Source organism: Solanum lycopersicum, chromosome 12 (assembly GCF_036512215.1).
Source record: "Solanum lycopersicum chromosome 12, SLM_r2.1".
In the NCBI taxonomy this organism is placed as follows: Eukaryota; Viridiplantae; Streptophyta; class Magnoliopsida; order Solanales; family Solanaceae; genus Solanum; species Solanum lycopersicum.
In genome coordinates this window covers 57503446-57575534 of record NC_090811.1, presented here as the reverse complement: position 1 = coordinate 57575534, position 72089 = coordinate 57503446, and the positions used below count along the sequence as shown (strand labels likewise).

General features: G+C 31.6%; 1 protein-coding gene and 2 long non-coding RNA genes across 6 annotated transcripts; 1 reads left to right on the top strand and 2 right to left on the bottom strand.

Moving 5' to 3' along the window:
* Positions 1–39533: 39533 nt before the first annotated feature.
* LOC104645010 (uncharacterized) lies at positions 39534–55301 on the top strand. Of its 4 annotated transcripts, none has more exons than XM_069292507.1 (6): positions 39534–39818; positions 50542–50624; positions 51331–53046; positions 53123–54147; positions 54221–54727; positions 54817–55301. In XM_069292507.1, exons 3-4 carry the CDS (start codon positions 52258–52260, stop codon positions 53210–53212), a joined length of 879 nt encoding a protein of 292 aa, XP_069148608.1. In that variant the 5' UTR covers positions 39534–39818; positions 50542–50624; positions 51331–52257; the 3' UTR covers positions 53213–54147; positions 54221–54727; positions 54817–55301. The 4 variants fall into 4 exon arrangements, with proteins under 4 accessions (XP_069148608.1, XP_069148610.1, XP_069148607.1 ...); XM_069292509.1 differs by lacking the exon at positions 39534–39818 and adding an exon at positions 48082–48222 and having other exon boundaries at positions 54817–55284; XM_069292506.1 differs by lacking the exons at positions 39534–39818; positions 50542–50624 and having other exon boundaries at positions 50640–53046; positions 54817–55284.
* On the bottom strand, positions 41059–43005 carry LOC112940469 (uncharacterized). The gene is made up of 2 exons (XR_003244690.2): positions 42705–43005; positions 41059–41340 (listed from the first exon to the last, which is right to left on the bottom strand). It is a non-coding gene; the product is annotated as an uncharacterized lncRNA (long non-coding RNA).
* Positions 46965–48095, bottom strand: LOC101248850 (uncharacterized). The gene is made up of 2 exons (XR_011213281.1): positions 47738–48095; positions 46965–47646 (listed from the first exon to the last, which is right to left on the bottom strand). It is a non-coding gene; the product is annotated as an uncharacterized lncRNA (long non-coding RNA).
* Positions 55302–72089: the final 16788 nt, after the last annotated feature.

Genomic DNA, 72089 nt, shown 5'->3' with positions numbered 1-72089 from the left:
TTGTGAATCTCTTGACTATGTGAAATTGATGTTTTATTATTTGATTATGTGTTTTATGGTATGGTTATTAGATGCTAGTTAAATCTCTATTCTTGGAAGTTTTCGAAGAGTGGTAAGTGTCATTCGAGGACGAATGTTGTCCAAGTGGGGGAGATTGTACGACCCCAAAAATGAGTTAGGTGAACTAGAGACTAAAATGTTTTTATTGATGGTCTAAGGTCCTAAATAGGTTTATTATATGGTGTAGAGTAAGTATCTAAAGTATTAGGTGCATTGGAAGTCCAACATCAAGGGCCGACTAAGACGTTCGACAAGTAAGTCACCTATGTGCGTCATATGTGGTTCTATGTGTTTATAAGTGATTAATGAGGTTTTAAGGTCCTTATAAGATTTATTATAGCAAACATAGGAATTTTTTGTGTTTCGTGAAGTTTGAAGGTCAAACGTCCATAAAGTTCGAAAGATGTTCCTTGAAATGCCTTGTGTGTCTAGGCATGTTTTGTCAAGTATTCGTGTTCATTTTTGATGAAATTTATGTGATAGGTGTGAAACTCATAGAAGATCGCATTTGGGTTGGAAACGTTTGGGAAATTATCCCCAAGAACCATCTAAGGGACCTTGAGGAAAGACCCAAGTTGGCGGCAATGACTGCCCAAGGCAGTCTCACCTACGAAAGCCAATCGACGGCCAGTGGCCTTGTCGACGGTCCATTTGAGATGGGAGTAGTCAGGGTGGCTAATACACCTCTTCCAAGTCTCTTAACCCATAGACGAACGACATGACGGCCCGTAAGTGGACCTGCGTCCCATCGATGAACAGTTCATCGTTGGCAAGTTCAATATCCCAGACTACGGATCAAAGGACGGTCCGTTTGTCAAAGGACGGGGAGTCAATGGTCTCGTATGCTGAGACTTAGTCTGGGGTTAGTATGATGAACCATGGAAATTTGCTGGCCAATCAACGGAGAGACAGGACGGTCCGTTTGTGGACAAACGGTCTATCGATCGTCATGTCCCTGCGAGTAGTTTCACTACAAAGCTGGGGTGAATTTGTAAATTCACCCCAATTCTACTTTGGAAGTTACTAAGGGTTATATTGGGCATTTTAAATGTGTATATAAGTGTTAAAAACATTGAAGACTTCATTCTTCAAAATCAAATTCCCAAAATCCCTTAAGAAATCTCAAAGATCCATTGAAATCCAAATCAAGAAACAGCTTGGAGGTGACATTTTGAGTAGAAATTATTAATCAAAGTGGATAATTATCATCATTTATGTATGGATATCGATCCTTGAAACTCTCTTTATCAAGAAGCCCCAATTCTCAAGATGTTTTCTAAAGTTTTCAAGTTGAATTGTCCAATTTCATGATTCTAACATGGCTTCCTGCATTAATCATTTCTAAACATTGAATAATGATTTAATTGATATTGTAATGATTATTTTAACCTAAATTACTTATGAACCCTTAATGGGATGGACCCTAGATTTTGACTAAGTTATGGGTTACTTGTTATTAACCTAATGTTGTTGATATCTAATATAGATTTCTATGGACTTTCTAATGATGTAAGAATTGTGTCCAATTGATATCTAGGTTATATTAGATTGTTGAATCTCTATTTAATTGACCTATTTTCATTGATTATCATAGTTTCTACATTGAATTATTGTTCATGGACATTGGTAAGGGCCTTATGTTATTGAATTGGATGAATTAAGTTGAGGGGTTGGGGATGTTGAGGAGGTAAGCTGCCCTATTTACTTTATTTTTATGTTATCTATACTTCAATTATGTGTTGATTGGTATGGTCCACTTATGGTGGCTATGTTATGTGAATTAACGCTGCCTTGTCGGCGTTACTTTATGCAATATGATGATCATGGCTTTGTCTGCACTACATTAAGTAATGTGGCTACTTGTGTATTTGATTATGTGAAGTATGATGATATATATCTACTTGTTAAGAAATGTGAAAGTATATGTGATCTAATGATGTTATCTAGGTGATCATGTTAGACTATGACCATGTGCTTATATGTGTAGTCTTAGATGTTAATACATGTTTATTCCTACTTGACTATATGAGTTATGATGGTTATATCATTATTGATAAATTAATGTATAGGATGACATTAAGAAGATAAGGGTCATTCCTAAGTGCTTAAAATAATGATATGCTATATATGATAAGGGAAAGAAATGTTGTGTATTATTTGGTAGACTTGTGTCCCTTACTTGATATATGTATGAATGATATGTGAATATGAGATGTCTTGACTAGGTAGGCTTATTGCAACTTGTCATGTATGAATGAAAAATATGTGGGACCTTTGAGGATTTTAAGAAGGTCATGTACGTGGTAAAGGTTATGTTATGAATGTTGAAGTCGAGAGACGTAAAGGTATCCTTCATGTAAATGAACAGTGGAATTAAGGTTAATTGGATGGAACAATATCATATTAATCCTTCGTAATGTCATAATGATCTATCTTAGTCTCCATTGGAAGATAGCCCTAGTGGACCTCTTTGGTGGGGCGAATGTGATTGGGTTATGAACTAGTTAAGGAACCATCTTCATGTGATCCTTTAATGTCAATTAATCTATGAGAACCAATGCTATCACCGAGTTATTATGTAATGGTAAGTAGATCTACTTGAGAATGAGACTAGAGTACAATGTACCTCTACTTGAGAATGAGACTAGAGTACATAAAAGCCTTTCATACTCCTTAACCATGTGCCTACATGGAATGTGTCTTATTTCTACCCTTGGCAAGTATAACACCCTCATCGGAGTTGGTTAAAATACGGATTCAATGTCTACCTATCATGGTCTATGTCGGTTATTGTCTATTCTCATCATGTGGATACTTACTAGTACTACATATGTTCTATGAATTTTAGGTGGTGGTATGGGATTCTATCTAGACATTGAGCAATAGGCTTTGATGGTGTTAGTAAGAATCCCTATATTTTGTCCATGACCATTACTTGAATGTCCTTTATGTGATGTATGATTCATTATGAACTAATAAACTAATGACTTATGTTATGAAGTATGTAAAAAGAATAAGTACCTATCTAGAGTAGTTAAGGTGTGAAGGGGGCATAGGAATGGTCATTTCATATCTTACCTAGATGAGTCTTAAGAATCACTCTAATAAGGGAAGATGTTGATTATGTGGACATGACCCGAACTTAGGAAGTCTTAAGGATTATTTAGGTAGTCTTGAAGAGATAAATCATGGAATTATCTTCTTGATCAAGCAACTCTTTCATATCCTTTGATGAAGAAATGTCATTGTGTGTATATGTTGATATGTTTGATGTCTTGAAGTGTGTATGTGACTCATTATAAGTAACCTTAAGGGTCGTTTAAGCACATTTAGAGATGGTGTATGGACGGTCTCTCTTTGTGTGATTTAAGTGAATCTTAGGATAGCTTTAAGTGAGAAGACTATATGCTAAAGGGTGTCTAAAGTGAAGAATAAGCATCTTTATTGTACAGTGAAATCATTCACTTTACCAGTGAATGAGTTCACTGTAAAGTGATCTCTAAAATATGATTTTTCGTTTAAATGTTATCTTATTTGTTTCCAAGTTGTTAAATGTTATTTTGATGATTATAATATGATTTTTTCAATAAAAAGATGCATATTTCCAAGAATGGTTCGTTTTCATGATTTTTATGGATAATATCATACTTAGTACATGTGGTTGTACTAACTCCATGCTTTTATCTATCGGTATAGTTCTTGGTAGGTGAAGAGCTTTTGGAAGGAGACTTGGACTTAGAAGATTGTTCAAGAGAAGTTGAAGGATATCCTTGCTTGAATCGAGGGAATATATATCTTTTATGTTCACATTCAAAGTATTGTAATAGACTAAGTATTTCGATATTTATATTTTGAAGTATGGGTCGTGTCCCAAGTATTCTTTTGTCTTAAGATGATGAGATTAAGACTTAGTATTTCCTATTACATTTATATGAAAGGGATTTTGAAGACTATATTCTGTTTTGTGAAAAGTATTAATTTTGCACTACTTTTCACTATGTTTATGCGATGAATAATATGAAAGGGCTTGTATAAGACCTCTGAGAGATCGAGTATGCCAGTTAGAATCCGAGATCGTACCATAACTTCTAGGGTGTGATTTCGGGATGTGATAGCGAGTTCACATTAAATCAAGTCTCCATCTAAACCACATAGTCTTCATGGGTAGAAAAAGGGTCATACTTTTTAGATGAACCCTCTTCATAGTTTATTTGTGGATCCATTAGGCAGTTCATGTCCTATATTCTGGCAAAGTTAGGATGGTCGGGCAGCGTGGGCCGAGTAAGGTTGTATCATCACTGTAGCTCTTAAGTGATGATAGTCCTTTAGAGAGTATTGTATCTTTCATTTACATAAGTTATTTATATTTTTACATACATCTTAGATATTATTTGTATACTTGTATACCTTCAGAGTTTACAACATGCTTTCATTCAATATTTCTTTATATTGCAGTCACTTTTTGACTGTATATATTGAATAAGAGTTAGTAGATCATCAGTTGAGCAGAGTCAAGGTAAGTGTTCTTTGTTACTACCTTTCAAGCTTAAGTGTGTTTAGTATTCTAACTTGCATACTCATATATTCAATATATTGATGTGAGTTAGCCTACATCATTTCATGATGCATTCGCTGGTAACCAAAATTAGAATGGAGTGTACCGTTGATCCCATTGAGCACTCTATAGTCACTTTGTGAGCCTCTTTGCATTCCGAAGGACATCCTTTTTATTCTTTTTTTCTAGCTTAGTTCATTAGGATGTTGTGGGATCTGTCCCAACATCCATCTTAGTCTGTTTAGAGATTTCATAGATATTTAGTAGTCCAGTAGTCTTTACTTTTCAATCTTATGTTAAAGATTTGGTTGCCATTTTGGCCAGTTTGAATGTTTGAACTTTAAAACATTGCAAATAATATTATTGTTTAGTTAAGTTAAGTTCTTTCATTCTTATAAGTATGATTGTTATCTTCCGCTGAGTTAAGTAATCCAGGACAAGGGTTCGCTCGAGGCTAGTAATGTCACTGAGTGTCAGTTCCACCCAGGGTGTAGGATCTAGACATGACAAATAACATGTCATTTGGTAGGTTTGAGAGGCTTTATAAATCAAAGGAATCCTATAATAATTTCCCAAGTTAAATGTTGCTCATAATTTCACGTCAACAAACATTTAGGTCAATTTTAGATCAAAAGTTTTCCATTGAATTTTATATCTAAAGTTCACCACGCAATTCACCGGAAACAACTCACGTCAACAAACATTTAGGTCGAATTTATTTTAATATTAACTTTAAGTAAACATTTTCTCAAGCATTACATAAATATATCAAGAGATAATAAAAGAACTCTATAGGTCACAACAAAGTTGATATGTCTTGTTAAATGGTTAAGCACTTTGTTTTTTTATGCATATTTCTAAGTATATTGATACCAACCAAGTCAATGTTTTTCTAAATTAAAAAAATCTAATTTTTTGCCGAAGTTTTTGTGACGAGAAATTTTTAAATTTGTTTTTCTTTAGCTGACCATACCTAAATATAAAGTTGCCTACCATCTTGTCAAAACAAGAATCAGGTTTGCATAGTTCAAGAATATTGTAAACACAACATTATTTTTTAAAAGAAATACTTCTCTTTTTTCATTTTTTTTAAAGATCACCGAACTTAAGAAGGATTGCCTACGTATCTCATCGATTTGAAAATAAGATGTGCGTAGTTATTTCAGATTGAAAAATGTGGAAAAAAAATAAAATATTAATTTTTTCTAACAAATGCAATTTTTCAAAGTATTGTGAAAGTAAAATCTTTTGAATTTTCTTTTTAAAAAATTTATGAAAAAAATCAAAATTAAAATATTATTATTATTTTCATTTAGTAATGCAAAGATTTTATTTTATTATATGGAATGTATAATAACTTCTAAAAAAAAGAAATATTTTCGTGTTTTCCAAATTTTTTCAATTTTTTAATCACACTAAAATGTGTCAACTTGTAAAGATGTTTAAATATTTTTCTAGTAACACATAAAATGATCTAAGTGGTCAAATAAAAGAGGAATATTTGTTCTGGACAGACCCAACTCTTTTTTTAGCGGATCACAAAGTTACATGAAATGATGAAAACAACAACAACAACAATAACCACAATGACGACGACGACAATGACGATCATGACGTCCACGACAACGACGAAGACAACGACAATGAAAACAACGACGACAATGACAACAACGATAACGACAACCACAATGACGACAATGACAATAACAACAACGACGATGACAATATCGACGACAACAACGATAGCAATGGCTGCAATGACGACAACAACAACAATAAGTGAAAGTCTATATTGCGTCTGACTTCTTTTTCTGTCCGTAATATAGGAGTATTAGTAGTGTATTGTTGTGTTGTGTGATTTTTCTTTTTCTTTGTTCTCTTTTATTCTATTGTTTTTGCTGATTGTTTTTCTACCTCCTTTATTCTTGTTGTTTTTTTTCTAGTTGCTGGTTTATTTTCCGTTTGTGTGTCTGTGTCCTTATATGTATTGTGTTGTGTGTGTGCATGATATATGAAAGGGTTGGATATGTACTATAGTGGGGGTAGTGGATGGATGTGGGGTTGTGATGTGAAGTGGTGTGAAATGGGTGTATATGAGTAGTGGATGAAATGGTGGGGGGGGGGGGGGGGGAGTTAGTGTAGGATATTGTTAAAAAAATAAAATATGTAAAATATAAAATAAAATAATAAAAAAATTAATTAACTATTTTAAATAAAAGAAAAGTGTACTAAGTTAAATAGTTAATCTAAAATATAATAAAGAAATACTAGCTTATTTATTAAGCCTAAAACTAAAAGAAAATTTATTTATTTTTTGGTTATTTTCAAATCTATTAATTAAACTTACTAAAATAATAAAAAAACTAAAATACCTAACTTAGACATAAAAAAAATATTTAAGGAACAAAAAATAGTATAAAACCTTATGTTTGGTCAAAAATTATGTGTCTACATCGATTAGAAGGGCTAAAGAGACATATTTAGAGGTGTAAAAAATTGAATTCAGAGACATGTGTTTTATTTCGCGGTGATATGCCTATGGTAATAAGGTCACAAGTATGTCAGATTGTTTAAAAACTATTGAAAAAATGACTTGAGAAAGAAGTGTACACACATAAGCTCAAGTGTGATGATAAGTGCTTTGGTTTTGTTTTAAGTTTAGTAATGAGTACGATTGAATCTTAGAAAAAGATATTTTGAAATCGATGGGGAGGAGATCCATGATAAAAAAAAAAGATCCATGAATTCATAAAAATCTTTGAGGTATAAGCTAATGTTGATACATAAGGGGATTGTGTTAGACGGATGAATTTCCAATTCAGATTTTTCATTGAAAGTCTAAACTCATGGTGATATACCTTGTCAAGGTATGAATTTTCAAAATGTGTAATAATCAATTGTAATAGGTATTGAGGATTTGAAAGGACTTACACTTGGTCTGAGTTGTAAGTTTATTATTTTGTATAGTTAAAGTATCTAAGGGAAGTTTTCATTCTAAAAGATGTTTGTTTAGAGTAAAGTAACTTATCACACTGTTATGATGGTTGTTAGTATTAAGAGTGTTGGATTCATCCAAAGGATGTGAATATTATGTTGAGTCAAATGAATCGAAATGACTAGTATGAACTCTTCAAAGGAAGACCTTTTGTGTTATTCAATATATTCTTATGTGACCATGTATTTTATTTTATACATGGTTGTGAGTGTATTTTTCATTGTGTGAGTGAATCTCAAGTGGTGGATCAGGTTTACGGATCGTGCGATGTTCTCTTGGTCAAGTGAGATCAGTTGGGAAGATGTGGTTATTTCATATGACTTATGTGATTTTGACTTGGGAGTTGTAAAGTATTTCAGTGGTTTTACATGTATCACCTTTCTGATCAGAGTTTATAGAAGACTATTATGCGCAATTATGGTTGTTCGACAATCTTAATAATTATCTAGTCTTTGAGGTCATGTGTTTATTGTGTGTGATTGAATGTCGGGATCATTGAATTCAATTTTACTATTCTTAAGAGGTAATCTACAATTTCCAAATCTAGTATTCCAATAGTGTTGTTTGATGGTTTGTTGGCTTGTATTTTTTGAAGGAATATTGATTGTATTAAAGTGTTAACCTAATAAGGGAATACATGGGAGATATATAGGAGATATAGGAAGGAGTACTAATCCTAATAGGACTAGGATTAGTACACAGTAAATACTAATATTATTTAATACTATTTATTTAATACTATCTGTTATTATCCCCCCTCAAGCTGAGCTGAGCGAAAGCGAACGGAAGCTTGGAACTGAGGTAATCGTGTTGTCGGCTCGGGAGAGGCTTGGTGAGAATATCAGCCGGTTGTTCTTTAGTGGGTACATACTGCACAGTCATGGTGCCGGCCTGAACTTCATCGCGAACAAAGACACAATCGGTATCAACATGCTTCATTCTGGTGTGTACGACAGAATTCTTGGCAACACAGATGGTTGATTTGTTGTCACAATAGAGAGCAAGAACAGTGTGAGTGGTGCGGAGTTCATGAAGAATTTATGTGATCCACATGGTCTCAGCAGCAAGAAGAGCAAGGGCACGGTATTCAGCTTCAGTCGAGGACCGAGAGACCTTGGGTTATTTTTCTGTACACCAGGAGATCATGTGAAATTAGGTCTTAGGCCTAACTCACACCCCAAAAGCTAGCTCAAAGAGAAGAGGATTGTCCAAGCCTTATAAAGAGTTCACCCATCTCATTAATCACCGATGTGGAACTTTTGTCATTCTTTAACACCCCACCTCACGCCCAGTGCTTAGCATCTGGTGCATGGGCAATTTTTAATTTTGGGGACCCCAATATCGGGTAAGACGGATCCTGCTCTGATACCATGAAGGAATATTGATTATATTGAAGTGTTAACCTAATAAGGGAATACATGGGAGATATATAGGAGATATAGGAAGGAGTACTAATCCTAATAGGACTAGGATTAAGGAGTACTAATCCTAATAGGACTAGGATTAGTACACAGTAAATACTAATATTATTTAATACTATTTATTTAATACTATCTATTATTATTTTTGGACATATCCCTCAAACAGTATCTAATGACTAAAGATTGAAACTTTTGCAACTTAATCTTATGGAAATTTAGGTTGTCGGATGGAGATGTTGTAAGAACTATGATTGTTTGGATATTATGAGTGTGTTGGTTGGTTTAGGTTCACTTCTAATTATAGTGAATATTGATTCAGAATGGTATCATGCTTATGTAAGAAAGGATTAGTCTATATGATTGTGTCAAGATCCTTGATAACATGGGGCAGACATGTGAACCATCACCTTTGGTGGTTGTTGGGATTCATTTTGTTTATAAGTTAAGTTTACATACAACAATATTTATCACTTAAGTGTTGAGTTGACTTCACTAATGCATGGCAAGGAAGGATGTGTGGAGTTTAAATTGGATGGTTTGAGGTTGGAGATGTGAAACCCTTAGGGGGTAATGACATTCGGTAAAAAGGGCATGCGAGACATGTATCCCTAGTAATTCGATGTTTCAGATACTGGTCTACTTTTATTTTACCCAAGTCTTTACTAGTTGATCACTCGAGGATGAGCGATGGATATATTGGTATCTATTGTAACAATCTGATTCCATCGTTATAGAAAAGTAAATGAAGAAACAATTGGGTCCACAAAACCTTTTGGTAGTAATTTGAAATTTCTCAACTTAGTCCAGATTTGGATGAAATTGGAGGCATTAAGGTGTATAGAAATATAGTAATGAATGAGAGAACTAATAGTGAATTTTATTACATTATTGGATATCTAAGACAATAAGGGGCCCGTACCACTTTACGAAATTTAATTCAGGCGAGTAGAACCCACAGATATAATCTTTTCGTGAACGGGTATATTTTTTCTCCGTCAAGGCCGCTGAAACGGAATTCAGGACGTTGCAGCAACACTGCTTTAGCGAGCCAAATGTTACTTAAAGTCGCTAACAAACCCCTAAACGTTCATATTTTGTATATTTCTAATTTTATGGCTAAGGTTGTGACCCAAACAGTTTTTCACCATTCTTGAGGCTTAAGGTAAGATGTTAACACCCAAATCCATCCTTAGACAATACTTTCTTGGTTTTTATTATTGATGGAGAAGAGTTTTGATCTAGGAATCATAGTTAAAAACATCATATGTTGGGTATTAGGATCTTGGGTTTGTCTAGGGTCATTCGGTTTGTTATAATCCAGTTAATTAGACCTTTATCTGTTGATCCTTGCATATATTAATTGTTGTAAACCTAGAACAAGCAGAAATAATCTAGAAAGGGAAGATTCAAGTGTCTTAGAGGATTCAAGCATGGATTCGAGGTATGTGATGATTGTGATTTCATGTTGAATTGATTTATGTTTGTAATTGTTTCGTTATAATGCACGTATGTATGTGAATGTTGCATTATTGATCACCCTAACCGTAATTGAGGATAATTGAATAATTGTATGCCATGAATCACATCTTGTTGTATGATCTTGATGATGTACTATTAATTATGGTTATGATTGTGGTGTACGATTAGGAATCAAATTGTCACGTACCGTCAAGCTAACTTGGATCGTGTTTCCACGTTTAGGCATAAATATTGGATCAGGTTGCCATATTTTGGCACAATTATGGAATCGGTTACCATATTCTGGCATAATAATGGGATCGAATCGACACATTCCGGCAAGCTAACAGTTTGAGTTTGGATTTCATTAGAGGACCATTAAATTGGGTTCTGTGATAGGACCATTGAAATTGCAATGTGTATATACTTGTGATGATTATATTCTTATCGAATGATGATTGATATTGAAAGACTATTTGTTACTATAAAATTGTTTAATTTATATTGTTGAGAATTGTGAAGTTGTTCGTTGATGTGAAGGATGTTGTTATTGTATATGTTTGGTATATGCCTATTTATGATGTTGTGGTTACTTACATGTATTTCACTTAGTGGGATAGTCGTGTGTATATTGTTGTTTTGTATTATTACTAGACTTGCTTTTATTTTTGTTGAGTACAGGGCATCTTCTGGTGGCTATTGACAGACCTCGTTTAGAAGATCAGTGACCCATTCGAATTAAAGGGTGAGCTAGTTCTTTCGGGCTACCTTGAGTTCTTTTTTTTTAAGTTCCTCTTTTCGGACTCAGAATATTGATTAAGTTGTTGTTAGTTTCGGGGTTGTACCACTTGTTCTTAGCTTTGTCTTTCGTAGAGTTTTGGTACATTAACTTTTAGGTTCAAGGTTTTTAATTCCGCATTTGTGTAGTTAATTAAACTTGTTTCTGTAACTTTACTGTCTTATTTTTTGTTTAGTTTCTTAGTTTGAGTTGTACTAGTGGTTCTCCCTCTAGAAGGTTAGTGTGCGTGCCAATCACAACGGTTTGGGTCGTGACAAAAAAGTCAAGAATTCCCCTGGCTAATATATATCACGTGAATTCCCTCTGACTATATCTTGATGATTTCTTAGAGCAATATAAAGTCTAAGATCATACCAACTTCTGCAAACTAATTCAGTAATCCTCCAGCAAGTTTTTTTCACAAACTTACGACCTTGTTTCTTTGACAACTTTCTAAGGAAATGTCGGTGCATTATTGGCTTCATCTTTTTGGCTTTAGCTTTAAGATCATGATTTGGATGCTCAAGCGTTAAATATATTGTATACCCATTTATAAATGATGAAGCATGATATTTGAGAAAAAATGAGACACAAAGTGTAGCAACAAGTAAATAAGATTCTTCAAATTGATTTTGTCAATTAGATACATTGTCAATTTGTACACTACATATGTTTAGAAACACATCATGATATAATTATATGTGTCATGTTTATATTAATTTAACTTGTTATTATAGATTTTGTATTGTTTCATTCAGATTTGATTTATAAAATTGATATTAATATTTTGGATTTATGTTCATGTTCTTAGACTTTTACACGATAAATTACCTATATACACACCTTTATTTTTCATAACTAGGTAAATTACCCGTGTGAACTATTTTATTAATCTTATATATGACCATTCAGTAATATTAGCATTTTCAACACATACACTGCATTATCAAGAACATTTTATCTTAAGTCAAAGTGTTCCTCCGAAATGGTAAAGGCTCTAGAACTCTTCATTAATGTGCATATTATTGCTGACAAACACTATTTTTGTTATAGTGTATTTTGGACATTTATTAGGTTCAAGAATACTTGATGTATTATTATGCAGAAGAAGAAACGAAAAAAATATGACAAATTAGTTAACTTGCAATAAAAAAAGTGGACTAATTGTCTCTATATTAATATTCTATGAAGAGATCAGTGACATAAAAAATGTATTGTACATAAGAAAACAATAAAAATAATATACTAATTGTGGCAATAAATAGAAAAATCATTTTGGTTGGTTGTGTATTAGTTATCACATATTTACTGTTGTGTTCTATAAAATATAGCATAACCCACAAGCAAACTTTTCAAAAAGTACATGAAGAAAACTATAGAAAGAAAAAAAGTGAAAATAAATTTTCAAACATCCTCACTGGAATTTTTAACACGGTTCAAAACAAGTCAACAAAAATTGCAAAATGAAATTGCAATGCATACATGAATCACTATAACTTACAGTATAAGATTAAGGGTCATGAAGTAGGTGGAAGAAAACTTTGAGGAATGAAGCACACTTCATTAGAAGCTTAATTAATGTATTTGAATTCGACTCACCTATAGCGAAAGAATCCTACAAATAGTAATGACAAAAATAAAACTTGTAGTTACTAAAGAACCAAATTGTAATGAATTCAACCATTTCAGCAACGCTATAAGTCAAGAACCGAGAGGTGCTGGAGTATTAATATCGTATTGAATTTGAAATGAAGTTTTTTTGTTTGTATGAAGAAACATGTAGAAAGGGACAAAATAGATGATCAATTTTTAATCATACTTGCTGAAATTTTCAATAGGAATAGCAAATAAAATAAAAGTCATAGTTGCATAAAAAAAAATTATGACGCATAGTAAAGATCAAGCTCCACGAATAAAGAGGAATATTACTTTGAGGATTGAAATAAACTTCATACGAAGTTTAATTAGTATTTGAATTTGACTACCCTATAACGGACAAAAACCTAAAAATAATAGTAGCAAGAAATTTATAGACAATAAAGGGTAGTCTAAACAAATGCTTGGTATATACTTGGATTAAAATAACAATTTTTCATAAAAATTACAAATTTTTCAAAAAAGTTAAAACTTCTTATAAAAGTTAGAACTTTTCTTAAAAGTCAAAACTTTTCATGAAAAGGTTAGTTTAGTTTTGGAAATATATAAATTTAAAAGGGAATCCTAGTTTGTGGTGGCACTACGTAGGAGGGTATAATGTTCTCTTTTATATAAATATATGATTTTAATTACTCCCTACCATTTTAAAATATTTTTAAAATCTCTTATTTTTACCTAATTCTCAAATCAATCGGATACATAAATATATACTTGTCTTAACCTATGCTTCTCTTCTTTTTTTCACTCCTTTAGTCTCTTCCTAATTTCTCTCTACAAATTCTTATCAGTTACAATTTTCATATCAATTTGATTTTCAAAAGGATATTCTCTCTAGTCAATCAAATTCTAACTACTCACTATGTAAGATTACATGATCGTTTTGTTCAATTTTTATTTTTTTCTTCTTTATTTCCTGATGCATAGGGAAAACTTAATAAATTCAAACCAAGAAAAATAAACAAAAGACAGAAATTACCGCTTTCTCTAATTCGTAAGACATGGCTAAAATTATGCAAGTATCCATATATCAATGATTCTCCACACATGAAGTATCCCTATATATTAACCTCCACATAGTGCAAAACTTTATTTGCATATTTCACATCTCTATTGGCATTTTTGGCCTCTACAATATGTTATAACATATACCTTCTGGGCCCACAAGATAGTGCCACGGAGGTCGAAAAGGGATAAAAAATTATTAATAAAATAAGTTCAGGGGGGTAATAGGACCTTAGTATACTATAAGTGTGTCTCTGAGATTTCGGGCATAGGTTGAGGGGGTACTTGGGAATTATCCCTAGATTAAATAATGTTTTGGATGATTTATTTTTTTTAAGAAACATTTTTTCAAGCTATATAATTTTTCTGTAAAAAAAAAAAGATTATTTATTTTGACTGTAATTTTCAATATTTTTAGTATCTGATTACATTTTGTTAATTATAAATATTTTACACATCAAAAACAGTTGATACTATATCTTTATCTGATACAAAATGTCAAAAAATAAGTATTTAATTCATATATCATGATCTGATACAAAAAAATGTCTAAAGGAAGAAATGACCTGAAATCGTGTAAAGTTAGAGATACATTATATTATATATCCTCTCTAATGTATCAGTTGTAAAAGATGTTATTTCTCAATTTTTGCAGTTTCAAGAACCAAATAGAATTCTAGCTTCTTTGAATAAGTATAACGTAGTTGTCATGGTTCAACAAGCTAAATTATGATTCCAATGATTTAGAGGCACTTTATTAATCAACCTAGGTCCCTTAATTAATTAAATTAGTCATTTAATTAATTATTTGAAAGGTAAAAACGTAATTCTTAGAAAAAACTTAAGATTTGACTAAGTGTTATGTTTTCCTATTTCTAGTCAATCTAGGAGGGGCTTTTTAGTAATTAATTTATTTATTTAATTAATTAACTTATTAAGACTTAGTTGTATGAGTCAAGATCAGTTCCTAAACATAAAAACTCACGATCAAACTCATAGAAATGGTGACGCAAAACAGTAAGCAAGCGAACGAAAGAGAAACAGAAAATTTCATTGATTGTCTTAGACGATTTCAAGGATTTCTTCAAGGTTTCGTACAAGGTGGTCTTCGTAGATTAACTTCTACATAAGGTATGGGTTTCTAACCTGGACTTCTTTATCCAAGAGAACTTTCTTTCGAATTAATCAAAGATTTTTTCCTGCCGTTCTTGTCGAACTCTTTTCCCTAGTATCCTTGTTAAAATTTCAATGTTGAATAGGTTAGAAATCATGTTGTTGGTGTGTGGTGCTGTCTGATTTTAATGTGTATGGTTTTTTATTAAATAATGATTGAATGGACCTATTAATTGGACTCATTTGATGCTAAGTGTTATTATGTGAATTTAAAAAAATTATACAATGTTAAAGATATGTTATGTAAGAAGATGTTACGGTCTGTTGTGCATACTTGCTGTTAATATGACGTTATAAAGATGATATATTCATCAAATGCTAATATGTTGTTGTCCAAGATGTTTAAGAAAAATGTTATGCCTAAAGTTATGTTATAAGGTTAGCTAAAAAGATCTCCGTGAAATCATAATTTGAGTGAATGTTTGGCTTATGTCAATAAAATGGCTAACAAAAAAATTCTTCAAAATTTAAATGGGAACTCGCTATAATATTATCTCTAAATAAGTTAAATATTGGCTAATGAATAATGTATCTTAAATGGAGCATGATTGAATGAAACTTTTGCTTATGCCAACAAAACAGTTATGAAATCTATAGTCAATTGCTTATGTCAATAGTAATCTTATGTTAATAAATTTGCTTACACTACATTGTCAAACAAGTTGTAGGGAATTGGCTATAATATATGTTAAATAACAAAAACATTGACTAATGTATAATGCATAAAAACTTAAGCATGTTGAACATGAAAATTGGCTTATGCCAACAAATATGGTTATGAAATCTATGCCCAGTTGTACATGCAAATACTAATCGTATGTCAATATAATGGCTAATGATACAGTATCTAAAATTGATGCATGTAAATGGATATAATATTATGTTAAATAATTAAAAGATTGGCTAATGATTCATACATATAAAATTTAAATATGAACATACGTAAAATTAGCACATGCCAACAAAAATGGCTATGTAGTTTAATATTTAAAGGTTGAGTCCAATACTATCATATGTCAATCTTGTGTAGATAGAGTATCAAATAATAATATAAGCACTTCTAAACTAATTCAACGAGCCCATAATCAAGGGCATGCCACTCATTGGGACAACTCCCAACATGCTCTAAAAGAATGACATATGAACTCATGAAACTCATTGAATGAAGTGTTCATCGTCCATAAATGATGATATGAATCTACTAAACTAAAGTAAGTAACGTGAGTTATAACATAAATAAAGGGGTCTAAAGTAAGTAAGTGACCAGAATGGGGTATTACAGGAAGTGAGACAACTAACACTTACACCATAACTACTATGTTAAAAGAATACTCACGTACGAAGGTGTTAGAATTTGTGAGATCAGTCTCATTAACACCAAAGGATTATATGTAAGGAAAATTCACATTTCATCAATGTAAGGTAAGGATGACCAGTCATCAATAGAGTAAGTAAATCTCAATCAAGAAACAAGCCTTCATAATGCTTGAATCAACACTAAAAGATAAAGAAGAAATGAACATTCACCTAATGAGGTGAGCAATTATGTTAATCTATGATGCTAATGAAAATGGTGACAACATGATAAGAGACTAAGATGAATGGTGAGAGAAGTCTCAACCAAGCCTAAGTAAAGGTCACTAAAAGTAATCATCTAAGAGAGTGTTGAATATCAAAAGACAAGTCTCAATCATACTCAATATGTAAGTGTAAGAAAAATTCACACTTAATACTAATGATGAGAAGAGAAATCATCTAATGAGAAATGATGTCGGTCATGCTAGAAGCCAGCTTCTATGATGTGTGAGATTAATGTAATGGAACTCTATAATGAGCACCGATAGGCTAGTTATGAGCCGCGATTCCTTCTTTTGGGAACGTAGAGGTTCATGTAAATCTCATGAGATGAGACTGTCCGTTTAGGAGGGTATGTGTCTCCTTATATCTCCTATTCTTTGAACCTATGTAGCCAACATAGGGTTTAATTCCCTATATACGCTAGCATGTTTTGGTTTCACCTTGGCCAGTGACTCCATCTCTTGTCGATGTGGGGAAGAAATTGTATTTCATGATGCTCACACGATCTATGTAAATTAAAGTTTGAGTTCCTCAAAGTGTGAAAGATAATGAAATGAACGATACCGAAGGTGTTTGTGCAAGATAATCAGGAGGTGAAATCAGATTCAAGTAATGACATTAGGTCGTTCTTGATCATTACACTTCATGATCCCAATGAGAGTCTTAAACTTCATCCTAGGTATAGGTGGTGTTTACATCAGCCTACGAATGAATGAAATGAATAATGTGAAGTATGAATGACCGAATGAAGCAGACTTTGTGTTTGCTAAAGAAGGCCCTAACTTGAGATGTTTTAATGCTACATCAACGATTCCAAAATCTTGTGTATATGAAATGTATAATATATAAAACATGAAAGTAATGAAATCAATGGCATGATCAATAGATAATTGCTTATGAAAGATAATGAATATATAGTGTAAAGAATGACTCACTATAAGGTAGGAAAATCATTCCTTAGTCCTTGGATTACTTACATAGATTCATTGTGGGTATGGGACTACAATGAATCATTTAACTTGTAATTAAAACGTAGGAACAAAAGTAATATTGAACTACACAACAAGAAGAAGAAAAAGACTGAAAAATAATCTAAGTGTACAAAGAGGAGCTCTCGACCTAATAGGATCAAAAATCTCAAATCTTCATCCTAGTTGTTCTAAAATAATGTTGATGATAATAATATCTTGTAATCATATATAAAATGAGTTGTGTTCTTTTAATGTATTAAAATACATCATATTCATACCACAATTCACAACTAACGATTTACTAAAAGACTAGTGACTAGGCTTTCAAGAAATAGCATGTTGTTTAGGAAGAGATTTATTTGATCATGCATAGCCTTATGTGTATGTGTGCATACACCCATACTTAGTAAAAGTGGTGTACTAAAACCTACTATTTAGTATTTTATATATGCAGCTTAAGAGATAGATTGACGACTCTAGCAACGGTTTGGACATCAGTGTTTCTCCAGAACATTTGGTAGGTCCTCTTGATTTCGAGGAAGCTACAATTTTAGTCTAGTCTTGGTTTTTGACAATGCTAGTGGATGTTTTCCCTAGCGTTTTCTTTCATTTCAAAGATTTTGTAATAAGATTGTGTTTTGCAAATGTATTTATGATATATGCTTATTTTATTTCGAATTGATTCTTATGATAGATGGTTGTTATATTTATGTTGAGCTTAGTATATGATGAATTCATGAAATAACTATATGAAGTCTATATATACTTCATATGTTTAAAAGTTTTAAATTTTCCGCTAAAATTATTCATATAAATGTGATGAATGTAAGATGAGGCTTGTCTGCGACCTCTTAGAGGTCAACGACGCCGGTTGCAATTCCGATTCAAGATTTCGGGTCGTGACATGTTATGATTTGGGATAGATGGAAGAGAAGAGAATTTAAATTTTGAATTCTCTGAATCTGTTAGGGATTGAAATAGATTGAGATAAATTTCTTTTGCGTGATTTGTGGACTAATAATTATTTTATATTTAGATTCTTTTTTAAGCTCAACAATCAAGTTATTTAGTGTGGACGCTCTGTATCTGGTTAAATATAATGTACCTTGATGCTTCAATTTTTAAGATATTTTTGTAGAATAGAAAAGAGAATGTAATTTAAGTTTTACACTACAGGATTTATGTAAGTGATACAATAAATCAATAAATATTGCCAATCAATTACTAACCTAACATTGAACTTATATGATATATTACCAACAAACTAAAATTAGTAAATTTATTAGAAAATCAAATAATCATACTAACGTATTTAAAATTTATTACCAACAAAGTTTGTGGTGGAGTGGTAAGTACTCATTCATACTTAACCAAGAGGTCTCAGATTTGATTAACCTTGGGTATGGAGTCGCCTTTGTTAGGAAGCTTTTTTCCCTCTAATGTGGGACTTTCCGACTAAAATACAGATTTAGTCGGGCAATGTGGGTACTGGACACCAGATGAGAAATAAAAAAAAAGTATTTTAATTTATTGGTAAATTACCAACATAAATTTTCTGTTACTAAAATTGTCAACCAATTACCCAGTGTATCTTGAAAAATTTACTATAAGACTTATACTATAATTACCAACGGAATCAACTAATAAAGAAAAAAAATTCTAACTCTTTTTCAATTCGTTAGTAAAAGTACTAATGATATACTAACCAAAACTTAGCTGGTGAATTTACCAATGGAAATTTAAGGGTCATGTTTCAAAATTTTATAACAATATCTTTGGATGTTTACCAACTGATTTCTTATTGGTATGTTTATCAAAAAGTATAAATCAGTTGATAATATTTACCAACGAGCCTTTTACCAACGGATTAATATAAGTTAAAATTTTGTTGGTAACTTAATTTTCCAACCAATTTAATTAATACCAACAAATTTTTTTGTTGGTAATTGGGGTTCCATTTTTAGTGGATTGCTTGAGAAAGAACTTATGAACTAGATAATTGAGTTGATAATTGCATGTTAGCTTTGATTCCTATGTTTGCTTGAAAAAGAGATTTGAGGTTTCATTGTTGAATGCTAGATTTGCTTGAGAAAGAAATCTTTATTAAGGTATTGGGTTGCTTCGTGTGATGCATGGGTAATCATTAATCATAATAGAGTCAATATTTAATGGATGTGGGTCCTTCCCTTTACTACCTCAACCACCTTTAACACATCAAATTTTTTCCATCTAAAAACTAGGTAAATATGTAGTCCAAATTAATTTATAACGCCTGAAAGGCTGAAATAATATATAAATTCATATTAGTTTGATATATAGGCAAAGTTACTGATTGTTGTAAATTAATACTTCCCCTCATTTTCTTACAAATTCGTTTCAGAAAGAATGAATTTTTTTCATTTTTTTCACTAATATATCAATTTTAATATATCATGTAACCTATTTAATGTCATAGAATTAAATAATATTTAATATATTTGATATAACTTTAGTTTATAATCATAAAATTAAAAATCTCTTTTTTATTTTCATAAACTTCATGACAAGTTAAATTACTGGTTAAAAATTGAGAAAGAAAGAAGAGAAGTGGATCGAGCTAGTGTTGAAACAATACAAAAAAGGATTCTTTTGTCGAGGGTATTTTATCGAGTTGCAAAATTAATTGAGGCAGTTTTAGAAACTGTCACAATTATATATACCGCAAGCATATTTGTGATGGTTTAATAGAACCTCCATTACGTTCACCACAAGATGAATTTGCAATTTTTTGTGGGTTTTAAAATCAATTTCTGATAATTTGTAACCCCTTAAATATGATTGTAGAAATTTGATAACTACACTGTACAAGGGTTTATATAACACACACAATATACTTTCAATATCTTATTCAAGTCTTTTGAAAGGGTTTTTACAATTTTTTAATTACTTTTTTTACCCTTTGTAGGAGCTCTCACCCTTTCGCTATCATGTGGTGGGTTGAACTTGAAACCTCTGTGTTGGAAAAATGAGGTGCTTATCATCTAACCAACTCCCTCTCACCATTAAGAAACTTGAATTCTGTCATTTATAACATAAACTACAACTAAAATATTCAAGTTACAGAACAACATAAATCTTAATTCATGACAAATTGACACAATTAGTAACTATGTTTGATAACTTAAAGTTTAAAACTTTAACAAATGATTTAACATCAAAAAAATGTAAAAAGGGAATATAGTAATTAGATTATACGAATTTGAGTTTATTATTTTTATTTCATATTTTCTTTTATCACAACAACACCATGTATATTTATAACATAATAATATTTTGTTGATATAGTATTAGATGAATTTCATATTTTCATAAATTTTTATTCATTAATTTTTAGATAATTTATACATTCATATGTCAAAATAATATTACTATATACTAATTGGGTCTTAATAGAACATCCAAATATTTAAAACCTGAATTTAAAGTCAAATATTAAAATTAAAATGCACAACTTAATTATATTCAAATATTGACATCTTAATCTTATTAAAATAAATGATGCTTAAATGTCACGATCCAAAACGAGTCACTCACCCACACTTAACTCCTTAAGTGGGAGAACCAACCAATTTAACCTAACTTACAAAATACAAAGATAAAGCGGAAAGTCAAAATCTAACTAAATATCTTTTCCCAAAACCTGAAAGTCATGACAACAAGTACATCTAGTCTCCAATTACTAAGTCTAAGAGTATCAAAGACACCAAAATAGATGAAATAAAGTAATTTGTCTTTGAAAACTAAGGACATAAACGTAATGACTGAGAGAATCCAACTCAAGCTCGAATGAATAGCTCACCCTTTAACTTGATATACCGAGAAAGAGTTGAGGGAAATTCTAATTCATCGGTACACTAGTTGCACTCCATATAAGGAAAACAAAGAAAAATACAAGTAAGGTTCAGTACGAGGCAACATGTACTGAGTAAGTATCATCGGTTAATCCAAAATAGTATCTAATATTCAAAGAATAATAATATAAAATCAACTATAATACTTAATAGGTGAAAAGCAACAAACAACATGAACAAGTGACAACTGAAGCAAGTACGTAATTAATCACAATATCAAACACACACGAGGACTCATGCCTGCACACCACGTTCGTCGAAAAATGGGTTCTTTGAGATTGACTATATTAAATAAATTCGATATCATTTTTCTTTAATGTTACTGTGTCGGAACGTGACACTCCGATCCAATTATATCATTCAGAACATGACACCCCGATCCAAGAATATTGCGTCGGAACGTGACACTCCGATTCAAGAATACTGTGTCGTAACATGACACCCCCATCCAATTATACTGTGTCGGAATATGACACTCCGATCCAAGAATACTGTGTCGAAATGTGACACTCGATCCAAGAATACCGTGTATTTATACTTTATTATCACCACTTTCAATTCATTGTTATATTATTTCATCAAGCCTTTTTCTTTATTCAAGGCATCACTTCGATAAAGAGAGTTCAACGGTCTCAGAATTTCAGACCAATCACAAATCACAACACCAAGTCACACAATCACACAGTCAAGTACATAGAGAACTTTACAATATCATTCAATGCATATCAATCACTATTAAGAGCTTACTATTAAATAACATAAACCATAAACTACCTCCACCAAAGAAACGAAGTCAAACAAACTACTTCTCCAATGCCTTTCATTTCTTCAATGCATCCGAACACTTCCATCTATCAAATATATATAATTTGTAAATTAACGAGTATATAAACACTTATGCTACTATATGTTGAGCCATTAAATCTTATTCCTCCATTTAACATAAATTTAGTATAATTCCAATCATTCGATACACCTAATATTAAATTACCTATCTCAATATACTTAACTTAAATCCCATTAAGATGTTAAAATTTCATACAGTCTCCATGATCTTTACTTTCTTGCAACTCTATTCAATCTATATAATATAAATATGTAATTGTAATAACTTAGATTCACTTTCAATCATTAATTATCCACTATGAGGTCATACATTAATGCCAAGACTCAATGCACGTGATTGCCTACAAGTTTTTAGCCCAATTCTTAATAACAAAATCAACCAAACATATACTAAATAATCGAGAAACCCGTGTAACCTCTATACTTTTTAAATCAACATACACTTACAAGATATAACTCTCCTACATCACCATGTTCCTGACATGATTATTGTACTTTGAATCCATCTTACACTAACGTAAATTAATATGGACATTAATTGGTACTACTACTAGCAATAAATAATTTCCAAAGCTCTAAACCAAAAACACGATTTTCTCATTCTTATTTGCAAACATAAATTTCTTATTTAATCATAAAGGTTACTTTTATACCAAATTATAATTAATAACAATAAAGAAAACAGGTTGTATCTTGTTGCTTTCACTTAGCTTATCGCACAAACAATAAACAAAAAGCTGTCACATAATCTCTACATATCACAATTAAGACAAATTCTCCAAACTAATGTATTCTCTCACAACAACATTATATTCCCTCAAGTCCATTTTGTCATCAGCATCATGTGATCATCGAAGAAGAGAGGCGGAAGAAACCTTATTCAAATTTCTCTTAATTTATCCATCTCTCTAATCATTAGCCTTTAATTATTTTACCATCATCAATCCAACTAATAAATAATAATTTAACATATCCATGTAATAAGCTATGTCGTGCAAAAATATATTTTCCAATTCAAATGTTTTATTCAATCCACCACTAATTTGCTAATTATCTAGTCACAAGCTTAAATTGTATAGCCACCAACAGATAATTACATGTAAATCAAATTGTAAGCATAAATTTAGGCTACCTTAATCGATTTTCTTCATTATTACTTGTGTCAAACCAGCAAACCCTCTTTTCTTTTAATTCACCGCTCAAAATTAGTCAACCCTAATTATTATAAGACTAATTTTAAAAAAATGGCAAAAGTCACCCACTACTAATTCTAATGTTATTTTCTTTAACCACTAATTAAAAAAAATATTAAAACTATCCCATTAATTTTATAATTATAGTTACGAATAATCCAAAATTCTTATTTAAAATCTATCAAAAGAGTCTTTTATGCAATAAAATGCTCTAGTACTTAAAACGATCAATAGGGTCATTACAATAAATCATCTCAAATAACTTCTCACTTTAAAGTCAAAATATACTAGTACCTTATACTACAACAAATATGATATATAGCTATGAAACTATTAGCTACGACATGAAAATTGTTACTAATTATTCACTTGTAGTGACAAAATTTACTTTTCGTGCTTAAATTTATGATACACATACTTTTAGTGACGAAACATAAGAATTAAGTTGTCGGTGACACATTATTTCGTCACTAATAGTGTATGTAACCCATGACAAACTACGACATCAAATTTGTAACTAATTATTTACTTTCAGTGACAAAATTTACTTTTCGTGCATAAATATATGAGACACATACTTTTAGTGACAAAACATTAAAAATTAGTAGCAAAGTTTGTCTACTAAAGATTCCCATCAAAAATTTAATTGATGTCATTTGTTAAGTATTGTTAGCCACAAATTTAATGTTATAAGTGACACATTATTTGTCACTAATAATATATCTAATTCAAAACAAAATATTTTTTTCTTATAATTTAGGGATAATACACAAATACCTCCTCAACCTATGCCCGAAATCCCAGAGACACACTTATACTATACTAAAGTCCTATTACCCCCCTGAACTTATTTTATAAGTAATTTTCTACCCCTGTTTAGCTTACGTGGCACTAGTTTGAAAGAAAAAAATCAGCCTTCGTTGGGCCCACAAGATAGTGCCATGTAGGTCGAAAAGGGGTAAAAAAATATTAATAAAATAAGTTCAGGGGGGTAATAGGACCTTAGTATAGTATAAGTGTGTCTCTGAGATTTCGGGCATAGGTTGAGGGGGTGTTTGGGCATTATCCCTATAATTTATTATGTTTTTAACACAAATTTTTTATCTAAAAAAATATGTTGTTACATTATTGGCAAATTAGAGTTCATAGTTAAATATTATGAATTTTTGTTATGAAAATTTGTATTTAATTATGACATTTATTTCTTCACTAATAATATAAATAATTGGTGACAAATATTTTATTGTCTCTAATCAATCTGTTGTTTAGTGACAACCAAAAAACTGTCACAAAATATGTAAGGTGTTAAATAGCAACAACTAAAAATTTTTAGTGAATAATTAAACTATTTTCTATGAAGAGAATTCATAGCTAAATACAATTTTTAATTCTACAATTGTTCATAATTACAAGTGACAACTCACAAAAATAACAATACAAGTGTTTCATAAGAAGTAGACAGTGTCCATTCCTTAATTAGCAACTGAAAATATTAAAACCAGTAAATTCAGTCGATTTTTATAAAAACAAAAAGTTCAATACATCAATTTTCTTATATTACGAAATTATAAAATGTATTATTTCAAAAATACAATCCGGGTTATAAGTATTGTGATTGGGCATGATTTTACCACTAGATCACTAATGTTTGTTGGTTTAACAATTTTTTATTTTATTTTATACACTTCCATTGATAAGCACAATAAAAAATAATAATTTGTCAAGTCTTTGTGCTAATATTTGTGCATGCCTATGAATTTTGTGATTGGTAAACTGCATTGATTAAGTCGATCTATTTGCTTTTGTCTATAAATATCTACATATTTAATAGTAATTCCACATACGTACTAGACTAACTATATTTAATAGTAATTTCATGATATCTATTAACTTTTTCAATCAGTGTGAAAGTTGAAATAAACTAAAAACTGAAAGCACAATAAAAGAAATGAACAAACGAGGATTTAAAATATATTATGATGAAGTCCTATAGTTATTGATATCGATGTTCAACTTGAACCCATTATTCACTTTTTTAATAAAATCAAAAGTTTAATTTTAAATAAATTTGTTATTGTACTCAATAATTTTTAAAATTTATAAAAATAAATAAATGAAATGACAAAAATCGTACTGAATATATTTAGAGATATTTAAAAAAAATACACAGTTTAATTAAAATATAATCTACATTTGAATGAATTTTGGATGGGAAATTTCATTCATTTGTGTATGAGTATAAATAATCATATAATATATTGTTTCTACAAAAGTTTAATTTGAAAGAAGTGATTGTTGTATAAAATAAAACAAAAAATGAACGACAAAAGAGAGTTGGTCTAATGGCAAACGCTCTTCACTTCCAATCTTAAGGTTGTGAGTTCGTTCCCCAAGGCAGTCTAATGTGCGAGCACATGGCCAGGATTGAAAACAATTGAGTGTGTGTATGTGTGTTTGTGTGTGTGTGTGTGTGTGTGTGTGTGTGTATATATATATATATATATATATATAATTTCTTGTATATAACCGTTTTTATAATGATAAATTTTATCATATATACGTTTAAGAATAAAATATTTTCTTGTATATAAAATATAGTCATTAGTGACGAAATTTATTAGCGACAATATAATTTTGTCGGTAGTAATAGCCTTTTTAGTGACAAAACATACTATTAACTACAAAAAATATAATTGTTACACCAAATAAATTTGTCACAAATGTTTAAGCATTTGGGGACGATTTTTATTTTTGTAGTTAATATAATACTTTTAACGATGAAACACAAAATCATATTTGTATACTTTTAGAGACACACATTTAATGACGACTGAATGACGAATTATTTTTCGTCACATAAAATTTTTAGTGACGAAATACGATTTATTACTTACAAAATTATTTGTCCCTAATAATCGAATTTGTTGTAGTTGGTATTTTTTAAATTTAACTAATCTTGTATGCATTCACATCCAACATCTACTTCTTTCGAATACTCATCTCATGGAAATAGGGATAATGCACAAGTACCCCCTCAACCTATACTCGAAATCTCAGAAATATAATTATACTATACTAAGGTCCTATTACCCCCTGAACTTATTTTATTAATAATTTTCTACCCATTTTCGGCCTACGTGGCACTATCTTGTGGGCTCAACGCTGGTTCATTTTTTTAAGCTAGTGCCACATAGGTCGAAAACTTGTAGAAAATTACTTATAAAATAAGTTCAAGGGGGTAATAGGACCTTAGTATAGTATAAGTGCGTCTCTGGTATTTCAGGCATAGGTTGAGGGAGTACTTGTGCATTTTTTCCATTAAAATATATTAAACTTTACCGATCTAGTGCTTATTATTATATAGTTGTCACATATAAATTTAGTTTTTTCTTTAGTATCCGTATAACTGTTCAATTACATATTATAGGCGTAACATTTTAATCTATTATTTCATTATCTTGAGAGAATGAGCCTAAATAGTTAAATTGTTTGTACTTTGAACGCAATTCAATTTACAACTTAATTTGCTCTTCTCATTCTAATTAAACATGCAATGCATATAATAAGTTGTATTTCTACTTTCCATAATTACTTAATTTCCTATTTTATACAAAAGTAACAAATTGTAATTGCATTTACAAAGTTTCACAATTTGATATAATTTGTAGAGGTTATCACAATCCTCCACAATAAAACAACTGCAAATTATAATATATTGCGGCTTTCACAAACCTCACAAAATGATGTAATTTGAAGAGATTGTCACAAGCATTCGCAATAAAATTGACACAAATTAAATTAAATTGCAAAGATTTAAATAAACGCTACAAAATATTTTATAGAGGAGTTACGTCGCAGCTGTGGTGCATACCCATGTTTTAGTGCCAAAAAATTTGAATGTAGGAGCTGAGGATATATAAAGAACTAGTGAATTTAACCGCGCTTCGCGCGGTAATAATTTTTTATATAGTTATCACTTATTAAAATTCAAACTTTAATCTAATCAATTGTTAATATTTGCTTTCCACTAAATTGTATCATTTGAAAGTGTGATATAATTTGAAGAAAGATTGATCCCTTATATTACCTTATGTCATCAAATGGCATAAAAATATATTTACTCTACTTGAGCATGTGAAAGTAAACAATAATATTTGATTTTTTTCACAGCATCTCTTTAATGGGTTTTGCTATATAATTTTTATCTTTCATTTTTTCTATATTTTTAAATTATTTTTCTCTCTTTTTTTGTTGACTTTTTTTACCCATCGCCCTTTTACCATTTTGTTCATGAAATATTATTTTCTTGAGAGTTAAATTCTGAAAGAAAATGATGTTGGAAGTAAAAAAATTTATCTTTCAGTAAATTTACTTTGAAGTTGAATTTTAAAATTTTAAAAATCAATAAAATATGTTTCACTTTTTCACTTTAAATTATTTATAATTCAAAAAAAAACTTTTATTTGTGCTCACAAAAAAATTTAAACGATTAATAACTTTGAAATAATTATTCTTTATAAAATTCACAATTTTCACACTAAACAAGGCATTAATCTTGTCTTTTCTTTACCTTCATTTTTCGCATCCTTCTTTTTACCGTTACTTCTTTGCTCCTTTTCAAAATAAATAAGTATCTCCACAAATAATATATTTTATTGATTACAACATTACAAATTAATAATTTTATCATATGGCTATTTTGTGGGTGTCTGTTCATCTACTATTTTGTCAATGAGTATTACTGTACCTTATCCTTTATATAATTATTTTTTTAAAAAAATGTTATATGACAAATGTTTGTAGCTTGAAAAGAGAAAAATGTTAATACCTGAAATTAATTTATACTTCACCAAGAAAGTAATTATTTTGTAACACTAAATTAGTAGCATTCGACGAAAAATTGGTAAAAGATATCGTAATTAATAATATATGACGGATAATTAACTAAAATTTGAATGATTTTCAGTAGAGTCTTTTTCTTCTTTGCATGTGTTGTAAAATCAAACTTTGTCATCTTTAATTTTTCACCTCTCAAGAAAAATTTTGAATCCTTTTACATGTGATAGTTGTCAATACTTTAACAATTTTAAAGTTTTTGATAATCAATAAAAAAAACCTTCAATCAACTTGATTTGAACCTGCTAACTTAATTTCTTTTGACCTTATGATTCATCGAATTATAACCACAAGTAATTTGAGAATTTAAAATATTTTAAAAAGAATGTGTAGAAAAAACTAATATTCATGGAACAAGATTCCTTTTTGTCAAGAAAAAAATTATTCAAATTAATTAGTTCGTCATGTTCTTGAAATTAATAACATTCTACATTTTGTAAATTCTAACAATTTATCATCAAATTGTCTTTATGTGTAATCTAACTCTAAAAAAAATATGGCATGCTAACAATCCACCTGAAAGCAAGGTATATAAATTAAGAAAGCTACATTAGGAAAGTATACACATCTGATCTATGTATAGCACAAAATAATAGACTACGAAAAGACAAAAAATTAATTTAAAATGTATTTACTCATATATTAATATACAAATTCATAGCCATTATAAGTCCTTTTATTTAATAGATTGATTATATATTTAAAATTGAAAAAAAAATGAAAAGTAAAAATAAAGATAAATTATAATGGCAATATTACAAGAAAGTATGACATCAATTCGTCTATGTTTCACTTTATTATATATATATATATATATATATATATATATATATATATATATATTTCAACAGGTCTACACATTTAGTATTACAAAAATATGTTATAAAATATTTTTTAGTCAATAAGAATTATACCCAGATTAATCAATTCGTAACTTTTCTTTATATATTGCATTTCACGTTCTTCAAATTTTTTTCCTTATCATTAACTCATCCATATCAGTAACAATCAACACTGAAAAAAGAAGAAGAATATGTCAGATAAACAATCTAATTAGGAGCAAATGAGTAAGCAAGCTACAACATAAAAATGATGAAAAAATTCCTTATCATCAAATTATCTATATCAGATCAATACCGTAAAAAAAAAAAAAGAATATGCTAGATTAACAATCAAATTAAAAGCAAAATAGAGTAAGCAAGTTATAACATAAAAAGAAAAAAGAAATCCCAATCTATATAAGATATTTTTTAGTCAATAAAAATTATATCCAGATTAATCAATTTACATCTTTTCTTGAAATATATTACTTTTCATGTTCTTCAAATTTTATTCCGTATCATCAAATCATCCATATCAGTAATGATCAACACTGAAAAAAGAAAAAGAATGTCAGATTAACAATCTAATTAGGAGCAAAATGAGTAAGCAAGGTATAATATAAAAAGGAAAAAAAATCCTTATCATCAAACCATCTATATTAGATTAATACCATAAAAAAAATATATGCTAAATTAACAATCTAATTAAAAGCAAAATAGAGTAAGCAAGTTACAACATAAAAAGAAAAAAGAAATCCAATCTATAAATATAGCACAAAAAACATAGACTACGGGAAGACACAAAATTAATTAACATATAATAACTCAAAAATTAATACATATTAAAAGTCATTACATGTACAAATTAAAAATAAGTAACGGTTGATTGAAAAAATGGAAGGGTAGATACATTCCTTTATAACAATTACACAACTTAAATTTGGAAGGAAGGATTAAATGTTTTAAATGATTTAAATGCTTATAATGAGGGGAATTTTTTTTGAAAAACAGATTTTTAATAAAAAAAAGATGAAAAAAATTAAAAATTATGAGAAAATTGATAAATAGTAATACTGGCCATTGAGGCATGCCACACAGCAAACTGAGATTTAGCTTTATATATATATATATATATATATATATATATATATATAAATTGTATTCCCAATGAACTTGTTTGTTTGTCCATAGTGTTAAATTGCTAATCATTCTGAGTTCTAGAGAAACATACTTGTTTGTTGGTCCATTGTCAGACTATTAATTATCTCGGTGATTTCGAGTTTATATAATTCACAACAAACAATTCTTTATTTGATTTGTATTGTATATGATGATTTGTATTTGTATATGACTATGATTCCCTTTGATTTTTCAGTTTTATCACCATATACATTCCATCTTTTAGTGTATAACTGTTGTGTAAACGTGTAAATTTTCGAATTTTGTACATCATAATTTAAATAATATAATTTATATAATTGTTTAAAGTTTGTATGTTTAGGTTTGTATCAATTCGTTATTTCGAGTTTTATTATGTTTAATTTTAGACTTTATATTACTGAGTATACAATAACATACGAATTATACAAATTATAAGATGCGAATTATTCAAATTATTGCCATCGCTCGCCTCTCTCATATCTTTTCCAATCTCGCTCGCCTCTCTCATCTCTCTCCCAATCTCGGTGGTATCTGTCCTCCCTTTCTCAATCATGCTCGCCACTGTCCTCCCTGTACAACTTGTAGCTATGAATTGTAATTAAAAAATTATAACTACGGAGCGTAGTAAATAAAGCTATTTTTGAGTGTTTTTATGTTAAGTTTTCTCCAAAAAAGTTTGACTTTTTGCTTTGAATGTTTTAATTTCTGTTTTACCTTGTGAAATGATAGCCCTGAAGAGTGAAGGGTATACCCCCACGTATCAATGAATTAAGCATATATTGTTAAGTCAGAAAGAAGAATGTTGATAGTGGATAAGGGGACTACTGATAATTGGGTAATATAACTTATCAAAATATTCAATTGGGTAGTACAACTTCAAATTAAAATATTACGTTACTTATCTTCATTTTACACCGATCTTAATGATCTTTAGCCAATGTGATATTAGTTGTTGAACTAGTATCATTTTTGGACCAACTTCTAGAGGATTGAACTAGATAAATTAAATTCTAGAAGTTAAAACTGTTATATATATATATATATATATAAACATTGAGTGAAATAAAAAAAAAAGACACATTATAGTAGTGGTAAAATATTTCATCAATATTTTATTTATACATCGTAGTAAAATTTAACTTTGCATTTACCCACATATTTAGGACCTCACCTCAATCTGACTCGTTTAAAAATGGAGAGATTATGTTGGCCAAACTAACCCATTAATTAAAAACCTTTCAAAATATTCAATTTTAATAGTGATTAGCTCGTCCGTCCCTAAACTTAAACAATATCATAGGCCACTTATTTTATAGATTTATGATAAAATAGTGCCACAAATATAAATAGATTAAGGTTGTGTTTGGGACGAGAAAAATGTTTTTAAGGAAAACAAGTAAATTTTTAATTTATTTTTTTCATTTTTGATTGGTGAGTAAAAAATATTTCTAGATATTTGATTTGTAAATGAAAAATCATTTTCAGAAAATATATTCTACTTTTGATAATTGATCTAGGACCCGATCCCGACACTCAAACTACGACAAGACTCCAATGAGCTTTACAAAATCCTACCTTGAGATATGACCAAGGACCAAAACACAGGAAATAGAATTCAAAAATAATTTTAAAAAAAAATAAAAAATAAAAAAACTGACAGGGTCGGGGAGGGGTGAGGGGGGAGGGTTAGTTGGTAGGGGGTGACATAAAAATGAAAATTTTGTAAAATTTGAAATATTTTTCAAAAATATCTTTTTCTATAAACTGACGAATATGGCATGTAGGGGTAGGGAGTAGCGTAAATTTTTTTTAAATAAATCATTCGAAATATTTTCAAAAAAAAAAAGGGGGGGGGGGGGGGGATGGACTGAGTGGGGGTGATGGTACCGGGGTGACTATACCGGGCGGGGATGACATAAAAAATTAAAATTTGTATGTTTGAAATATTTTCGTAAAGATTCTTTTAACAAAATGTTTTTGATGGGATGGCCTGGGTGGGGGGGGGGTGGCTGGGGTGGGGTGGAATATAAATGGAATTTTATAAAATTTAAAATATTTGTCAATTTTTTCAAAAAAAAAAAAAAATTAACGGGGAAGGCCTGGGTGAGGTGGCGGGGTGGGAGGGGGTGGCGGGGAGGGGGATGACCTTAGTGGGGTGGCGGTCTGGTGGGGGGGAGTGACGTACTTATAATATGTAGGAAAGTGATTATATTACTTGTTGAGCATGTTGTGCAGCCTATTTCCAACAAGGATTATTATCTCATCATACTCTGACATGATAAGTTCCTAGAATTACCCATCCAATTGAGTCCATCTAAAATTAGGTTAATATGTAGCTAAGAAACCTTATCAGAGTATTCAAATTGGGTTGTAGAACTTCATTTTAAAATATTAGCTAACATATATTATTTTTCCGACAAATCTTAATGATCTTTAGACAAAATGATATTAGTAATTGTACATGTAAATTCGTCTATTGCAAACCAAGTTAAGATTACCTATCCAATCCGTAAGCAAGAAAATAATGCAAATTGCAACTTCTTATTGTACAATATAAAGTCAAAAAGGTGCCATAAAATTTAATAGAGTAAGTTGCTAATAGTCACTAGTATATCTTTTGGGCCATCATCTTTGGGACAATTGAACCAGAGAGTTATTCTGTATTTGTAATTATAACTTATTTAAGCAACATAGAGTTGAATAAATAAATATATATTGCCACCAATGAATGTGATGCAGTGTATGAGGCTCATTCTATCTTAACTAAGATCATGTTCAAGCCCTGAATACGAAAAATTCTTGGTAAGGAGTCCTATGTGGCGCAAATTAAAAATAGTCATGCTCCAATACAGGTAGCAAACATTGGGCATGAAAAAACACACACATATAACAGGAGTGGTAAATTATTTCATAAATATTTAATTTATTCATCCTAGCCAAGTTACGCTCCCCCGTCCCTAAACGTAAACAATACGCTAAATTAATAGTGCCTACAAAGCTTACATATTAAATCTCAAAAAATTTCATAGTATTACCTTTTCTAATGGGAGAATTGAACTAAGCATATTTTTTCATAGTTACTAATATATATAACTATAGCAAAAATATTTAATGGGGTAAAAATATTTTAACCCACTGAACATGCAAAAATTTTGACCAATATTTACTTGTTAATCCCACCTTTTCCCTCCCAATTTAACCAATGTAAAAAGTAGACAAATATGTAAACTAATTGGTGCCATAAAACATTTATGGGTATATTTGGAAAGCAATATGGTAATTTGAACTAGTGTAACCACTAGGCTGTTAATTATCAGCCTAATAATAATATTGAGTTGTTATTTACCTCAATGTAACTATACTATAGTTACACATGTTTGTTCTGTTTGGATGTCACAGTGAAATCACACATGTTTTGTTTGGATGTACAATTCAAATCATAAATTTATATTAAAATTTAAAAATAAACATTAACTAGTTAAACTTTATACTAGACAAATAAAAATTTTTACAAATCATATTAAATTAAATATTTAAGATATATATTATTTTAAAAATATATTAATCAATAAACATGTGTTCTTAGCAAGTGAATTTAATTCTGATTAAATTGCTTCTTGCCATTTTGGCCAATCACATCTTTGTCGACATTCTTCGACAGATAGAGGTTCAAGATTCTCATTTTCTTTCATAATATTAAGTGCAACATCATATGCGAAAACATTATCCACTATGATTTTTGATCGATCTAAACTTATCCCATCACCTGTAGAACTTATTGAGAGTTCTTCATTCACTTGAGTCTCGGGTTCACTGATCTCTTTAGGAATATCAAGATTAATTATATCTTGAATTTCTAAATGAGATTCTTTTGTAGTGTCATTTTTTATACTTCTTTTTCTAGGATTTTTATCTTTTGAACCCAATGGTCTACCACGCTTTAGGCGTATTTGTGATTCAGAAGCTACGACACTTGTAGATGGTCCTTTTGGGACGTCGATTCAGATAGGCACATTAACTGCATGAATATGTGACTTTGTTATCCTTTTTCAATCAGTAAATGCATCTGGCATTTGATTTGTTATGTTTTGCAAATGGATGATCTTCTTGACCTCTTGTTCACACACAGGGGAGCGTGGATCAAAATGAGATAATGATGAAACTTTCCATGCAATTTCACTTTTAAGTTTCTTTTTCTCTCCCCCTAATTGCGGAAAATTTGTTTCATCAAATCGATAATCTGCAAAACTTGCAGTGAATAAATCTCCCGTCAATGGCTCAAGGTAGAGAATTATGAAGGGTGAATCAAACCCAACATATATGTCTAACCTTCTTTGAGGGACCATCTTGGTGCGCTAAGGTGGTGCTACAGGCACATATACATCACATCCAAAAAATCGAAGATGAGCAATATTTGGTTCATGGCCAAACACCAATTGTGATGGAGAGTATTTATTATAATGAGTCGGTCTGAGACGAACAAGTGATGCTGCATATAAGATAGCATGACCCCAAACAGTAGTAGGCAACTCACTTTTCATAAGTAGAGGTCTTGCTATCAATTGTAAGCGCTTAATAAATGACTCAGCAAGGCCATTTTGAGTATGAACATGAACTACAGGATGTTTAACTTTTATCCCTACTGATACGCACTAAGCATCAAAAGCTTGGGATGTGAATTCGCCAGCATTATCAAGGCGAATTGTCTTAATGGGATAATCTGGAAATTACACTCTTAATCGTATCATTTGTGCCAATTATTTTGCAAATGCCATGTTGCGAGATGAAAAGAGGCACACATGAGACCATCTTAAAGATGCGTCTATTAGGACCATAAAATATCTGAACGACCCACTAGATGGGTGAATAGGTCCACAAATATCCCCATGTATTCGTTCTAAAAATTGAGGGGATTCAATGTGAACCTTCATTGGTGATGGCCTAGTAATCAATTTGCCTTGGCAACAAGCAGCACAGGAAAACTCATCATTTGTAAGAATCTTCAGGTTCTTTAATGGATGTCCATTTGAGTTTTCAATGATTCGTCTCATTATTATTGATCCAGGATGACCTATTTGGTCATGCCAAAGCACAAAAGTCTTTTAAGTCAGTAAACTTCTGGTTTACGATAGAGTGTGCTTCAATTGTACTTATTTTTACATAATACAGGCCAGAAGATAAAGTTGATAATTTCTCCAACACATATTTCTGGTCTGAGACAATCTTGGTAATACCAACGTATTCAACATTCATTTCATTTATTGTCTCAACATGATATCCATTTCGGCGAATATCTTTAAAACTTAACAGGTTTCTTGGGAATTTAGAAGAGAATAAATCATCTTCTATGACGAGTTTTGTCCCCTTAGACATAAATATAGTATCTCTTCCAGAGCCTTCTATTAAGTTTGAATTACTAGAAATCGTAGTAACATTTGTTGTTATTCTAAGCAAGTAGGAGAAGTTTTTCTCATCTTTGAATATGGCGTGCGTTGTTCCACTATCAATTACACAAATATCTTCATGATTGATCATTGAGATATCCATAACTCTTCAAGATAAAAGATATAAACGAAATAAATATTATAATATTATTACTAAACAAAAACATTACACAACCTGTAAGTTATTTAAAAGTTTAGAAAAACATATTCATACTAGATCATATAAACGACAAAAATAAAATATATTTACATTATCACAGGTCCATCACCTATCAGGTAATCTATCTTTCCTTTGGGATTCTCAAAGAAATCCGCTACATCTAGATGCATGGGTTCAACAGTATCTTTCGAGATAAAGTTGGCTTCTGCGTTATTTTTCACTCCTTCAAGGAAGCTTGATATAGCTCAAACCAGGTGCCTTGGCGTACGACAACTACGTGATCCTTTTCCTCCACATCGATAACATTTGTTGTCTGAACTTTTCTTCTGCACTATATCATGTTTTTTCGTTCTTCTTTTTATACTGCTGGTGTTGAAGGTTATTATTTAGTGCAATACGATCACCATGATTGAAATTTCTTCCTCGACCACGACCACGGTCACGACTGGGGCCACGACCTTTTTCACGCCTACATTGGTGAAAGTTTGCCGTATTTACTTCAGGAAATGGCATAAAACCAGTAGTTCGACTTTCATGGTTTTTTCATCAGTAAGTCATTATGTTGTTCAACAACAAGGAGATGTGAAATTAATTCAGAATATTTTTTAAATCCCATTTCTCGGTATTGTTGCTGCAAAAGCATACTCGAGGCAGGGAAAGTGGAAAACGTTTTCTCCAGCATATCATGGTCAGTGATATTTTCTCCACATAATTTTAATTGTGAGATAGTTTTAAACATGGAAGAGTTGTACTCACTGATATATTTAAAATCTTAAAATCTCAAGTGGATCCAGTCATAACGTGCCTATAGAAAGACGACCAACTTCAGGTGGTCATATCTATCTTTTAAATTGTTCCAAAACACCAGAGGATCCTTAACAGTGAGATATTCCATTTTCAAAACTTCATCATGGTGATGAGGGAGAAATATCATCGCCTTAGCACGGTTTTGATTCGATGCTTGATTATTTTCTTGGATGGTGTCTTCTAGACCCATTGCATCAAGATAAATTTTTGCATCGAGAATCCATGATAGATAGCTTTTTCCCGATATGTCTACAGCAAGAATTTCAAGTTTAGAGATATTAGACATTATTAAGAAAAGAAAATTTATACCTCCGAGGTTTTTAAAGTCTTTACTTGAACTGGCAGAGACTCGTGCTGATAACGTGTTATAAAAGAACTTACTAAGATTAATATACTAAAAGAAAGAAAATTGAGGAAGTAATAATATTTCAAAAATGTATATACGTATCTATATGTACAATGGTTATTTATAGCCATGAGTTTAATACACATATGTATAACCTGACCTATTTATTGGCCAAGTGATTATATTCTACTAATGGGAGAGTTCCACATGGTATGCATAATTGATTTGCATACCATTTACAAGTGATGCAATACTTTTAAAGGTTGGAGGCCACGTGGCACCAAAAATACTTTACAACACATGGTTACTTTATATTACAATATTTCATTTATTTAAGACAACGTAATCCATATAGCAATCACTACTTACAAATAATGATAGTTAAAAGAAAAACTGGAAAATTACAATAAGTTCTTTAGAGAGAATACCTATAGATTCACTAACATATCAATGATGCTCAATTGCATATATAGATACGTGGTAATTTAATATGAAATACAAAAAATAATTTTATAATATATACATTGAAGTGTATTAAATTTTGCTTCTTTCTACACATGTTTCAAAGGCAAAGGCTGTGAAGAAATAAGCTACACTTGGTCCAAGCCTATTATCATAGAGTTGTTTGCTGTGAAAATTGTTGAATTTCCTATTTTGTTGTGTGTTTGTCTCCATCTTTGTGGTGCAAGTTCATATCAAGATGGACTGAAATTTAAAACATCAAGCATATTATTTGAATCGAATACATACAAATATAAACGATATAAGGTGTTACGTTAACTGATGTAGCTCCAGAGATATATGCATTGTCTTTCGATAATGTATATTAGAACTCCAGAAAAATCAAAGATAAATTTTCTGTTAGAAATTAAAAAATGAGCAAGCCACATAACTCAAATGCACACAGTTAGGGAAGTACATATCAGAGGAGCATCAGTTATTTCTATAGTTCAGAAGACCGTTATAAGATATTGTCTAAAGAGCATCTGGCCAGTTACCATCTCTAGGTTTTTTTTTTGGTATGATTTATTTCCTCTTGACATGATTCTCTTTCCAATGTAACATTGCTTTTGTTAATGCGAGATTATGCTCGTTGAACTGATAAGATTGGTGTGGTTTCTAGTGTCTTTAGCTGCTGTAGAATATATGTTTCAGGATGAGCATAGCGAGGTGTCTTTCGAATTGTGTAATCTGTTTCGTTTTTCTTGAAACTTTTTTAGCGCGCGAAGTGTTGCTTGGTATTGACTTGTGCCTCTGTTGATCAAAATCTTAAATGGATGCACCTTCATTATTTTAATCACAAAATTGGGTCATATGTCTGCCACTTTCAAGGGACGCGATAAGCATGTCAGCACTCAGATAGATTTGGATAAAATTATGTTTGTTCATTTACTAATTGTCATCGTACCTGGCATCCCTGATTTTCGATTGATCTACGGTACATTGATGGTTCACTTAATTATTTGAGTCGTGATTTTAATTTTTATTTATTTTTTTATTTTTCATGTAAAACCTGTGGGTGTTCATCGCGAATTCACTCCCTCGCATTTCAAGAGAGCCGTAAAGGCTCAACTCTTCTTTTCGAGTCTCCCACCTGAAAATTGATGTACAAGCCGTCAAATTGAAGAATATGGAGTCAATTGAAGAGTTGAAAAATTGGGTCATTAGGACCCAGGCTTTATCTTTTTTCCTTAAAATTTGTATTTTGTTGTTGTTGGGCCTAAACCCACTTAATTATTTACTTATTGTATTTTTAATTTATGACAGGTACAGGTGAAGTGGGCCAAGAGCCCAAAACAAAAAATGGTTCAAAAAGCCCAAAATAGGTGGATCCAAAATTCAGATCAAGATGAACAGAACTCGGATTTGAACTCAAATTTCTCTCTCTTCCTCTTACCTTATCATCTTTGTGTTTGCGTTTATTTGTAGTTAGCTTAAAGTTAGAAAAAACTCTAAATCCCCGTCGAAGGTCATACTGTTTTATTAACTTAAAACTGAACCAAGTCTTGAAAATAATAATATTTTAAATTTATAATTTTCGCTTAGATAAAAATTAAGATCACTTTCAAACAATTTTCAATCAAGTTAAGCTAAGTAGTTGGTTGTTGGATAACCGTATGTTAACGGACATCTTAGGTGCTTTTCAAAACCTTCCTAAGACGTTAATAGGAATCCCCGAACCCTTTTAAATGTTTTCAAAATGGTTTTTCTGTTAAGTGTTTTGAAAACAACATTTTTCTTAAAAATTAAGTGGCGAGTCTAAAAATATCTAAGACTTATACAAAATTATATTTTTCGTATAAAAAAAGAAAAATTCGTTTCGCTGTGGAGAGAAGGGGGATTTTTTTGGGAAATTTTTTTTCTGTTCTTTGAATTTGCTTTACATTGAAACAGGGTTTTTTTTTTTTTGAAAGAGGGAATTTGAGAGGAAATTTTTTTTCTTAAGTCGAAGAAATTTTGAAAGAAAGTCAGCTCGCTTAGGGTCGAGTTTTTTTTTCACCCATCACTGGTCTGTTGACTGAGTTTGGATTTGTGTTTGTGCTTGCGTGGTGACAGTTGTCCCCATCTCCAAACTCGTGCTGTCCTGGAGTCGCTGCACTTAGAAAGGTAATATCTTATCTTTCGCAATAGTATTTCATCTCTTTTTCTATGTGTGATTGCTGGCTGTTGGTTGCTACTAAATGAGTGATGATGTGTATATTCTTTAGTCATTTCAGAGTATAACACCGAGTTTAAGATTTAAATATTTGTTGGCATCTATTTTGCACTTGAAGTTCCCTGTATGCTCCTTGAGTTTATTTTTGGCATGTCATCTGGTTCATTTTACAGCTTGGTATTCACTATGTCCTTCTTTCCTTCACAGTAATTGAAAGAATAAAATTAATGCTTCAATTTTCCGAGTTCGCGTGTACATTTGCTCTTGTTTTTGAGTTCATGCGTCTCATTTTCGCTACCCGTTTCAAACTATCCTTTTGGTTGTTTTATAGAGTCGTTATCAAGGTCTAGTCTTTATTTTCAGTCTCCAAAAGCAGCATGTTAGTTTATCATGTCCTAAAGTTTATTTGCTTAGATTCAGTCCAACAATCGGGATGACAACAAGTTAGTCTAAGTTCTGTTACCTTTTTTTTTCCTTCTATTTTGATTTTAGTTTGGTTTCATTTATATAAGTCGCTTGCCGTAGTGGCGTTTCCTTGTGTTGATTTCGTGGTGATTTGATCTCCCTATGGTTATCTCTGCCTAGCGTATCTTGCCCTGTTTATGTTGGTATCTCCGCTTTGAATAAAATTCTAGTCGAAACAAATTTACTTATTTTATGGTTCAAGTGCAACCATCTCAGCATGTTTCTTAGTCTATGTCTTTTTGAATAATCTTTCTGAATTTATTTGGCACTCACTTCGTGTGGTTATAAGAAAATGGCAAAAGTATTTAAAATAATGCAAAATTTATATTTTTAGCAAAATTTATAAAATTAATTATTTTAAATTATTTCAAAAATTTAAGAGTCGAGAACTAATTTATATCGAGGAGGATTGAAATTGGGTGTCAACAGATATTACTACCGATTCTTAAACATAAATAACACAAACAAATATGTTGTATTTTCTAGGTCAAGTACCCTTTAAGAACCATCAATGGACCTAAGTTTAGCACCATCTCCTCTTTAGAAAAACTTATAGTTGAATTAATGTTGCTATATTATTTTGGGTTCTGAAATATCAAGGCTGACTTTGGCATAGCAACTTATGTTTCGTTAACATGAAAGTATTGCATACATGCCATCATCGTTGACCCAATATTCAGAGAGTTTTTGTTCAAAAACATTCTCAAATCATATCCGAAGAATAAATTTCATCCTCAACTATCTTTGTGAAGAAGAAACATCAGCGACATGAGAAATATATATCCAATAACTGCTCTAATGTTAAAAATTAACTATTTTGTAATCACACGTTGCACCTGAAGCCTATCAAACCATTACTACTGGAAACATACATTGCAACATGTGAACAAAATTCTGATCTCCCTCCTCTCAATTCAGCTCGGCTTGTCCTCGCTCCCTTTCCATGCTATTTCTTTTCACTAAAAAGAGCGATTGAGAATCTCGAGCCACTGCTTTTTTTCAAGAGTCCTGTTAGTTGGAACTCTTAGTAATTTTGTTTTGTCAAATCTTGTCTTTTCTCCTCTATTAGGAATTGATATATGTTTCCTTAATGGCAAAATAATAGAATCAACAACATATAACAGTAAAGCCAAGTTATAAGCTTGAATAGACATTTTCAAGCGAGGAATTTCAAAAGTAATCGCCAATGCGAGCAAATAAGCAATAGGCATTTCACAACTAAATATAATAGGTCATTCATACATTTTATCAAACAGGTAATACACATTTCATAGCATCTTCGAAAGAAGGATATGTTAAATCAAATTACTCATTTCGGCATAAAGATTTGTTATACTTTGTCAATAAAGAATAACAATAGCATGAACACAGAATACACAATAGTGAATGAGATTGAAATAACGAGGAACATATAAGCATTGACCGGAAAATTGTAGGGAAAATGGAAAAATAACATTGTTGTTGGACAGTGATTTAACTTCAACATTCAACTACTCTAGGTACAAAGTTGAAACTTTTATCAGTCATAGAACTAAAATCTAAAGCAAATGTAGAAATTGGAGAAAACAAATTAAAGCTCAGAAGAAAAACACATAACAGATGAAAAATTAAGAAATTAAAATCTAAATAAATTGAAGAGGAAAATAGAGAGATAATAAATAATGGCAAAAGGGTATAATATACGTGGCTCATATATGGTCTTACCGTTATACAAACGGCTCACATATAACTCTACCGTTATAAAATGGCTCACATATATTTTTATTTAACGGAAGTTAAAAAATTAGTTTTAAATTTACTTCTAATTTTTTTTAAAAAATTATTTAGAGGTATATATGATTCTTCTATCAAAGTTCAAAGTATATTTTAATTTAATTCATACATAAATTATTTTTTGACTTCTTTTATTATAATTATTTGAGTTTCTTATTCTTATTTTAATTTTTTCTTTCATTCCTTAGTTTAAAGAAAAAAAATTTAAACTATTATTTTTATGTGTATTGTAATCTAATTTCGTATTCGAAGAAAAAATTTGGTAATCTACAATAAGTTTTACAAGAATATTAGTGAAACATAAATAAATTTGATTATCAAAATAATAATTATAAATTAGTCATTGAAATAAAAAAAAAGTCAAAAAAATATGTTTGACGAGGATTAAATTTAATCATATGATATTATATTTTTTAGAGAAAAAAATAAAAATTTTGATTAAAATTATTTTTTTTCATTTCCGTTAGAGGAAAAGGATATATGTGAGCCATTTGTTTACAAGTAGGGGAATATATGAGTCACTTTCATACCAAGGGATATAACAGCTCTAAATGACAAAGTTAAGGGGTATATCAGACCCTTTTTCCATAAATAATTACCTCAAAGTTGTGCGGTACTTGATTAAAACTGAAGAAGAAAAGGCAATACTTAGAGAAGATTCAGAGAGGGAAACATTTTACTCAAGAAACAATATAAATCTGTAGTTCTGCTGCAAGGAAGAGTTGACTCAAAAGAGAACACCCATTAAAATCTTATTACATACAATCTTATTGTAATTTGAACGAAGAAAGATTAGACCAAATTCAACATTTTAGGAAGGGATAAAGTGGAGAATTTATTCACCATAGATGAAAAGCAAAAACTAATGAAAACACTTTGAAAGAAAATCTGTTAAAGGATAACATAACTAGATCTCCCAATTATTTTTTAAGTAGCCACCAAGTCGACAACCACAATGAAGAGAAAATTTTACAAGATTTCCCCTATTAATTAATATTTAATATTAGATCATGAAGTAGTTAGTTGTTAGGGTAAAACATTAAAAGCTTAAAAAATCATGCAGGACCATTAAAAATAATCTATGACAAGTGTTATTGATTTATGTATGATTTTTAAAATTAGAGATAACAAAAAATACACTCATACTCTATCTAGTCATATTATGTGAATGATTGAGACTTTTTTCATAGTCTAAAATAAAATGATTGTTCATAGCACAAGAAAATTTTTGGTACTTAAATTCATTTAATTATGAAGATCAAAAGGGCAATAGTGGATATATAGTAGCATCTAATTAATACTTTTCTTAATTAATCATGTGCTGACACTTAATATGTACAGGAAAGAGTATTTTCGAGTGAAATTATGGATATTTTTCAGTTTATCTAGACAATATATGAATTACTTTCATTATTAAGTAGTACTTTCCTTATGAATTCAATATGGAGAAAAAAATTTACTCATTTTTTTAGTTGAAATATATTGAAAATGCTTCATGTAGTTTTATTGTATTATAAAAGTAATAAAGAAGTTAAAATAAAAAAATTCGGTGTTGGGGAGGGGGGCAGATAGGGGGACGATGGCAGGGGGCCTAGGATAGGGTAAAAAAATAAACTTTTGAAGTTGAAAATATTTTTTAAAAATAAACTTAATATTTTTTTTGGGGGGAGGGGGGGGGGGGGGAGAGGGGGAGTCTGATGGTGGTGGGGGCGATAGTAGGGATGAAAAAAATTAAATTTTGAAGTTGAAAACATTTTTTAAAAACAAACTTAATTTTTTTTGGTGTGTGTGTGTGTGAGGGGCTGGTAAGGGGTGGGTGGGTGGGTGGGGGTCAAGCGTAGGGGTGAAAAAAAAAATGATATTTTGAAGTTTAAAATATTTTTTAAAAATAAACTTATTTTTTAGGGTGGCGTGGGGGGTCGAGGGTTGAAACATTAATAGGGATCCATGTATGAAAGTTTTAAAACGTTCTTCTAAAACTTCGAAACAAACAGTTTTCTGAAAATATGGAGAAAACTTGCAATACTCATATATGACCCGTAATTTATCAATAAAATATCCATATTTTAATGGGTAAATATTGATATAAGCCCAAATATTATCCATATTTAAATCACTCTTTCAATCTATATTTAATAAGCTATTTGAGCGGGCTTAAGTTGCCAACACTAACTGCACCTAATGGTTATAACATATTACTTCCTCATTATTTACTTTACTTTTTTTGTTCATTTAAAATATAATATAATATTTTTTTGATAATTCTTTTTACTCAACCTTTTTTCCCATAACGTATTTAAATTTTAAATATTATATAAATATTAAATGAATGATTGAGACTTTTTTCATAGTCCAACATAAATAGATTATTCGTAGCACAAGAAAATTGGTGGTGCTTTTTTCATTTTTACCATTCATTTATCATAGGTTCTTAACTATTTTATGAAGCCGTTTGACCATACATTTTCCAAGTAAAATTTGGAGAAGAAATTGTCAAATTGTGTTTGTCCATATAATTTGTCATTATTTCGGAAAGATTTTCGTCAAATAACTCAAATTTTGAAATACTAGAAAAAATCAATATTTTGGTCAAATCTCATTATTTGAGAGCTTTTAAAATTTCAAATTCTACATCAATCTTTTATCTTTTACAAAAATGTCCTCTATAGTAGTTGTTTGCGTTGTATTACATAATTTTTTTTATGTGAACATCAAAGGAATGATGGAAGTTCAGTGAATATGAAAGCGATAATCTTGTTGTTAATGAAAATGACGAACAATCGACTCAAATTAATAAAGTCAGATGCTTTGTCTACTTCACGATGTATGAAAATGTTTTGTAGTGCTCACTCTAACTATCACATTACTGCAATGTCATGTACGTTGTAATTTTTTGAAACAAAGATCTGATTGACTCATTGCGGAAGTCATGAATCTTGTTGCGTCGATTATCTTGCTATGTTAATAAAAACATATGATTAGTTTTGATAGGTTTTCATACTTATGAGTATAAATTATATTTCTTAAAAAAGTAAAATATGTTTCCCCAATATTATAGTCAAACATATAGTGAAATTTCACCCAAATAATATTTGCTAAAATAATTTGAAAATATTTGATCAAATGCTAGTTATATTTATGAGAAAATATTTTGGTAATGATAGAAAGGATAATCGTAGATAGTAACATTTAATTGAGTCCGGAGCCTAAAGGGCATAAAATATTAACAAAAATTTCAAAATGGTATATAAAATTTTATATTAACCAAAACAGCAAAATCGCTGGAACAACAACGATTTACTCCACCGGAAAAAGCAAAATCGCTGCTACTGCAGCGATTTTGCAAAATGAGTTTTTCTTTTTTTTAAAAAAATATTTCAATCGCTACCTAGGCAGCGATTTTCAATTTTGTTTAAAATTTTTATTTTTTTGAAATCGCTGCTATTTTTTTTAAAAAAAATCGTTGCGATTTCAATTTTTTTTATTTTTTTTTTTGAAAAAAAATGTAAATCGCAGCCAAAGGCAGCGATTTTCAAACCAATTTTTTTTTTAAAAAAATGCAAATCGCTGCCTAGGTAGCGATTTTCTAAATAAAAAAAATCGTTGCCTAGGTAGCGATTTTCTAAAAAAAATTGTAAATTGTTGCCAAAGGCTTTCAAACCAATTTTTTTTTTTTAAAAAAGTTTATTTATTTTAAAATTGAAAATCACTTCCTAGACAGCGATTTTCTTTTAAAAAAAATTAAAATGGAATCGCTGCCTAGGAAGCGATTTTCTAAAAAAACATTTTTTAAAAATAAATATTTGAAAATCGCTGCCAAGATAGCGATTTTATTTTTTTAAAAAAAAAATCACATGTTGCAAAATCGTTGCAGTAGCAGCGATTTTGCTTTTTTTCATGTAGTAAATCGTTGTTGTTCCAGCGATTTTGCTGTTTTGGTTGATATAAAATTTTATATACCGTTTTAAAATTTTTGTTAATATTTTATACCCTTTAGGCTCCGAACTCAAATTTAATTGATGTCCTTAAATATTATTTTTAATTAGTCATGTGTTGTACAGTTCATACATACTAGTAGGGGTATTTTCTAGTGAAATTATGGATATTTTTCAATATATCTACACAATATATGAAATATTATCATAATAAGTTACTTATCTCAAAGAAGTACTCTCAACAACGAAAGAAGAACAGAAAATAAAACCCCAATTAAAGAGGTTCATTTAATTTATGATGGAAATGAGGAATGACAGTTTTTCTATATAACATATAAAAGTACTTTATTAGTAGTGTGGACGCTTGTTGAAATTTAGGTCAATTTCATATATTAAGGGAACATTTCAATAACAGATCTTAATCTCAATAACATGTGAAAGTATTTTATTGGTGACATGACCACTTATTAGAATTTAGGCCAATTTCGTATACTAAGGGAATAGCTCAATAATAAATCTTAATCTCAATAACACATGAAAGTATTTTATAAATTTGTGGACGCTTACTGGAATTTAGGCCAATTCCGTACATTAAGGGAACACCTCCATAATAGATCTTAATACCAATAACACAGGAAAGTATTTTTATAAGTTGTGCAGACGCTTGTTAAAATTTAAGCCAATTCCATACATTAAGGGAACACTGCAATAATAGATCTTAAGCCCAATAACACATGAAAGTATTTTATTACTGATGTGGACGCTTGCTGAAATTTAGGCCAATTCCGTACATTAAGGGAATACCTTAATAATAGATCTTAATCTCAATGACACACGAAAGTATTTTACTAGTGGTGTGGACGCTTGCTAGAATTTAGGACAATTTCATACTATAAGGGAACATTTCAATAATAGATCTTAATCTCAATAAAATACGAAACCATTTTATTAGTGGCATGGATACTTGCCAGAATTTAGGTCAATTTTGTACATTAAGGGAATACCACAATAATAGATCTTAATCTCAATAACACACAAAAGTATTTTATTAGTGATATGGATGCATGCTGGGATTTAGGCCAATTCCGTACATTAAGAAAACACCTAAATAATATATCTTAATCTCAATAACACACGAAAATACTTTATTAGAGTTGTGGACACTTGCTGTAATTTAGGCCAATTTTGTACATTAAATGAACAACTCAATAATAGATCTTAATCCCATTAACGCACGAAACTATTTTATTAGTGGTGTAGACGCTTGCTTGAAGTTAGGCCAATTCCGTACATTAAGGGAACACCTCAATAATAGATCTTAATCCCAATATAGGTATAATGTTGTAGTCACTAAAACCAGCACCGGAGATGAGTTTTGCCCAATCTTGTTGATTTCTTTCCTTCCCAAAAACATGTACCATCATGAGCATGTCAAAGAAAAGTTGAGTTTCATATGACTTGTCATCTCCTTTCTCTAGGTTACGATCCATCAATACCATGTCAATGATGATCACCTTCCCACCCTTCTCCTTGCTTGGAATTGCATCTTTGCATTTCTTCAATATTTTGATGCATTCTTCGTCACTCCAACATGTAATACCCATTGCTTATTGATCATAAGTTATCAAACAAAAAAAACTTTAACACAAGTACTTTTATTTATATAGTGAAAATAAATCTTTGTATTACAAAATTACCTTTAGTAAAATTGCATCGGCATAGAGAATGAACTTAAACATATCTCCTAGCTCCCACATAGCTTATGTTCTTACTCCCTTCACAACCTTCAATTACATGTGGAAGATCAAAGACGAGGCAATTCATTTCAAGAAATGCATCCGCAATAACTTTAGCCACGATTCCTACGCCACCTCCAACATCCACAAATGATTTTAATCCTTCAAAAACACCTCTACAATTTTTAATCACCACACTTATAAGCAATCGGGAATCACTAGCCATAATTTCATTAAATTGACGGTTAATATTTGGTTCTCTTTCATCATATTCAAATAGGGGTTTGCCATGAGCAATTGCAAATGGAGTACTAGAGTCGTCATGATCACTCCTAATCCATTTGCTAAGTGAGTGCCATGGATCCATCAAATTTGGATCTAGTTCCATTTGCACAAAGGCGACTTGACTTAAAGGCTCATCTTTAAGAAGGAGAAATGAAGCTGGAGTAAGTAAATAACCCTCTTCTTTATCATTAACCTTTATTTGATTAAAGAAGCCACCATGAATTAGAATACGCATGAGACGAAAGATATAATCCAAGGTTTTAGCATTATTATTGATGGGGAGAGCATTCACCAAATCAGAGAGGGTCGTGGCCCGGCCATGAGAGTGGATATTATCTGGAATTCCAAGTTGAATAGCACATTTGAGTGACATGGAGTTGATGTAACTAAATGTATGGTTCCATATGTGTGCCTGTGCAGCCAATATTTCTCTAGTCATGTTGTCATTGGGCAATGTCATATTTGTGAGATTTTTATGAAAAGATAATATTGGATGAGGTACTGATCCAACATTATATATACTATATTAGAAGAATGAGAGGACCCACCCTCATTTAATTTAAGAAGATTTAACTGGGTAAATATAATAGATCTGCCCCCTCTATTATTCCTTCCTTCTGTTACGTCAAGTGGATCCCTAGATAAGCGATATGTGTGTTATTTAAAGTTTAAAGGTTAAAATTATACTGTATTAACAAATATCATAACCATAATTAAGACTTAAGTCAACTAATTTCAGAAAAATACTCTCTAAATTTGATAAAAATTACAATATATTTCATACAAAATTTTATATATATTAATAAAATTCATTTCATCTTATATTTTTATATTTAAATATTAAAATTATTGAACATGAATCGTTTATATTTAATGTGAAAAATAACAATCTTCAAAAATATTTATATTTAAAACAATGTTTTCATTTATTTCACAAAAAAGAATATTCTAAGAAAACGTATACTTTTTCCATTCAAAACGTATAATCACCACATTTTCCCCTTGGAATAATTTTGATATAGTTTAATTCTAAAAATCTTTTGTCTCTTATTTTTTGTTTTTGTTTCGTGTCTTTTATTTAATATTTTTTTCAATATGATAATTCTTTGTTCTTTTGTCTATATTAAATTGTTGAACATAAACTGTTTATATTTAATGTGATAAATAACACTCTTCAAAAACACTTGTATTTAAAACAGTGTTTTCATTTATTTCACAAAAAAGAATATAAAAAAATGTTTTCAGAAAACGTATATTTTTTCCCTTCAAACGTACCATAACCACATTTTCTCCTTGGAATAGCTTTGATATAGTTTAATTCTAAAAATCTTTTGTCTTTTATATTTTATTTTTGTTTTGTGTCTTTTATTTTATATTTTTTTTCAGTACTGATAATTCTTTATTATTTTTTTTGTTTCTCAGCAAGTATATTATTTCAAGAATAAAGTTTACTAGTACATAAAATTATTTAGTTGATTCTCACCTTAAATAACATAAATTTTAATGTTTAAGTATAAAAATATAATATGAAATTAATGATATTATAAATATTAAATTTTTATGGAATATATTGTAATTGTTACCGAATTCAGAGAGTAGTTTTCTAAATTAGTTGACTTAACTAGGTTATGGTATTTGTTGATATAATATAATCTTGACCATTAAACTTTAAATAAGACACGTGTCGCTTATCTAGGATGCACTTGACAAAATGGAGGGAAGGGGTAATAGAGGGGAGCCAGATCCGTATATCTAGGGGTGCACTTGACGAAATGGAAAGAAGGGGTAATGGAGGGGAGCCGGTTCTATACATAATCTATTTATGCTTTCTTCATTTCTATTTATGTTTTCATTCTTAATTAGACATGAAGTTTAAATGTTATTTATTTTTAAAAAACTAAGTAATAATTTTTTTAAAAAAAGTTATAAATATTTGTCACACTATCTCATTAATAATAACCTAGGTCATTTAAAATTTATATTTTTAAATAACAAAATTGAACATTCTTTTTGGTTTCAGAGACTATTAAAAATATCCACAGAGAAATAGAAATAATGCACTACAACAAAAATAAGTTTTAGCGGCAATAAATATAGATATTAGGGATAATACCCAATTACTCCCCTAGCCTATACCCAAAATCCCTACGACACACCTTATCTTTGATTAGGTCCTATTACCCCCTCCAACTTGTTTTTTAAGTAATATATTACCCCTTGCGTGCCTACGTGGCAAAAATAATCTGCAAGATTGATTTGTTTGTTGAACACGCGCCGGGACCCACTTTTTCAGTTTTCAATAAAGTGACTTTACACTTCCCTAGTCTGGCGTTTACTCTTTTCCAAGTTCATTTTACCAAAAAAGTAGATGAAGATAGAGGGAAAGTGTTTGCATGTGTGATTTCAAAGCTAAGAAATTAGATTTCCAGTCAAAATTTGATTTTCGTTGTTGGATTTTGGGAGTTAATTTTTGGTTGCAGTGTGTGGATCGATTTCAATCTTGACAGTGTGGGACGTGGGTGGATTTCATTCAGCAAGAATCGTGACTGAGTTGAGTTCAAAGGTTAGTGTTTTCTTCATTTATTTTGTTTTTTGTTGTTATGCTTAGATTTTATAGTGGTTATGCTTAGATTTTGTAGGGGTTATGATATGTTAAATATTGATTTCGATTTTGAGTGAAATATAAATTTTAGGGTTTATGTTGTGGTTCTGTTAGATATCAAATTTCTTATTTTTAGGGTTGATGTTATTCATATATTCATACTGTCACCTTTGTTGTCATGGGTGTATGTAACTTGTTATTCATACATTTATATGAAACGTGTTTTGAGTGTGGGTTGGTTGGGTGGTATTATATTTGTGTGAGTTATGTTGTTATAATATGAAACATGCAAGAAGATAAAGACGAGTTGGGTGTTTTCCTGTGCTGTCTTATATTCTGGGTTACAATAAAGTAACTTCATGTTGGGTATTGTGTTGTGTCTGTGTGGGTGTGGGGTTAAAGTTAAATAACATTATCCTAAGAAGAAAATATATGTTGGGTGTTGTGTTGTGTCTGTGTGGGGTTACATACCTAATTGTAAGAAGATAAAGATATATCGTGTATTGTGTTATTTATGTGGGGTATTGTGTTCTGTATGTGTGGGGCTGGGTATGTGTTTTCTTCAACTTGAATTGTTTTTATAACTATTTGGGTATGTGTTTTCTTAGTCAATTATTATATTCTATTAGCAACTTTTACTTAATTATTGTTATGTTTATGCATATAGGTATGAGTGGGTTTACATTCATTACTTTAAAGTTTTATCATGGTGGGGCCTTGTTGTATGAAGGTGATAAAGCAAGATATGTGGGTGGGTTAGTGAGTGAATACTATGATATTGATGTGGATACAATATCATACTTTGAGATTAAGGACTATATTAAAGAACTAGGATATAGTCCAAATTGTAAATTTAGTGTCCGGCCACCTAATAGTTGCATTTTAGGAGATATTGACAATGATGATATTCTCTTAGCAATGTGTAATTGTTTGCAAAGTGGTTCTGTTTTGGAAGTATATGTCCACATGCCTGGTGAGGATTCTGGTGCAACTTTTAATAAATTTGGGACCACTGAGGATAGTGGATATAATCAAGTAGGTGAGGATGCTTATAATGGGGTAGATATAACTATAAATACTACCTCAAATATTCCTTCTACTTCAAACCCAACAGCTCTAAATAGTGATCCATCAGATTCTGAAGATAGTGAATACTCTATAAAAGAATCTGATGAGTCGACTGAAGAGAGTGATGATTCTGAAGATAGTGAAATACTTGAAGATGATCATTATGGAAGTGATGTTCATGAGGAGTTAATTCAACTGAGGGCTGAGAAAAGATCTTTTCTGAGGAGGAAAAAAAGAAGGGAAAAAAATCCTGCAGATACTGAAGAAGTAGCATGTGGTAATGCTGGAGCAGAACTTGGGTTTGATGAGACAACTATCAATAGATGTACTTTAGAAGGAAGGTTGGGGGTGATGAACCATATTATGCAAGTTCTGATGCTTGTAGTTTTGAAACTGACACAGATGATAGTTGTCTACAGGAAGGTGAAAAAATGAAGTTGAAACTGCCTAACACAAAAAGGAAAAAAATACCATTGAGAGAGTCAGATTTGATCCCAATATTAAGAAGATTGTGTGGCAATTGGGTATGGTTTTAGAAAGTGTAAAAGAATTTAGATTGGCAGTCACTAAGTATGCAATTCAGAGAGGGGTTCAGATTGAAAAGTGTGTGAATGAGCCAAATAGAGTAAGAGTGAGATGTTGCAAGGTAAATTGTAAATGGGTGTTATATGCAAGTTTGGACAAGAAGACTAATAACTTTGTTATTAAGACTTACATGCCAGTCCATTCATGTCAAAAGGCTACAAGGAATTATTTGTGCAACTCTAGATTCATTGCTACTGTTTTTAAAAAGAAAGTTATTGAACAACCAAATATCAGAGTGTTCAAGCTGCAAGAGTTAATCCGTAAGAAGTGTAATGTGCATGTTGGTAAGACCACAACTAGAAAAGCAAGAGCTAAAATTTTGAATGAACTTATGGGTGATCATGTTAAGGAATTTGGGAGAATTCTTGATTATAAGGATGAGTTGCTGAGGACTAATCCTGGGAGTATTTGTGTGGTGAAGCTAGGAGAAGCTAATGAATCTGGTAGGCCAGTATTTGAGGCATTTTACATTTGTTTTGCTGCACTCAAGATGGCATTTATGTCAGCTAGAAAATGCATTGGTCTGGATGGTTGTTTCTTGAAGGGGGTTTGCAGGGGTCAATTACTTATTGCAGTGGCTAAAGATGGCAATAATCAAACGCTTCCACTTGCTTGGGCTGTAGTTGAAAATGAGAACACAATCACTTGGAGTTGGTTTATTTCTCTGTTGAAAGAAGACTTGAGATTAGGAGATGGAACAAGTTTCACAATTATGTCAGACATGCAAAAGGTAAACTTGTTTTAAATTATCTGTTGGTTTATCCCTTTTTTAAACTTAATTATCTAATGTTTGTTGTAACTTGTAGGGACCGGATATAGCTATAAAGGAGTTGTTGCCAGCTTGTGAGGAAAGAAGGTGTGCTAGGCATATACTAGCAAATTGGTCAAAGAATTAGAGAGGGCTGCAAAGGAAGAATCAGTTCTGGAAGTGTGCTAGAAGTACTTTTGAAGCTGAATTCAGAGAAAATCTGCACGAGTTGTCTAAATTAGGTACTGGAGGTACAGGTATAGTGGATGACCTAATTTACTATGATAAAGAATATTGGTGTAAGGTGTATTTTAATTGTGAAGTCAAGTCTGATGCAATAGATAATAATATGTGTGAAAGCTTTAATGCTTGGATTTTGTCTGCAAGGCATAAAACCATTATTTCTATGCTTGAAGAGATAAGAATTAAGGTCATGAATAGGTTAGCTAGGTTAAGTGAATTTCCAAACTCTTGGATTAGCAATTTCTCTCCAATGGCAATGAAAGTACTAGAACAAAATATTGATAAGTCAATGGCATGTAACATTGAGTTCAATGGAGTAACTGGCTATGAGGTTTTGGATGGATACAAACAACACACTGTATGTTTGAGAAAGAGGGAGTGTAGTTGTAGATCTTGGATGTTGAAGGGTATACCATGTGCACATGCCTTAGCTGCAATGTTGCATAAACAATATGACCCACATGATTTCATTCATCCATGCTACTCTAAAGAGAGGTACTTGATGACTTACTCACATTTCATACAACCTATGAATAACATGCCAATGTGGCCAGAATAAAAAAATCCTCTTGTTGATCCACCAGTGATAAAACAAATGCCAGGCAGACCTAGAAAGTTGAGAAGGAAAGAGGTTGGTGAAAAGAAGGTGTTTGGTAAATTATCTAAAACAGGACTAACTATGACATGTAGTCTTTGCCATGTTAAAGGTCACAATAAAAGAAGTTGTCATTTACGAAGGAGTGATGGAGTTGGTTCTACTGCCGGGGAAAAGAGAGCTACCCCTACTTCAAATGTTGAAGAACCATCAAGTTCAAAAAAAAAGGAAGGGGAAGACCAAAGGTACATTACTATTTTGTCACTTACTTTTAAAGTGTAATCAACTTACTAATATAATATTTTTTTTGCTAATTAGAAATCAACAAATATTGAGAGTGAGCCTATTGCCAAAAGGGGGAGAGGCAAACCTAAAAACACAAGTGCAAATGCAAGTGCAACAGGGGATTCATATACAATTATTGCACCTCCAACAACTTCAAGAACAACAAGAGCTAGAGCAAGTGCAAGTGCATTAATGGCCTCTCCTAGAACCACTGCACCTCCTACAACTTCAAGAACACCAACACATGAAGAATGTGCAAGTGTAACTGGTGTTGGAGTATTATCAAGATCCAGGAGTGGTAGAGGAAGGGGTAGGGGATTGGGAAGTGCAGGAAGACGTGGTAATCATCCATTTGAAAATTGGTTTACATGTTCTCAAGGTAGTACAACACATGGTGTAGACCAGAACACAAATGTTGCACCAAAGGAAACTGCTACTACCAGGAAAGGCAAGGATGTTGAAAACACAACTCAATTTAAAAGGCCAAGAGTCACTGGTATGGGTGTGCTTCAAGCTAAAAATGGTTTCAAAAATTTCAATGTAAGTATTGCGATGCATTCATATTGTTTGTTCTCTAATAACTTGCACATTTATTCTCTAATAATCTTAGTTCTCTAAAAATTTTGTAGCCTGGACTGCCAAGTAGCACAATATTAGCCGGACCAAAGAGAGTTTTGAGATCAAGTATTGTAACTGGGGATGTTGGTTTCAACCGACAAGCGGATTGAAGTGGAAAGGAAATCAGGCAATCACAACTAGAAGGCTCTAGCAGATTAGAGATCAATCAAGGCTTTCAAACCCAAATGCTTCCTCCTCTTCACAAGCTCAACACCCATGGAAACTATAATGTTGATTTCAATGGTGTTTTATCAGTACTTTGTTGGTGGCCACTATAAGTACTATTTTGTTTCATGTTTGAAGGAAAACTAAATATTCCTATTTTTTGTGATAGTACTGAAATTACGGGTACTTATGCAATGTGAAAACTTTGTTTTGCGTATGTGTTGTGACTTGTATAATTTTGGGCACATTTAGATTTTGTACTGAAAATTTGCTCTTAAGCAATGAAATTCTGGGCACCTATGTGCTGTGACTAATTCTCGACATTTTTACAATCAACTTTGTACAATTTGCTCTCAAGTATGATTAATACATGTTGCTTTACCTCATTTTACAACTTCCAACACAAACATATCAACATGACAAATAGATAATTAAGACAGTTTCAAACACAAACAAATTCAATTTTACATTACAATAGAGCAAATAAAGGTTTTGTAGTACCACAAAAATTATGGCAATTTCATATGATCCTTATACCTACCAACTTGGGTTAGAAAAATAACAAATACAACAACAAAACAAATCATCAGACAACAAAGGAATTTGCCAAAACAACAGCCTTTATTTGTTTTCTTCATTTTCATCCCTTTCATCTTCTTCTTGTCTTTCAATTCACCCATTTCTTTTACGTTGTCAACCTTCTCCTTTGAATTGATGTTCAGATTTTCATAACGATTTCGAAGACTTTCACCTTCATCCAAAGGAATTTTCTCTAGTTTTGACTGTTCAATGTTGGAATTATCAAGCTGTTCCAGTTGCATCTTCACACGCTCATAATTTTTTTCTAACTCGTTAATCATATTCACCAATTTAGGAATAATAAAACGAGATCTTTCATCAACTCTCTCCGTGTCTCTACATCTAAAGAAATTACAGTTTGTGGCCACATAGTGAGGACAAGACCAAAATCGTGTTCCGGGATTGCGATTTGACCAAGACGTCTGCATTTGCAGTAAGATTCCATGCTTGCATCGCACTTCCGCGTTAAACATTGAATCGTTCTCATCCATACACAACTTATTCAACTCGGATTTTGTCATAACCCTAACTTTATAAACATTGTCAAAAAAAAAAATAAGAATTAATAATCGACATAAAAAGATGTAAAGAATATATTAAATTTTACTTTACCTATTCAAATCAAGGAGCTTGAATGATAATGGATCTTCTTCAAAAATGAAGAACCATAAACATGGTGTTATTTTTTGAAAAGAGGAAGAAGATGCTTTTGAGAGAAACAATAAAATTCATTTTTGTATTTTTTTTCAAATTGCTTTGATACGTGGCTCATTTTTATTGGCCATTGTTAACCAAAAGCTGCACTCACTCTGTCCTCACTCCACACTCACGCGCCCTACATGGGTGAAATCACGTTTTTTGCCACGTAGGCACGCAAGGGGTAATATATTACTTAAAAAATAAGTTGGAGGGGGTAATAGGACCTTATCAAAGATAAGGTGTGTCGTAGGAATTTTGGGTATAGGTTAGGGGGGTAATTGGGTATTATCCCTAGATATTAATAAAGAGTGATAAAGTTATTACTGACGCTTCCATCTACAGAAGTCAAGTCCAGATAAATAACAATGCATTGTTGGTCCCATAAAGTTTTATATTTCCTAGTTTTTGTCTACTGCGCCTAATGGGTAATTGGGAGAGTTGGAAAAATAGTCACACTCCAAACTTAATTCAACATTAAGACGAAAGTCTTGAAAAATTTGTGGTATATCACTATTAATGACATCATCCATGTGTCCTAATTGGCACATACAAAAGACCTCACTAAGTTTTAATATCTCCACTTTGATCCCCATTTTTTCCATGTAGTTTGGAATAATATATATCTATTTGCATTTGTTAAAATTTATATTAGAAAGAAAAGAAGAAAAAATTTAAACAAATGGGAAAGAAGAGCAGAGTAGAGATTGTTTTGCTGATGTCAAAACTGATGAATCTTGCGAGTATTCCGGCCAAAATATCCATTTTCATGGTAAAATCATCATCATTTAATCCTCCATAGTCATGTTTACTTCATTCTTTTTCAAAAACTAAACTTCAAAATGATTTTTTCGCTATTTTAGATATTTGAAAAATCTTCCATAATAAATACTTTATAACTCATTAGAGATACATTTTAGTGGTACAAAAGCATTAAAAATGTGTTTCACCCCATTGCAGGAGTTGCATTTTGAACCACGATCTCATTCAGTCGCGTTTCTGTATGGTCTCAAACTTCATCGATCGTTAATTACTGATACTGTCATCTAGTATATGCTTTGCGATCGATAATGGAAGTAACTGAACTTGTTGTTGCTGGTGGTTATTATGTGGGAGTATGGGAGGAGACTCCCAAAATATTGAATTGGAAATCTATTAGTAAGACAACAGTTCCAATTACGTTGCGTCTAATGGTTCATATGACGATATGATTGCAAGTGTAATTGAGGTCGGTAAGTTAAATTGCGAGCCTAATGACTTGGTGATTAGCTGTCAAATGAAGGGAAGAGAAAAAATACATCCCACATTCATAAAAAATGATAGACATGTGAGCTTGTGCATGTTAGATATTGGTCTTGATCGCTCTAGGCCTACATTGAGGATAAACGTCAATGCGAGGCCTCCAATTGAACCAACAAATTCATTTAATGGTGACAATGATTCCATTGGAAATGAAAGATTGGATGATCATTGAAAGTAGAGCTTGAGTGATAATTCAAATGAGAGCTTAGGTGATCATTCAATGAATATACATGATGATCCAACTAATGTGGAAAATCAGCTAATAGATGCGGAAGATCCTGAACCGAATGTTGTGAAGAAATGCAGGGACAAATGGAATTGAAATCACATTCCAACCATTCCATCTCCGATAAAACTAACTTATGAACAAACCAAACTTTTAGTAATAAGAATGAGTTGAGATTGTTATTATCCAAAGCGGCTGCAAAAAAATCCTTTGATTTTGCTATTCTGAATAGTTGTACTAAATACTTAAAGGTGAAATGTGTATCTCGCCAACTGTGTATGTATGTTCCAGGCGAGGAAATGTGAGAGTTCACATAAATTTTGTATCTATAAGTACATTAGCGAACATAGTTGTGACATGGAACATGCCAACATTTAGCCATAGAAAAATTTCAATCAAAGTGATTACTTCACTTTGTGTATATATGTATCATGATGACAAGAGTCCAAATGTTAAAGTATTCAAAGAGATGTGTGTAATTTTTTTCATTGTAGTCCAATCTATTGAAAATATAAGAAGTGTGGCTGCTGAGCAAATGGTTCGACATACAACGGAGAACAAACATTAATGTTTACCAGCTTTTTCTTACGTGTTTGAGACAATTAATGTTGGTTCTAGTTTTGTCTCATGGTAAACGAAGATAGTCATAAGTTCATGCATTATTTCTTGGCGTTCGGTGCTTGCATTAAGTGATTTCCCCACACGAGAAAGGTAATTATGATTGATGACACTCATTTACATGGTAAATACGAAGGCATGTTGTTGATGGTTGTTGCACAAAATATGGAAAATCATGTTTATCCGATTGCCTTTTGTGTCGTGGACAAAGAAAATGATCCATCTTGATTCTTGAACATTCTTCTTTGTGAAGTTGAAGAAGATTGAGATTGACAAACCACTTTGTGTTTTATCTCTGATAGACACAAGAGTATCACCAACAGTATTGTGAACATTTACAATCATGCTCACCACATATATTGTATGAGTCACTTCGGTGAAAATATCTGTGTAAATTATAATTGTGGAGATTACCTTTATCATTACTATAATGTGCCAAAAGCTTTTTCTTTGGAGGAGTTTGATAATCATTTTTTAGAATTCAATAATAAATGCCCCGTTGCAGCCCTTGTCCTTGAGCATGATATTTGTTTTGAGAAGTGGAGAGGGCACATTTTCCTAGCAATAGATATGATGTTATGACCATGAATATAGTTGAGTCAGTCAATGCTATGTTGATAGATGAAAGAAAGCATCCAGTTGCATCTTTATTTAATTTGATTGCTAAGAGGTATGGAGAATTATTTAGGGAGAGACATGCATATATCCACAAATAAATGGGTGATCAAATGGTGCCGGCTCCAAAAAAATTGCAAGAAAACAAATGACTGAGGGTAACTCCTTGAATGTGGAGAATGTAACCGAGGACGCCAATCAATTTACCATTTTCGGTGTGAGTGTTACTGCCTATGTGGACCTTTGAAAATGCCATGTTCATGTAGGGAATATGACTTGATCAAGATACATTGTGCTCACGCGATGACCACTTTGTGATCGAAGCATGTCAATGAGTATGGTATGAGCATCCATGAGTACTCTTCGCCTTTGTATAAAGTTGAAGTGTACCTTCTTACATACATGAATTCTGTTAATGGTGCCCCTCTCGAGTCGGAATAGTGTGTTCCAACTGAATTGCTTAATGTGAAGATTCTTCCGCCTTTTTTTGATATCAAGCTTAGAAGAAAAAAAAGAAAACATGTTAAAGGCATTGGTTAGAATTTCAAGAGTTAGAAAAGGAGCAAATGTTCAATGTGTAAGAGAATCCTACACAAGAGAATTACATGTGTTAACAACAACAAATTGTAAACAAATATGATTTTGAATTTGCTTTTGTAATCAAGCTACTCCTTTTTTTTTTGCTACTGTAATCAAGCTTACTGTCAGTATTTTTGTTCAATTTAGTATCAACGATTATGGTAACTAGTCATGATCTAATATAGATCAATGAAAAGCTGAAATGCATTTTTTACGCCATCTATTAATGTTAATTATCGAGTCGTGCATGTTCTCTATTAGACGGTGTATTATTAACAAATGAAGATTCATAATATTTGCGAGGCAATAAATTTAATGCATGAATTAGAATAATTAAAGAAGGAAGTGTTTTAAAAAAGGTCATAATGTGAGTTTGTGTATTTTAATGCATGTGTACCTGTATGTATATGAAAATATGTACTGGTTGTATATCAAAAAATCAAATGTCACTTGTGAAATATGTATATGAAAGTATGTACTGGTCGTCAAAATATATATACCTCTTAAACAATTGATGCATATCAATGTGTGTAGTGTATGTATGATCAATGAGATTTACAGTCTAACATTAGTAAGGTATATTCTTATTTATGTCTATGTTAAAGCATTGTCGATATTGGGCGTACTAGAATATGACACTTATATATTGTCCAAAACTAGTAGGATTTAAAAAAGACAACAATTAATTAATAATAAATTATATTTTTGAAATTTATCCAATTAAATAAAAACAAGTTATATGATCATTTAAGAGTCCACATAAATTGATTGTGGTGATAAGAGATGTATGATGAAGAGTCGTGGTTATACAATCAACATCATTAAACAATATTGAGAAAACATCAGTTTGTTGTAAGGATATTACTTGTTTAACCACATATTTTTGATTGTCATCCCAATTTATGTAGACTCATACATGATCAGATGTTTCCCCAGTAGTTGTATTTCTGGACTCTTTTATGCGTTAGGATGTTTTTGGGCTAAGATCAAGAGCCTAGTAAGTAGATTGATCGGGAAGGTGGTTACTAGAAAGGGTTCTAGTGTATTTATGAGGTATTCAAGAGAGGTAAAGGTGGATAAGTGAGTGGTCTTGTTGCATGTTCTTATTAGATGAATTCTTATATTATGCGGTGGACGTCAGGCTGACCGATGATGCCTACCAGTACGTGTAGTTTTTTTTTTTGATACTACTATTGCAATGTCTTTTTGACATAGTCTTGATGTAGGGTCAGTGATGTCTCAGTAGGTGAAAATGAAGAAATCTCCAGCGACTTCTATTTTTCCTTCTAGATGGTGGAAGATGTCTTTTCATAATCATGTTTGGTTTTATACTCTTAGTAGCTCTTATGCCTGTTTAGACTAAATCCTTGGGGGTGTTAATACTTTACAAGTATAAACCAAATTGTGTTAAAAGTTCTTATTTATAAAATTTTGTTAGTATATTTCTATTTATTAAAAAATTTCCGCATGTTTTGACTATTGTGATATGAGGGTTCTCCTACTTAGATATTAGAGTGGGTTCCTGCACGACTAAGTGGGTTGATTCATGAAAAGTTTGTATTAGAGCCCTTGTTACTGGTCTCCCAGTACAAGAACAAAATATGCACTAGACTCTTGGGATTGGAGTGTTGATTTCCACATGTTATCTTCAGGAGGATAGGAAGCATTTTAGGAAGTTGTTAATTTTTTTCTCTCATTTCGTGCGAGTGTCGCTTGTGGTACGAGTTGATTCCAATTGGTATCTCAACAAATTGAGCCGAACGTCGTGATCACAACTGAAGAAACAGAAGCAAGGTAAATTAGAACTCAGAAGTTTCCAATTGGAATCTTGCCCTAGGGCGGTGTAAACTTATGGATGATCAGTAATAGTCATCCATGCAACGAAGAAACTAATTAAGAATCTGGACTTATCTATGAGTTATGACTTGAAGTATGTGAATGTATGCTTCTTGTTTCCCGAATTAAGTGTGAATGTGAATATTATAATTGCTTGATTGTGACGATGTGGCTAGTGCACTATAATTGTGTGTCTAACTTTGATATGTGCAATGTGTTGGACAAATTGATTGAAGTTATGTGAGTTTTAAATCCTTGCATATCGTGAAACGCGTTGTGAAAAGAAGGCAATGACTAGATTCAATAGGGGGTCTACATAAAACTACGAGGTGATTTGTAAGGCAGATATGAACGTGCCTTGAACTTATATAATAATCGTGTGAATGTCTGGGTGTATCCTGGGGATGTGTAAAATTGTGTTGTCGAAATTATAGGAATAAACTGTTTGTGTATTGTGTTTATACTTAGAGTAGTCAAGGGTTTCTCTTAGTTCAAAGAAGTATCCTAAAATTATTTGGTAAAGTTGGGAACCTTTGTGAAATTTAAAAAATAGAAAAGAACCCATAAATCATTCGCCTGGCTTCTGGTTCTGTCTGAGTCGCTAGGGTGAGATTATTCCCTCCAAAGAGGGATTTTCCTGCCAGAGCGGGATAGGGAAAGAAAAAAACTCATCTTGTCTCCCCTGCTTTCCCCAGACATCTATACAAACCCAAAACATATCCGAGCTAAACCCTTCAATTCAATTAGTGTTCAACAATCGAGAATAGTTTATAAAACATAGTAATTCACCATTAACTATAGAAAAATCAGGAAAAGCAAGCATCCATGTGCTTATAAAAAAGATAAGGAAAAATAGAAGAAAAATAAGTTTTTTCCTAAATTAGAAGCCCAGAAGGGCGAAAAACAAATCAAGAACCCTTGGACTGGGTGGTGTCCACGTCAGAGTCTAGGTCCTCTTGGGGTTTCATACCAGTCCATGCCTCATACATCATACGGAACTCCACATAGTCCTCTTGCTCGAGTCAACGAATGTCCTTGTCAAGGTCAACACAAGAGAAGATGACTTTAATAGTCTTCTACATTCGAGCCATTAGATGATCCCTCACCAAACCCTTCCTCCTCTCGTGACAAAGTTGGAGACGGAGCATCTCAACATGTAGTGCAACACTGAATAGAACCGAAGTAGTATCAGGAAATGAACATCCCAAGAGCCTCTTAACGGTAGCCAGATCCTCCTCCACACGGGCTCCAGATAGTTGTACTTGGGACTGGGTGGGACGGGCGTCATCGCCTGCTCCATCATCACTTCCCTAGTCATCTACCTCGGCAACCTCCTAACTACTGTTAGCACGGATGGTTCTCCTCCTCTTGCTCCCAGGAGTAGAACCTTCCCAAAACAAAAGAGGGTGAACGGGGATATCCATAGGAATTACCTCCTTCGGTGTCAAAAATGGCACTCCCGCATGCTTCCACATTGTAATAATAAGTCCCAGTAGGAAGAAAGTATCTTGTTACTGTTGCAACCTATTTTCTAACTGATCGAAAATAATTCACAACATAACAGTCTGATTTTTTTGAAAAATGATTTATTTTAGCGTCGCTACCGAAATTTTAAGGAAAATAATATGAAAACCATTTTTTAAATATGTAAATGTAAACTCTATTTTGATTTTGTGAAACCAATGAAATTCGGAGTAAGGGTTTTGGTTACTCGAGGGGAACGTATTAAGCATCCCTCAGAGCCTATCAATGATAGTCGTTAAACTCAATTTTGAAGAATATAATTATAAAAGCTTATTTATTTATTTGATTTAAAATCAATAGTGAGTAAATATTATTAGTTTTAAGAAAAAGAGTAAAAAATAAGGTACGACATATATATGTCCATTAAATAAAATCAATATTAGTATGTTTATTATATAGTAAGAAAAATAAATAAACGTGCTAGAAGTTTATGACAATTTTGTGTTAAAAGAGTAGAGATGTGTCTTATATAAATATATCAAAAATAAATATTGGAAATATAATTTTTTTAATTTTACTTATATATAAATTTAAGACGTAAAAGAAAATAAATAAAATTGGGTGTAAGTATGTAGTAAAAAATAATGTGTATATAAAAAGATAATTAAAAAGAAAATAAGTAATATTTGTAAAAATGATCCTAGATATGAGAAGAAAATATATGAAGTGTAACAAAATAATAAATTACGTATTAAGAAATATAGAATTTGTACCTTTATGTGTGTGTATATATATATATCTTCCTTGTATTTTTAACCTATTGGCATGTCTAACATCTTGAAATAACAAGTTAAGAAATTGAAATATTTTTTGATAATATGTGATTTATAAAATAGAGATAGCAATAATAGTAAATATATTTTCTTTATAAAAGAGTAATGTCAAAAGAATATAAGTAGGCCTAATCATTGGTGCCTCATCCCAAATTACTGTTAAGTGTTAAAAGAGTCTAAAACATCATCCCATAATTTTAAGAACTTACTAGAAAACTATGTGCTAACACCTATTCGTGAATAAATAAGAGTTTAGAAAATAGAAAATAAAAAATAAAAAAATGAAATAATGTAAAAAATAAAAAGAGTGCAAGAACAAATATTTCAAGTCCTTTCTTTCTTTCAAAATCTTGTGGCTAGGGACTTGAGGCAAAAAAATAAATAAAAATTTAAGGCAAGCGACAAAAGATTCAACCATTTTAAGACTTAGAATAGAAATTTGTAACACTCAAAAGCTGCACTTTTAAGTTATTGAAAGATTACACTTCTTACTAAAATCTCATAACCCAAAATCTAGATTTATAATACTTTTTTAAAAAAAAAATAGAGGGTTTTTTCCCTCAAAAATTTAAATTTTTTTGTACCTAAGTTGCTATCCTTTAAAGCGGCGATGTTTTTTTTTCACTTTAAAATTAAATGTGCATTATTTTAAAACGAGAAATACATCATTTTGAACCCAAATTTGTTCATCATAAAAACTCTCGAGACATAACATTTTTTGGTTCTAAAATACACATTTCTGCACTAAAATACACATTTCTGCGCTAAAGTTGTTGTAGAGCTGCAGATTTTTATCATTTAGTAATAGGAGTACAAAAAAAAAAAACCACAACAGCAACGACAACATAATATTATCCTTGCAGTGACTTGATGACATTTAAGGAATTAGTATACTAAAACTTTAATCAGTTGTTGATCGACCTTAAGATGTCATTGAATCGAGCGTATAACAATCACTTGGGTAGTTGTATTGATGTGCAAGTTTTACTGTGATTCCATAGTTAGTTGTTGATCATGCTTAAAAATAGATTTCATATTTCATTTAAGGCCTAAGTCATCTACAGCCCCTTAAAATTGTCCACATAATTCACTTAGATACCTCAATTAGGACTAGTTACGATTAAACACCTCTACTCACTCGAATTTGATTCATTTAGACACTTTTACTGAGGTGGCGCAGAAAGTGTAATTCACATCTTGGTGAACACGTGAAGTTCATATTTTGATATTTTTCCTTTTCCTTTTCAATCTTTCCTTTTAATTTTCTCATTATTTTTTTAACAGTAACAATTTTTTTAATCTTCTTCTCACCATCTAAGATCACTTTGCTTTACAAATCCATGGTCATTTTTTATTTTATATTTACTTTTACAAATTTCATGTTTTCTTCTTCTTTTTTTAATATTCTAATAATTGTCAACTTCCGTATGGAGATCGTCATTCACAATCTTTTATCAAAAAAAGAAGATGCCTTATTTATTAAAAAAAAATGGAAATCATCTATAGGTTCTTTGCCGGAAAAAATGAAGATCATTAATAAAATATCTTCTCTCTCCCTCTTCACCTCTCCCGCCACAAACCACCTTGATCTACGCCTCTTCTTCCTCCCAAATCTAAGTAGAAACAGAAAAAAAAAATTTGAAATCAAAATAAACAAAGGAAGAATGAGAATCTTTTAAGAAAACACCATCAATTCAAATGAAAATAAGAAAGAAGACATAAAAGCTATTAAAATGATAAATTTATACCTAATATATATTAAATATCTATTTGTTCTTAATGGAGAATTAACAATGGTGGAAGGTGGAGCTGTTATAGAAAGAAAAGAAAGGGAAAGACTTGTATGGGGTGGAGTGCGGGGTGGGTGAAGGGGGGTTGTATAATTTCTTTCTTTTTTTTATTTTTTTTAAAGAAAAATTTAAAGTCTTTTCTTAAAGATTTTGACTTATTAATATTTAAAACTTATTTTGATAATTATTTAAAATTAAAATGTCACGTGTTTTTATTTGATTTGCTATTTTGCCACATCATGTGCATGTGTATTACACGCACTTTCTCTTTTGATTGAGTGTCAGAAAAATGTTCAATAGGTATTTATTTGTTAAGGTTAGAGTGTCTAATAGGAAACAATGTTTGCTAAAGTGTCTAAATAAATTATACGAACAACTTTAAGGGCCACACATGACTTAAGCCTTCATTTAAATTATTCTAACTAACATGTGATCAGGGGCTGCTTCAGTGTATGTACAGAATAGAAAGATTAGAATTAACCAATAAGCACTTCCTAATAAACAACAACTAAACTATTTTTTCTTGTGAAAGATGTAGTGGTACTGTTTTGCTTATTATGAAAGCAGAACGTGGTTCACAAGATCTTATGGAAAAGATTAACCACAGAGAAATTCATAATTGTGTGATTTAAGAGTTCTTATGGTAATAAAACGAGTTATATTAGTACTACAACGCAAAATTACATCAGATAAGAAAATAAAAAAAAAAAAAGTGCAAGGCTCTTGAATCACTCATGAGGTAAATAATGTACCACTTAGGCATCACAAATTCCAAACAACCAACATAGGCAGAGAGATACACAAATCAAGATAGCTAAACATTTCGCGAAATTCATATGTATAACTCAGAATCAGTAACCTGGGCAGGCGTTATGTTTTTTTAAGCTGATTTTACTCAAACTTATATTTAAAAAACACAAGAAGATCTGGATTTCTATAGCGTAAGGAAGCAGCAAATTTACAAACTGTACCTAAAAATTGACTCTAAAGAGGTTGTTCAACACATTCAACTTAAGTTCATACCACATTAAAAAATATAGATATATGCAAATAAGCAAGATCCACTTCTGAGCTCAAAACTCTTAAAACTTCATCAGCTATAAGTTCGAAATGATCGCTGAGTTTTACGTTCTGAAACATAGGCTAACACAACATAAGAATTAAACGAAGAAAGAAAGGATGATATCAAGATGCCAGGAGATTAAATTTATTCTAGATGAAAATGTTCAACTCCATGATCTTCATCATGCAACTCAATCAGTTCAGAAGAAGAAAGAAATACAGAATGAACAGAAATTGAAGAAGAAATATTATTGATCACATCATACCATTCATCACATACATGTGCTATATATATACAATACAAATTCCTAACTAACTAAGAATCTTCTAGAATTAACTGTATAGTTAGTTAAATTAACTAACTAAAGTTGTGATCAGTTGCTTGTTAGCTCCACACTACCTTCTTAGTTCAACACCCTCCCTCAAGCTGATGGTGGATATATAACTTTTAAACTCAGCTTGGACATCAAATGACTATGTTGTTGCCTTCCTAAGCTTTTGGTAAGTAGATCTGCCTGTTGTTCTTTTGTAGAAACATGATGAGTCTTTATCATTCCTTGCACAATTTTTTCACGCACAAAGTGACAATCAATGTCAATGTGCTTTATTCTCTCATGAAAAATAAGATTGGCTGCAATTTGAATTGTTGTTTTGCTATCACAATAAAGATGTATAGGAACCTCAACTGTTATTCCAAGTTCTTTGTACAGTCCAACCAGCCATGTTAATTCTGCTACCACAGATGCCATGCTTCTAAATTCTGCTTTAGCCGAACTTCTTGCAACTGTCTCTTGCTTCTTTGACTTCCATGAAACAATACCATTTCCAAACTTAAATAAGTAACCTGTGAGTGATCTTCTAGTTTGCAAACATCCACCCCAATCAGAGTCACAAAATGCCTCAAGCTTGCATGAGCTATCTGTAGGCATAAGTAAACCAAGTCCAAGAGTTCCTTTTATATATTTAACTACCCTTAAAGTTGCTTCCAAGTGAGACTGTTTAGACTTATGCATGAACTGACTTAGAACTTGTACCACATATGCTATATCAATTCTTGTCATGGTTAAGTAGAGTAATCTGCCTACTAACCTTTGATATTGACCAGGATTAGTGAGAAGCTTATCATCATTTTCTTCAGAACTACTATTAATGACTGAATCATAGTCAACATATGTAAGTTTAAGATTTGTTTCTAGTGGTGTTGTGAATGGATTCTTAGCCCCATCTCATCCACCAAATCCAATGCATACTTTTTTTGACTCATAACAATTCCTTTCTTGGATCTTGCAAATTCAATTCCTGGGAGAATTTTCAATTTTCCTAGACCCTTCATCTTAAATTTCAGCGTAAGATCATTTCTTGTTTGTGTAATCAATTGAACACTACTTCCAGTTATTAGTAGGTCATCCACATATACCAGAACAATCAAAATATTTCCTGCAACTACTTTAGTGAATAAAGAGTAGTCAAAGTGACTTCGAGAGAACCCAAGCTGAATCAATGCATCTATTATTTTTTTGTTCCATTGTCTTGGAGCTTGTTTAAGGCCATAAAGTGACTTATAGATTTTGCATACATGATGGTTTCCCCCCTTGCTTGCAAAACCAGAAGGAATCTCCATGTAAACCTCCTCAAGTAAGTCACCGTGAAGAAATGCATTGTGTACATCCATCTGAAAAATAGGCCAGTCTTTGGCAGCAGCAATAGCAACAATAGACCTGACATTAACCATTTTGGCTACGGGAGAAAAGGTCTCATTATAGTCTAACCCCTCTTGCTGACTGAATCCCTTAGCAACAAGACGTGCCTTATATCTCTCCACAGCACCTAAGGCAGTGTATTTGACTTTAAAGATCCACTTACAACCAATGACATGTTTACCAGGAGGCAATGATACTATACTCCATGTGGCATTATCTTCTAATGCCTTAATTTTTCAGCTTTCATAACAGCAATCCACTTAGGATCCAGAGCAGCTTCCTGATATGTAGTTGGCTCAATGATAGCAGAATAGGAAGATCAGGCTGCACAGAATGATGGTGAGAGATGATGATAACCTAGAACCTGAGACAAAGGATAGCAGCAATTGGCATTGCCATGACCTTTACAAATGTAGTCACTCATCCAAACATGTGATTTATAAGGTCTGGAAGATCTTATCACTTCAGGAACAGAAACATGTGAAGGAGATGTTGAAGACACATAAGATGCAGAAGAACTAGAAGAAGAGCAACTCTCAACAGTAGAAGAAGCAAGAACAACAATTGTAGTAGCAGAGGTAGATTTTGTATAACACTGCAAATGTTGCTCTAATACAGGAAACAAAGGAGATACATCTGCAGACATTTGTTGAAATGGAAAAATATCTTCATGAAAGACTATATCTCTACTAACACAAAATACTTTTGTACTAAGATCATACATAATATAGCCTTTTTTAGTGGATGAATAACCGAGAAAGACACCAGGATTGGCCCTAGGAGCAATATCTACCTTTCGAACATGAGTAACATATCCTAAGCAGCCAAATACTCTCATATGATCCAAAGAAGGAGAATGTTTGTGCAGAAACTCAAATAAAGATATGCCCTTAAGAACTGAAGAGGGTAATCGATTGATAATATAGGTAGTTGTAGTAACACACTCCCCCCAAAACCTCAAAAGACCTCTTGCTTGAAATCTTAGAGCTCTTGCAACCTCCAATATGTGTCTATGTCTCCTCTCAGCAACACCATCTGTTGAGGAGTAAATACACAAGAACTTTGATGAACAATCCCTAGGGATTGTAATAAGGAATTCATGGATGAGTTAAAAAATTCACAGCCATTATTTGTCCTGAAGTACTTGACAGAGGAATTGTAGATGTTTTAAACCATAACAAGAAATGAAGACACTGCAGCAATGACATCTTACTTGGTAGGTAACAGAAATAACCAGATATATCTAGAATGATCATCATTTGACTTGGAACAATTAATGCAGTTGTTTGAAGGACTTGCCCCTTCAACTGTTAATGTTGTCCAACAACAAAATTTTGATTAAAAAAAAGTTGTTAAGATACAAATATTAAGTTGTTTGATATAATAATTGTATTGTTAAGTACATGTTATAAAGACAAAAAGTACATTTTTATAATTCTTCAATTGACCAACAACAAAACACAATTGTCGAACAACTGGACTAGTTGTTTGGACAACTTCTACTATCGTCGGACAACTAAAGACAGTTGTTGGACAACAACAAAGACATCTAATTATTTCAATAAACAACTTCGATAGTTGTCCAGACAACTACGAAAGCTATAGACTGAAACAATCATTTTGGGTAACTGAATGCAGCTTAAGAATTGATGCAAAGTGATTTTCATACTTATCAATAGTACTCTTTTTAGTTTAATAAAAGCTTAAATAAAACAAATACAATGCAAAAAAACTGAAACATATATATTTTAATATTCTTTTTTTAGAACTTTTTCTTGATAGATTTTCTATATAAAACACAATTTTGCAAATAAAGGAAGATGAAGAAGAAGAAGAAAAAGAAAGAAGGATTGAGAAATAGAGTTACAGTTGAAGAGGATCGGTAGGAGGAGAATGAAGTTGAGAAAGAATGCCTTTTTTTTGTCTATTATGATAAAATTTTAAATATTTAAAGGTAAAGAAATAAAGAATATAGAGACAAAGTGTACAACTTAAGACTTTGAAGCTATTTAAAAAATTCTTTTTAATTTAATTAATATTATTTATTTACTTATCACTTTTATTCAATATTTAAAACTTGAAGGACTCTCACCTGATTACCTAACTTCTTTATCCCTTTTAATAGATCCTCCCTATTTCTTTGGTCCTTTCCATTCAACACGTGTAAGTACATGTCACGACCCAAATTCGGGCCGCGACTGGCACCCACACTAACCCTCATATGTGAGCGAACCAACCAATCTAAACCTTAACATTTCAATGTAATATCAACATAAAGTAATGCGGAAGACTTAAACTCATTAATAAAATCAATAACTATTATTATCCCCAAAATCTGGAAGTCATCACCACAAGAACATCTATGATCAAATTACTAAACTAAGAGTATTCTAAAAAGCTAAAACTACGTAAAAGCTAGTCCATGCCGGAACATCAAGGCATCAAGACATAAAGAGGAAGATCCAGTCCAAGCTAGAAGTATTAGCTCACCCTGATATCCGGAGTAGATGACGGCACGTTTGCTGCACTCCACAAATAACAAGAAGAAAACAATAAAAGTAGGGGTCAGTACAAAACACGGGTACTGAATAGATATCATCGGCCAACTCAAAATAGAAATCAATATATACCAAGTAATATCATAAAATCAACTATGATACTCAACATGTAGCAACAGCAAGTACTATATCATTAACAATTACCGTCAAGTTCACACATGAGGACTCAAGCCTCAATACCATACTCATTTGGAAATTATGTTCATTAGATTGAGTATATTAACATCTTTAAAGATTCATTATCTTTATTCCTCTTGTGTCGGTACGTGACACTCCGCTCCCTCATATTCATTAATCCTCTTGTGTCGGTACGTGACACTCCGATCCCCTACTACTATGTGTCGGAACGTGACACTCCGATCCCCTAAATCTACGTGTCGGTTTGTGACACCCGATCCCCTAAATCTACGTGTCGGTTCGTGACACTCGATCCCCTAAATCTACGTGTCAGTTCGTGACACCCGATCCCCTAAATCTACGTGTCGATTCGTGACACCCGATCCCCTAAATTTACATGTCAGTTCGTGACACCCGATTCCCTAAATCTACGTGTCGGTTCGTGACACCCATTCCCCTAATCTCCTTCTATCAATTCATCAAGCCTTCTTTCTTACCAAGGCATCATCAATCTCATTATTTTAGTTCATCACGCCTTCTTTATACCAAGGCCTCATCATTAACAAAGAGATTAGGGTTTTGCAAGATTTGGGATTCAATAACTTCATCATGCTTATCTAATCACAATTATATAATTACATTCATGCAAGCATACAATTAAGCACATACAATCATGCCTGCGACGGTCCGTCCTGCAGGTCGTCGCAAGGTTCAGAGACTCAATTTCCACCAAGGAGTCTGTGACGGTCCATCACACCTGTGACGGTCCGTCCTGCCATTTCGTTACGAAGTTCAGAGAGTCGATTTTCAGTACCCAATTTCAGATTTTCTAAGTGTTTTGAAACGAGACCCTGCGACGGTCCGTCGTGCCCATCACGGTCCATCGTGGGGTCCGTCGTCTCAGCCTGTTTTTTCAGAAATAAAATCAGCTGCCCAAAACGACTAAACAGGTCGTTACAATAGATACCAATTTACCCATCGTTCGTCCCCGAACGATCACAAGAAGGAAAACAAGGGCGAAAAAGAGTACCTGAATCTGTAAACAGGTGTGGGTATCTTTCTCGCATATCTGCCTCCTTCTCCCAAGTGGCTTCTTCAACGGGTCGATTCTTCCATTGAACTTTGATGGATGCAATCTCCCTTG

Bases quoted from the DNA above. Each gene is read 5' to 3' on its own strand.
- LOC104645010 (XM_069292506.1), top strand. From the start codon at position 51,258: ATGTGTTTTCTTAGTCAATTATTATATTCTATTAGCAACTTTTACTTA.